General features: G+C 30.3%; 5 protein-coding genes across 11 annotated transcripts; 2 read left to right on the forward strand and 3 right to left on the reverse strand.

Annotated features, from left to right (window-relative positions):
* Positions 1-11,384: 11,384 nt before the first annotated feature.
* On the reverse strand, positions 11,385-12,698 carry LOC112751773 (uncharacterized). Its single transcript, XM_072218356.1, has 4 exons — positions 12,165-12,698; positions 11,850-11,977; positions 11,649-11,758; positions 11,385-11,535 (listed from the first exon to the last, which is right to left on the reverse strand). Exons 1-2 carry the CDS (start codon positions 12,696-12,698, stop codon positions 11,870-11,872), a joined length of 642 nt encoding a protein of 213 aa, XP_072074457.1. The 3' UTR covers positions 11,385-11,535; positions 11,649-11,758; positions 11,850-11,869.
* Positions 12,699-18,378: 5,680 nt separating this feature from the next.
* Positions 18,379-20,430, forward strand: LOC112751774 (E3 ubiquitin-protein ligase ATL31). The gene is made up of 2 exons (XM_025801025.2): positions 18,379-19,804; positions 20,183-20,430. The coding sequence occupies exon 1, from the start codon at positions 18,613-18,615 to the stop codon at positions 19,696-19,698; it is 1,086 nt and encodes a 361-aa protein (XP_025656810.1). The 5' UTR covers positions 18,379-18,612; the 3' UTR covers positions 19,699-19,804; positions 20,183-20,430.
* A 4,888-nt stretch (positions 20,431-25,318) lies between these two features.
* On the forward strand, positions 25,319-27,193 carry LOC112751775 (E3 ubiquitin-protein ligase ATL31). The gene has a single exon (XM_025801026.3). It carries the CDS (start codon positions 25,768-25,770, stop codon positions 26,779-26,781), a length of 1,014 nt encoding a protein of 337 aa, XP_025656811.1. The 5' UTR covers positions 25,319-25,767; the 3' UTR covers positions 26,782-27,193.
* Positions 27,194-29,008: 1,815 nt separating this feature from the next.
* LOC112751776 (uncharacterized) lies at positions 29,009-33,659 on the reverse strand. The gene is made up of 3 exons (XM_025801027.3): positions 33,244-33,659; positions 32,918-33,122; positions 29,009-29,388 (listed from the first exon to the last, which is right to left on the reverse strand). The coding sequence occupies exons 1-3, from the start codon at positions 33,406-33,408 to the stop codon at positions 29,315-29,317; spliced, it is 444 nt and encodes a 147-aa protein (XP_025656812.1). The 5' UTR covers positions 33,409-33,659; the 3' UTR covers positions 29,009-29,314.
* Positions 33,660-40,033: 6,374 nt separating this feature from the next.
* Positions 40,034-44,474, reverse strand: LOC112751778 (uncharacterized). 7 transcript variants are annotated; one of them, XM_025801028.3, is made up of 6 exons: positions 43,933-44,474; positions 43,166-43,273; positions 42,980-43,063; positions 42,060-42,200; positions 41,523-41,670; positions 40,034-41,365 (listed from the first exon to the last, which is right to left on the reverse strand). In XM_025801028.3, the coding sequence occupies exons 1-6, from the start codon at positions 44,014-44,016 to the stop codon at positions 40,347-40,349; spliced, it is 1,584 nt and encodes a 527-aa protein (XP_025656813.1). In that variant the 5' UTR covers positions 44,017-44,474; the 3' UTR covers positions 40,034-40,346. The 7 variants fall into 7 exon arrangements, with proteins under 7 accessions (XP_025656813.1, XP_072073456.1, XP_025656814.1 ...); XM_072217355.1 differs by having other exon boundaries at positions 42,980-43,071; positions 43,933-44,449; XM_025801029.3 differs by having other exon boundaries at positions 43,232-43,273; positions 43,933-44,337.
* Positions 44,475-51,655: the final 7,181 nt, after the last annotated feature.

The following is a 51,655-nucleotide window of genomic DNA, read 5'->3' on the forward strand; positions in this document are numbered from 1 at the left end:
TGGACGGAGTTAGAGAGCTTTACATTTGTATGGTGTCAGTTTAAATGCAAATCGGATCGAGGGACTTGCCAAAGCAAAATCGGACTATGCGAGAACTGCAGCAAAGAACTCAAAGGGTCCGTTTTGATTTAAAAAAATTAAAAAAAAAAGAAAAATCTGAAAACGGAGGGTCCGTTTTCTTTTAAGAAAAAAATTAAAAAAAAAATCTAAAAACGGAGGGCCGTTTTCTTTTAAGGGAAAAATAAAAAAAACAAAAATCTGAAAATGGAGAGTCCGATTTGATTTCAAATATAAAAAAAAAATAAAAACTAATCGGATGGTCCGATTTGTGGTTAATAAAATTTTTAACAAAGAACTCGGACGATCCGGTTTTTTCCTATCCCACACCTGTGTCTAACACTTGTATACACTATAACCAAACACAACTCACACACTCCTCCAATATAAAAAAAAATTAGCCGCGGCCAGTGTGGGATAGGTTTGGTTGATTCTTAATAAAGAGAAATGTTATATCAGTCGGTCCTATATAGAGATGTGAAAAGAACAGTAGTGTTCTATTTATATATATATACTCGCATATATTCATTTTCTTACATATGATTCTTAGATTTTAGTTGCATAAGAAAAGAAAACAAGTAATGAATTCGCCTGTCCCTACACATGTTTTTGGCTTTTTGCACATTTTATTACTTTGCTTTAGCTTGAAGATAATCAAAGTGACTTCATTCTAATAATCTTATCTTCCATAGGATAGCATAGCATAGCGTTGAATCAATGAGGGAGAGAGAGATGGGTGGGGAAACAGTGGGCCGAGTAGGACTAGGCAGCTACAGCAACAGAGAAAGGATCCAAGGATTTAGAATTGAGAAGAGTTTTTCTGTCTAGAACAGGAATTTTTTATTGTTTTTGTAGACAGGTTACCAAGGAATATCTCGAAACAAGAATTATTTGAGTTGTTCTCTTGGACGGGAAGGATCAATGATATATACCTTTTAAGGAAGATGAGAAATGGATCTGTTTATCTATTTGTGTTCATCAAGTATACGACGAAAGGAGGGGCTTTGAAGGTAATATCAGATATAAATCACATGCGATTAAGAGGAAAGGAGATCTTTGTGGGGGAGGCTAAGTACAGGAGGGATAATTCTACGGGGAAGAAGGCAAAGGTTGTTGAAGGTCCGAGGAGCATTACGGGTGCTGCGGTGGCTGATCGTGGGAAAGGTCTTGTTCAGGTTGGAAGTCACTTAAAACAACGGAGGCATGCCGATCAAGAGGTGGGTGAGTGTGGGAGAAATTCTGATCAGACCAGGGATCACTTGGAAGGAAGGATTTCGGTGGACAATGCGCAGGGTACCCATACAAAGGAAGTAGAAGTCTTAGTGGCGCAAGATAACCTGCCCTGGCTGCAGAGGAGTATCATTGGGAGTTCAACAGCAGCTATCAATTTCCGTTTGTTGAACGAGACAACTCGTACGAATTAGCCTCACGTAGTTAAAGTTTGTGACATGGGGCCGCACAAAACTTTGTTGATCTTTGATAGCGTTCGTAGTGTGGAAGCGGCCCTGACCTCTTATATGGATAGCCTCTTGCGCTTCTTTCATAGCGTATGCCATTGGGATGAGCATGTGCGATGTGACAGGAGAAGAGTGTGGCTTGCATGCTTCGGGGTTCCGCTACAAGTGTGGTCAGAAGACACGTTCCGTAAGATTAGTGGCCAGTGGGGTGAGGTGGTGACCTGCGATGATGTTACTATATCATCAAAGTCGTTTCGCGCTGGACGTGTGCTGATTGATACGAATAGGTTTGAGGTTATCTAGGAACGGGTCCGCGTGTCGGTAGGAACAAAGGGTTTCGATGTGTTTGTTTCGGAGGTAGGAAGCGATGTGCCTGGCTTAGCGGGTTATGTGATGAAGGATGCCTTCGACGAAAATCATGGTCTTGTCATGGGAGCTGATTATGGAACTGCGGACAAATTCAGGGACCGTAGTGGTTATCGAAGCCGCATGCAGCGACTGGGCGGGGGATGCAGAGCCGGAGTTGTGGGCTCCGGCGGCGAGGGAGGAAGTACCGCAAAAAGGTAGAGTTGTAATTAGTCCTGAAGACTTGAATGAGTAGAGTAACGGTTTTTTGGATTCTAAAATGGCAAGAGCAAACATTAAGGAATTCAATTCCAGGGAGAGAAAGGATGATACTGCAGGATCCCCAGCTGATAGTGCGGAGGCTAATTCGGAAAGGACGATATCTTGGGACTATGTTAGATATGGTATGGTCGCTGAAGATGATCTTACCAGTAAAGCTAGGAGTGGGTTGGGTACCAAGGAGCCCAATAACAAGCACACTAGCATTGGGAGCCTTTGTTTGTTACCAAAGACTAATGAAGTGCGGCTGGGCTTGCAACATAAAGGCCCACACGCTACTTCCTACTCTGGATCCGGGATGGAGCGGGTTAGTAGGGTTCTGCCGCGGATGCCGTGTAGCAGGCAAAGTTCCAGCTCCATATGATTCGGTTGTGTACAGCTTCCAGCTCGGTTGACGAAGCGGGGTGGGGAAACAACTCTGGCAGCGTGGCTGAGGCGAGTAAGTGGAGGTTTGGTGACGGGCAGAGCCGAAGGGCATTGTTATTAAAACCGGACCGTATAAGGCAACGAACCGGTGCGAACCAGTCAAATTCAAAGTGAACCAGTCAAAATCAATAAGATCGGTTCGACCGAACTGCTTGAGTTTCAAAATTTCTCCAAAATGTGAAAGATGGGGTTTGAACCCCCCTGATCAAGGAGAAAAGTGATACTTACAACCACCAGACTGTTACGCTTGTTATTAATATATATGCAAATTTATATATATATATATATATATCTTTCAGGAAATAATTTATTTTTATTTAATTTATTTTAATTTTAGTTATAAACTCATTCATTCTTAAATTAATTATATTTTAATTTAACAATAATTATAAACCCACTTACTTTTTTTTATAATTATATAATATCTATTAATATTATTTTCCAATAAATACTTATAGTATATAATAGTATAATAGATATAAACTAATTAATAAATTATTAAAATTCAAAAATAATAGTTATTTTAATATAAAAATAAAATAAAAATATTTATGATAGAGTAAAATTAACAAAATACTTATTGTTCCTGTTTTATATTGTTTTAGAATAGCTAGATATTTTTAAAATGTTAGTAAAATTTTGTATTTTAAATTTTTGACTATGTTATGTTTTTTATTTACATAGGATCGGGTCAATCGGTTCAACCAATGACCCACCGGTTGAACCAATGACCCAGTGATCCAGTGATCTGACTGGTTCGATCACCGGTTCGGTCCTGACAACTATGCTAAAGGGGGACCTGGTCCAGAGCCTGGTTGTAATGGTGACGTTGCTGTAAGGCTAGAGGAAGAACAGGGTTGTGATGCGATCGGGTGTGGAATGAGGCTGAGTAAGGAAGGGGAAGTCGCAAGTTGCAAACATGGTTGCCAGGGACACACGTGCTCGTCGAAGGGTAAAGTAAACGAAGTCCCAGGTGCAGCGGCGATACAAGGAACAGTGGTAGCGCCAGAGCTAGTTAAAGATGACGCTGGTTCAGAGGACTTGGAAAAGGCCAGTGGTGTTGATGAAAGTGACACTGAAACTGAAACGTCAAAAAATATGTGGGAAAAGGAAATGCAAGAAAACAGAGAGGCTTGAGAGCTCGCAATGGAGTCTGGAGCGGTGCAGTACGATGAGGAAGATGACATTATGGCGATACTTCAAGCACAGAATGAGGCGATAGCACTGAAGAAAAAACAAGCTAAGCAGAGGGAGAAGGCTAGAAGAATTTGACCAAAAAATCGAAAAAAGATGTGTATAAATGCGGTAAAATGATCTGTAGCTCTCGGAATGTTAGGAGGTTAGCGAGAGTTGAAAAATTGAGTATGATAAAGAACTTTAGGAGAAAATTTAAACTGAACATGCTAGGATTGATAGAGACGAAGAAGGCAAATTTGACCAATTTCAAAGTAGTCCAACTTTGGAAAAATGATGCAGTTTGATGGGAGTTTGTAGGGGTGGAAAGTGTGTTAGGTGGCCTGCTATTGATGTGGGATGAAACAGTCTTTAAGATGCATAACTGCTATAAAGGAGTTAGATGCTTATGTGTGGATGGGGTGTTGTCAAAAAATAACTTCCGTTGTGCTTCTGTCTAGTATATGGGGCGTATGCAAAGGAAGAAAAGCTTGTTGTGTGGGAAGAGTTGCTTCTTATCTGGGTTATATCAAGAAAAAAAAATTGGTGTAAGGATTCAATTAAAAAGAAAAAAAAGTATAGGGACCTAACTAAAACTTTCGCAAAATTATAGAGATCAACAAAGTAATTAAACTTAATTTTATCATACATAAATTTTACTATTTTAATTTAAAAATAATTAATTTATAATTTTATTATTTTAGTAATTTATTCACTTTAAAAGATCTTAATCCTATATATAACTAGAGTGAAATGACAGATAAATTATTTATACTATATAATATATTTTAATAAGTAATATGTTATTTAAAAATTAATTATATAATATGTAAATTAATTTTAATTTTAAAGTGTATGTTTTGTATTAACAATATTTTTGAGAACATTTATTTGACAACTAGTATATCATAATCATTTCATATAATTATTCAACTAAATGTAATGCAAATTGATTTTTTTTTTTACCAAAAATAAAGAGACTCGAATTCGCAATTTTTAGATGAGTATAGAAAGACTTTGACATTTAAGCTATATAACTCATTGAAATTTAGTTTATTGAAAAAAATTATAAATAATATAACAGACTATACATATATTTATACACAAATTATAGGATAATTAATTTGATGACTGGTATAAAAAATATAACAATTTTAAACGAGGTTATGATATCTCCAAATGAATAAATTAGATTAAAAGTTAGATTTAGCGACAATTAATAAGATAGGAAGTATGAATTTCATAAACTTCCAAAAATAATTTGATCAGAACCAATAATTCAAAAAAAAAAAAAAACATTATGAGCAGTTTTAACACTATTTCAAATAGAATATAACTTTTATTTTTTTTTCTATTTGATTAGATTATCAAAATATTCAGCTGTTTGTTTAACGCTCCACCTTATTATTGTGTTAAGTTCTCTTTACTTAAAAAAAAAAAAAGAAAATCTTATCTTCCAACTTTTGGTTCTAACTTACTGCGGAAAAGTTAACATATGTACTATGTCATTAATTATTTTGGAAATTATACTTTGTGATGCATATGTGATATTAATGATATACGTGCAGCAATAAACTCTAGAACAAATACTAATTAACTATGAATCTATGATATGAAATTTTTTCTTTGTGCTCCATTTCCAAAAAGTTTCTATGTTTATATCACAAATTGACATACCAACAGCACCTCACTCATGATCCTTAAAAGTGTAATAGCCCGTGTCATGCACGTGATAAGATTGAAATTATAATTTTAAATTATTTTATTAAGATTAATTTGAATTATAATAATTTAATTAATAAAAATGTAAAATATTATGTATTATTTATTTTTTTTAATTTAGTATTAAATGTATTAAGTCTAAAATAATTATTAATTAGTTTTAGTAATTTACTTTTTTTAATAAATCAAACATATATACTCAATGTATAAATAACCTAATAATACTTAGACTCACCAACAATTTTTTATATGTTGTTTTATTGTCAAGTAAGAACATATCAAAATCAGCTCAAAATAAATAATAAATTATTAGAGAATTCTAATGCACAAAATTCTCTAATAAACAATAAATAATTTAAACCTACTAAAAAATAACTCAACACTTTTCTTTGATACCTGCAAAATATATACATGAAATAATATTATATCAATGTTAGTATACAGTTTTACAATCATCGACCATATTTACTATACTGACTCCTTAAAAGTTATTCTACATACGTGTGCAGTCGAAAGATAAATTACTGGACTTTATTTTATTTTTCTAAATTACTATAATTATACATTATTCATTAAATGCTACTTGTAATATAATTGTAATATTGGAATATAATTATAATAAAGATATTTTTCTAAAATAAATTTAGAAGAGAGAATAGTGCTTTTATTTTAGAGGGAAAACGAATTCATGAGAAATTGACACTTCACTTTTATTAGTTGATAATGTATTAAATATTGATTTTATATAATTATAATAAAGATATTTTCCTAAATTAGTATAATCATGCATTATTCGTTAAATGTTAATTGTACTATAATTATAATAAAGATATTTTTCTAAAATAATTTTAGAAGAGAAAATAGTGATTTCATTTTAGAGGAAAAATGAATTCATGAGAAATTGACACCTCACTTTTATTAGTTGGAGGAAAAATCTAGTTTTAGTATATTTCTTGTTATTATATATTTTTCTCTAATCATATATCCACTGTTTTCTTTCCTTCGTTTCAGCATTTTGAATCTGGGTTTAACTTGTCATAGTTCTCACTTCTCAATCATTCTATTAGATGTAGTTGATAACTATTGAAATTCTTTGATTAACATAGGAGAAAAATATATTATTATATGATAGAATTAATATGAGTATATTTTGTTATTAAATATACAAAGTTAATGTAAAATAAAATTACACATAAAAAAAGCAAAGAAACTAAAATTAAAATAGCAAAAACGATAAGAAGATTATTCTTACAATTTTGTTTTGTCATTTTTATGTATAGAAGATTAGAAAATAATAAACTTTTGACTAAATTAATTTTGTATTTGTTGTATTCAAATTAAATAAGTAATAAGTTATATTATTTTAATTTATTCCTTAAATTTATATATCATAAAAATCAAATCAATATGCATAATTCTAAATTGTATGATATTTAAATATCTAATCAAATCAATTAGTTGATATAATTAATGCATCATAATGAATTGTATTTAATGAGTTAAACAAAATAAATTAAGAAACACTCTCAAAAACATGCTACGTTGACTCTATCATTAAATGTAAAAAATTGATTTTTATATAATAGAATCGATAATATAATAGACGGCGAGAAAGAGAAAGACAAACATTTTAGATCTTAGGTTGTTTCATTTGGATGTTGTAATGTGGGTATCACATTATTTTACTTATTCTACCCTATGGACCTTTTTGTAACTTTATTTTAGTATCAATAGAATTTCATTAACTTTTAGTAATAAATTAAAATCCAAAATAAAATAAAAAAAAAGTAAAGAATATAAAATTATTGATTAAAATTTTATTTTATTTTTTGTTATTATAACAGGTATTTTTATTTAATATAAAGTTGGAGCTTTTATTACAAGAACTATGGACTCTTGCTATATAGAGGGTGCTACATAATAATGTTGAGCAGGAATCAATAACTCAAATTGTGCTCTGTAGCTAAGCGTTCTCTGTAGCATGATGAATTTCCTATGGGACAGAACCAATCCCCTGATATCACATCAGAAGACGTGGCGAATGCTGAAGAAGTCACCTCAAATTTAAGGCACAATGAAGGTATATTGTAGGTTGATGGGCACAGGGATCTTCTTGAAGGTGACCCCTACTTGAAGCAAAGGCTTCGTCTTCGCGACTCATCACAATCCTGAATGTGTTACAAGACTACACGTTGAAGAGAATCCGCGACCCCAACTACCATGTCAAGTTAAGGCCACATTTGTCAAAGGAATTCATGGAATCAAGCAAGCCAGCTGCAGAACTTGTGAAACTCAACCCAAAAAGTGAGTATGCTCCTGGTTTGGAGGACACACTTATCTTGACAATGAAGGGTATTGCTGCTGGCATGCAAAACACAGGTTAAGAAGCTGAAAAAAATTTCCATTTTTTTTGTTATGTCAATGGATATGTAAACATTGTATAACCTATTCTATGATGTCTGCCGGATATTTAGATCAGCATCATATGACTGTGTCTCTAATACCATTGTTATTTATATAATAAGACTTTGATCCCTTATGATGGCATATTTGGTTATATATGATAAACGTAATTAATAAGCAATCCCAGAAAACCAAAAGTAATTAATTAGGGATATCTATCTAAGAATATTTATGATAAACGAAAAAAAAAATCATAATTCTTTAACATATATAAGTCTTATATACACCATTATTTTAATTTAAAATTTCACAATTTAAAATATGGTTAAAATACTCCTTAATTTAATAATAAAAAAAGGAAGGCATGCATGTGAAAAAAGGAATTTGAAGAATGAGTGAATTTTACACGATGTAATTAACTTTCTTGGTTAATACAAAGTTGGGGTGACCCTTGAATTTGCTACTAATTCCTATATTTATTATAATGCCATATTCCTTGAAGTCTAAGCATTAAACTAATCTTTTTTTTTGGGTGACCAGCATTAAACTAATTAAATTAGCACTAATAATAAGCCCATAGCTATAAGTAGAATATGATCTAATTTGAATAAACGACTTAATTAATTTTAAAAAAAAAATAATTTAAACAATAAATACTTATATTAAAAGTAGCTTATAAATAAATTATTTTGTATTTAGTTTTTAGTTCTAAAAGTGTTTATTTTTAAAAAAAAATGTGATAAATAATTTTTTATTATGAGAGAAGTCATTTTTGTTAACTTCTCTATAAGCACTTAAATAACTTTTTAGAAAGTTACAATTTAATTTTAAAAAATACACCAGACATTAATACTATTACTTTTCATAAGTCAAAAACTCAACATAATAACTTTTGAAGCTTTCCAAACAGATTGTAAATGTAACTTTATCTTAACTTCTAACTAACAGGGGAGTTTTAAATTCGATTTATCTTTAAATATTTTTTATTAAGTAAAAAATTTTATATTTTTTATTAATTAAAAAAGTTTAATTCTCTATCAAATTAATACGCTAATTAAGTTAATCGCTTTTTTTTTGTAAAATTAAAAAAATACAAATCTAAAAGCTTATTAATTTATTTATTATCTCTAATATATAGTGGGTATATTTTTTAAAAAATATGTACACTTCTTTTTTTTTTTTCAAAATATATTAACTTTCAAAATATATTAACATGCAATCTTTCACAATCAACGCCAAATCCTAGGAAAGCAAAATTCTAAATAGTTTAGGATAAACTCAAATTATTGAGTCAGTGTGCTTAAATATTTATTATTATAAATATTATAAAAGATTAAACATAAAATATAACTTATCTTTTGTGTACGTGTCTTAAGATATAAAAATTTATTTTTTATAGGCATAGAATTTTATCTTTTATAGGCATAGAGTTGATGTCATGATCGTTGGTCGATTATTAAAATCGTCCGTTACAAACTTAGAATGAAAGCAAATAAAATCGAGTTATGACTCGTAATGCACAATAAAAACAGAACTATAAAGTCACGAATCAGATATATTATTAAAAGTTTATTATCTTATTATAAGTAAGTTTAATTTACTCGTCTTTTACAAATTTGATTATTTAATGGTTGATTAGTTAATTAAACAAATATGTAAATTAGTATATCTAAAAATACATAATGTAATTAATTTTTAACGTAACAATTTTTTGTTATCTTTAATACTTCAAATAATAACTTTAAAATGGAATAATTCTTTTTATGCAAATTGTCAAGATATATAATAAAGTGACTTGTGTAATCGTAACATCAGTCATAGCCATATAAGATAAATTGTGACATTTTTTTTACCGTTAATCTGAATATTCGGTAAGAGCTTCAAAATAAAAAAAGATGTGTAAAATACTAATTAACGAGCTTCAATGGTGATCAGCCCCAGCCCCAGCCCCAGGCTCATGCCCTGCTGGGTCGTTAGGGAAATAGAAGTACAGCTTACGAATATCATTCATGGCCATCTTATTTCTAAACATGTGGATTCTTGCACCTTTGGTCTTTGGGGTGTATGTTGCTTGTATTCTTTCATGTTATCAATCAATCAAAAAATATTGTTGCGGCTTTTAAACATAAAAAAATTAATAAGAGAAAAATATGATTTGGGGTTTTTAAACATGTTATCAATCCCACCTAATCCTCATTTTAAATATAGCCTAAAAAAACATATTATTGAATGGGTAATTTGTATGTAAAATTCTTAATCATATAGTATGGGTTTTTTTTTATTTTGTTTGTGTCAGTCATATTTAGCAATAAGGAGAATACAAATGGATTAATACTTTTAGTCTAAAAAAAGATAATTAACTAATATTAATTTAAATATAAGATAAAAATAAAAATATTAATCATCTAATATTTTTCATTTATTAAAACAAATTTGTTGCATTCAATTAATGACAAAACTGAAATTATGGAACCAACAAAATTTTCTTTAGCACCATTTATTTTTATTATATCTTTTCATTTTCTCAGAAACTGAACAACTTATAAAATAAATAAATAAATGAGCATAAATTTACTGAGCCAGGGGTGAAGGACTGCGAAACACTCAATTTATCATCTTTTTGCATCAAGGGTCTAAGGTGAGGATCAGCAGCTAAGAAAAGGTTTTTGACCAAAACAGCCTCTTTGGTTTTGGGGCTTGTAGGACCAGTCCTATTTTCATTTTTGTTGGGAGGGCTAGGGCTTATAAAATAAAATTTTGTAATTTTAGGGCTGTGGGCTAGTATTATTTTGGAGGGTTAGGGCCAGCCCTAAAATTTAACCACTACTTACGACCCAATTCGGCATCATTATACATTAGACGATCGAGCCTTGGTATTAATAGAAAGATGTCCTGACTATTCCTCAACACCGGCCGCATGTGCCCTTCCGGAATTTCACGTAGTGCCGAAATCATGAGGCGCACCTCTGCCAATATGGTAGCTGGGAAGACTTTGTACGGTACAGATTCTTCCAGGATCTCCCCCTCCTTCGCCTCCACGGGAAGCATAACAAACATATCTATGCCATTCATTTTGAAGTATGTGGTGCTTTTGTTTCCCCAACAAAAAAAACAAAGTTAATACTAGTTTCAGAATTTAGATGTTGTTGAGTATTGCTAATTTCTGAAACCAGTATTAACTTTGTTTTCTTTGTTTGGCGGAAATCAAAAGCACCACATACTTCAAAATGAATGGCATAGATATGTTCGTTATGCCTCCCGTGGACCCCCGGGAGGCGGAGGAGGGGAATATCCTAGAAGAATCTGTACCGTACAAAGTCTTCCCAGCTACCATATTGGCAGAGATGCACCTCATGATTTCGGCACTACGTGGAATTCTGGAAGGGCACATGCGGCAGTGTTGAGGGATAGTCAGGACATCTTTCTACTAATACAAAGGCTCTTTCTACTAATACCAAGGCTCGATCGTCTACTGTATAATGATGCCGAATTGGGTCGTAACTACACCACTACCTACAAGCATGAAAGAATATCAGGACGAACTTTTTATCACAACAAATTCAAACCTTTCTCTAACAGGTAACATATGCTGAACTATGATAGGTGTCCAGTTCCCGGATATGACAACGAATAATGGATTCTGGAAGGATTCTTCTCTCCATCCAACCACAGCCTTAAAACATAAGCAATTGCAAGGAAAGGTTACAGAGAATAGTGATTCAAAGGAAAGATATATGAAAAAGCTAAAAAGCACAAATATTTTAAGTAAACTGGAATATCACTTGCCTTAAGACGCTGGCTGCGATTTTCTTGCCAAGTATGTCCAGGAGGAGCAGCAGCACACAATAGGCGTGAGAGGACAGCTTGCATAGCAGATGAATATGCACCACAATCACCTGAGAGAAAAGAGATCTATTTTTCAAAATGAATGTATAAACAAGCACATATATACATCTTCCCTTTCTGTAAGCAAGATTCAAGACTCACAAGTCACAAACAATCACCTTTCAGACCACGAGAACTTTGAGCAATGGAGTCAACAAGGAAAAATAGGTCCACACCTTCCGATGCAGGCTTGACTCAGTTTCCAGACTTCGTACAAGAATTTCCATCACCTAAATAAATTCAAGCCAATTCAGAGTAAGAATTTCAACTAATCAACAACAATTCCACAAATCTAGTAGTAGAAAATTCAACAATCACAGATCTACATTTCCGGAATTCAGATTCAGATTATGAAGATGCAGAATTAGAGAGAGCAGCAACAAAAATTCTAGAATTAGCGATGAATCCAGAACACACAGAAGAAGAAGTAGAGAACACGAATCTGTACTTGAAGTCCGTGCCAGAAGCGTCACCGTGCAAGACGGCTGGCGTAGCGGTAGAAAGCCGCACCGAGGACACCGCCGCCACGAAGGGAAAGCCGAGAACGTTCGCGGCCCTCGATGATGGAGCAGCAACGGTGTGAAACGTAGATCTTGACATGGCAAGGGCGGCGATGGTGCGGAGGTCACCACCAAAGCCACCGCATCTGAACTCGCACGCGGTGGTCTTGGTCGGCGCGGACGACGCTACAAGGCTGGACAGAGGAGGCGGCGCCGAAGAAGAAGAAGTAGCCGTGTTCTGTTCTGAGATTGAAAATGAGAAATAGTGAGTAGGGTTAGAATGCAAGTATGTTGTACTTATAATGCCAGTTGGTAACAACTTAAATAAGGGAAAGTCTTTAGTTTGGATCTCGGCGAGTTTTGAGACGCCTCTAACTTGGGCCACTAATAAGCTCGTGCAACAAGTTTGGTGGACATGTTTGTTTGTTTTTACTTTGGATACGAGAGACATGAGCGTTGGGCTTTTTGGATGGCGTCTGACATAGGGCATTTTTTGTTTTAGAATGCGTTTTTTCAATTGTTGTTAGATTGGAAAATAAAAATTGGAGGATTAAATGGTTCAATATCAAAAGGAATATTTGGATTAAATGATTTAAAGTATTTAGATTTATGTAAATAAATAATTTACAAGTGTTAGTGAAAAAAGTTTTCATAAGATTATAAAAAATTATATTGCTATTTATATTATGAATGACACATTAAAAAAAGACTTCTTATTTGTTGAAAGTTATTTATATATTGCACATTTCAGATATTTTATAGATATTATGTAATAAACTTTTTCATCATTATAAATAGTATTTTTTTAAATTAGTAAAACTTAAATTGAGAAAAAATATGATCAAAAACTAAATTTTAAATATAATCCGTCAAGACACATTATTTGTGGATGATTTGCTAAGGATTATTGCATACACAAAATGAAATTTAAATTTTCGATATTTATTTAAGCACCAAGTTTAGTTGGTTATGATTCACTCCCAATATTACATATAAATATTATTATTCTTCACTTATATTTTAAATTTAAATTATTAGCCAAAAGCATTCGGAATCATAAATATTTGATATATTTAATGTAATAAAAAATTTATTATTATAAGAATTTGGATCTTTTACATTTTAAATTTTTATTCGAGAGGATAAAATGTGATATCTCATCTTTAAATTTTTTTTTTTATATTTTTTCTTAATTTCACTTATAAAATAAAAATAAAATTCTACATTCAAGTCATAACTCTAACTAAATTTAACCAAGTACTGATATTCATCCCGCTGTGCTACGCATAAAAACTATAAAATAAAACACATTATGATCATTACTGTTTTTTAGAATATATATATATATATATATATATATATATATATATATATATATAACATAATAGCATTTTATTAAGGCACCAATAACAAAACAAATTCATAGATCTAATAATCTAATAGATGAAATTCACACAAATATCCAATAGCATAAGATATTAAGGATCCAATATAAAGCTTTTATATTAATCAAACATTCAAATTAAATTTTGAAATATCTTAGAGTACACAATATTAATGGTATAATTTTTCTTAAATTATATACTTTTATGGATATAAAAAATAATTCTTTATACTAAATTATTATACTGTAAACGTTAGTCTATATAATGTTTATAAAAAAAATTAGTTACATCATAAAAATTGAATTCAGTGATTTAGTTAAAATTATATTAATAAATAAAATTAGTTATCTAAAAATTATTTAAAATTTATTTTAAAATCTATATAATTCAAGCAATTTATAAAATAATAATTATAAACATTTTAAATTAACATATATAAATATTTTACTATTGGTATATTAACTTAATATATACATATATAATGTTAATTTTTTACTATTAGAATATATAAATTATTAATTAAATGTACTAAGAATTAAGTGTTATTACTGTTTATGGTTGTTAGCTTAGCGATATAAATTTTAGAGTTTATCAGTTAAAAACAAAGATTTGTATAATTATTTTATTATTTAATATATTTGTGGTCTTTTGAACTCATACGTTGTCTCACTGTAATATATTTTTCACAAATTATCACTTTAGTTTTTAGTTATTAATTCCTGAATCCTTGGTTAATGTTTTACTGATGGAAACTCAGGAATTCATCCTTTGAAAATAAGAGTTTCTATTAGTTTTTTTTATTACTTTCTATATAATTTAGGATATAACTATAAATAATTAGTCTTTTATTTATTAAAATATATAATTTAATATACTAAGAAGCATCGCTCAAAAATATTTATTATTATATAATTGTAGAATTCTAATTTTAATGTTTTAATTTAAAAAATTATATATGATTTTTATTAATTTATAATATTTTTATTATATTAATAATTTTGTAGATAAACTATTTGTGTTATTGTGTTAAGTTCTCTTTACTTAAAAAAAAAAAAAAATCTTATCTTCCAACTTTTGGTTCTAACTTACTGCGGAAAAGTTAGCATATGTACTATGTCATTAATTATTTTGGAAATTATACTTTGTGATGCATATGTGATACTAATGATATATGTGCAGCAATAAACTCTAGAACAAATACTAATTAACTATGAATCTATGATACGAAATTTTTTCTTGGTGCTTCATTTCCAAAAAGTTTCTATGTTTATATCACAAATTGACATACACCAACACCACCTCACTTATAATCCTTATTATGCCACAATTTTGTATATTTACGTTATGTTTGGTTGGAAGGATAGAAATAGAAAGGAAAGAAATAGAAAGAAAAGAAAGGAAAAAAAAATTTGAGTGGATTTTTATTTTCTTTAGATGTGTTTAGATGAAAGGAAAATAAGAAGGAAAGAAATAGTATAAAAAGACAATTTTATCCTTATATTATAAAATATATTAAAAAAATAAAAGGGTAATATTGAAAGTAGAGAGAAAAATTAGTTTTCTCTCCATTTTCTCTCTATTGTTAGAGGAAAAAAATTAGTGAATTTCACCAATATTTTTCTATTCCATTTTTTTTCTTCTCCCATTTCTCCTCTCAACCAAACAAAAAAAAATTATTTTTCTTTTAATTTCTTTTTCTTCCTTTTTCTTCCTCTCATTTTCACCTCAAACAAACACACTGAGTTATGAAGGCTATTGCCCACCTTCTTTGTGGATAAAGGACAATATGTAAACATCATTATTCATTAGTATTTAGTTAGATACAAGATATTTTTAGTCGGGCCTAGCTAGTATAGTTTTTGTCATCATTTTAAATTGATTTTGCATTGAAACAAAAACGAAAAAGAGGGGGGGGGAGGGGACATTAAGGAGTCAATTTTCAATGACGTGTAATTCAAAATAAAAAAAGCTAAACAAAACCCATCAAAGATTCATCACAAACTATAATAATTTGGCTCAAACCGGGCATATGATTAGAACAAAGAGGAAGAAATCGATTTGGAAGAACCAATATGATAAAGAAATAAAAGGATAAATAAAATAAAAATTAAATTTAAATAAAAAAGATAAATTGTAATTAAAATAAAAATAAAAAAATTAGTTGAAATTGAGTATAAAGAGAATTATTTTATTTTTTATTTAATTTTTTAACGTAATAAAAAAGGACTCTTTAACCTAACTTGTCAACGTGGTGATTTAAAAATTAATTTGAATAGACTTCTTAATCTTTTATTTAATTTTTTGATATAATAAGAGAGAGACTCTTTAACCTCAATTGTTCACACCATAATTTTATTATGAAACCAAAAAGGAGTTTTTAAACTTCTAAATCGTTCTATACTAAGACTATCCTAATTTATGAGATATTTATAATCTTTTATTAAGTTAAAATACAGAAAATCTTAAGTCTACAAATATAAAGTCCAATCTAATGGTTAAATAAATAAAATTAAAATATATCAAATTAAATTAAAATATTTTAAAAAATATAAACTAATATTTTTTAAATAATAATTAAACTCTTTATATCATAAATATTTAAAATACGTATTACAATATATATTAAATAGTGGGCAATTATCAGGATGATCTAGATGTGTGTATTTACAAAACAATTAGTCAATTACTTTAATAATAACAATTAAAAAAGAAAAAAAATTAAACTTGCCCGGAAAGCAAAACCTAGAGACGAAGAAGGTAAAGTTGTTTTAAATGCTTTTCTTTTTCAGCTGCTTTAATTTCCTTTTCACCATATGATTACGCATCATCATCATATATGCTAACTACTAATAACGCCAATAATCTAAGCATAAATATATAGTACCATTGTTACTTTTTCTACTTGATTTCTACTAAGTGTCGTGTAAGTAGTAATAACACAGCACGTGGTGTTACATACGTTGCAAGATTTTAATAGCCGATAAATATCACACGAATGTGGTTAGAGACAAACAAAAGCCACGTTGGATTTTTGGTTGGTGAAAATATTAGGGAACGAGATAGATGTCTATAGGGTGAGTACAGGTAGGTGTTTATGATAAAATTAGAATCGAATGAATCAAAATGTAATTGATTCGGTTTGGTTTAGATTTGTATTTTTTTTACATATATTCGAACCAAATCAAATTGATTAAGAATGAATTGGTTCGATTTGGGTAATTGGATATTCAATAACTTTGAAATTCATAAAAAAACTAATTTTTTATTTTAAAAATTCAACAAATACAATAAACATGTAACATCAATAAAAATAATCTAAACATGTTAAACACCAAATACATTAAAAACTAAATTTATTAAAATCAAAACATATTAATAATGAATAATTATTGTTTAATAAAAAAATCATATATATTTTTTTATTTTTTATTTAATTAATATATAATCGAGTTCGCGGGTTAGTTCGGTTCTACACCCCAAAATCGATACCCAAACCAATTATTAACAAAAGTTATCGGTTTAGTTCGGGTTGGACCTGATTACCCGTTAGTTTCAGAACCAATTTAATTAGTTTGGTTCGAATTCAAACGAATAATCGAGTACCCGCTATCCGTGCAGCCTCTGTATCAAACGATGAAGCTAGAAACCTCTCTACCTGTATAGCAAGGTTTTAGGCCATGTTTTATATTACCTGTTAAATTTCTATTATAGTCAATTTGATAACATAAGAAATTAATATTACAATAGTTCATACGGCACACCAAATTCCATTTGAGGTCTATAGATTGTGCAGGCGAAAGTGGAGCTTAGTTTGACTAACAATTTTGTTTGGAACATATACTCACCCTATTAATTTAGTACTCAAGTGCATGCATGAGAAATATTATTTTGTGGTATGGTATTTAATCTCATTTTATATTCTCTTACATTTAATTCATTTGGATATATAACTTGTTAGATAAGTTTAAACTACTGAAGAATTTTGATGAAATTTTGATGGGTAATAATTAGATGAACATTATTTACTTACTAGAAATATCATAAATTAAAATAAGCAAGTAATAAAAGTTTGAAAAGTCAAAGAAAGAATTCAATTTGAACTCAACTCATTTTAAGTTGATGATGGTTCACTACCAACCTGTACAAGTTTCTATTAACTTGCCGTATTTTCTTAGCAATTAACTACTTCTTATCTGTAAATAAAGATTTTTGAATAATATATTATTCAAGTGAAGTTTACAAAAAAAATGAAATTAGATTAAGAGCTTTCATTTTTTTATTGTGAGAATATAATAAAAAGTAAAAATGAGTATTATTGTTATAATTTATTTTTTTAGTATATTATTATGTTATTTTTGAAAAAAATATATATTAAAATTATGTTGTATTATTGTTATTAAAGTGTTTTATGTAAGTGAATGATTCTGGACGAATCATTTATGAGTATTAAACTTATATAACTTTAACTTACCCAAAAAAGTACAATTGTAAAACAAAATAAGAGAGCATATATACACTCAATTTGCAAAACAAAAGTTAATTAGTGTAAAAGATGCAAATAAATTAATGAATAAATTTGACCAAATAAGATACAATAAAATCCTTTTAAATACCAATAAGAAACACATGTAAATTGAGTAATCGACTATTATCCTATGTGTATACTAAAATCAGTTATTAATATAAAACATATATTAAATTATAAATAAATATATTACTGATTGATTTTAATGTACCAACAATATTTTTGTTGAGTAATTTAGCCGCCACTTGGTAGACCATAGTGTTCACCAAACCAATGTACTACTACTCCCGGTTTTCTAGTTACAGTGATTCTGTTTTTTTGCCGCCAAACTAAACCGTTTTTCTTGAACCTTAAACGAACCAACTTTCAGTATATAATTATTTGTTATAACCACCTCACTTCATCTCATATCTCATTTCCTTTCTCATAAACACAATTCACAACCACCTTACCCGATGAATTTCCTCAGGTACTGCCACGTCATCACCACCATCTTCCTTCTATCAGTACCCAACATTACTGCTCAATTGGCGGCTCCGTCAGCTCACCCACCAGTAGTCACCCAAAACAACGACGGAAACCCTTCCATTGCGATTATTCTCGTCGTTCTCATCTTCGCATTCTTCATGACTGGCTTCTGCGCCGTCTACATTCGCCACTGCAATGAAAGCTACGTCCTTCAGGGAGCTGCCGCTGCCAACGCCGCCACTGCTCCACGTGGCGTCGATCCGGAGGTGCTCTCCACGTTCCCAATTATGGTTTATTCCACCGTGAAGCACCTCAAAACGGGTCACAGTGCGTCGCTTCAGTGCGCTGTGTGCTTGAGCGAGTTCAAGGACATGGACAAGCTCAGACTTTTGCCCAAGTGCAGTCACGTGTTTCACCCTGAGTGCATCGACGCGTGGCTCGCCTCGCACGTGACTTGTCCTGTCTGCAGGGCCAAGATGAAGTCGGAAAACATGGAGTTCGAGGTTGAGATTCAGGAGTTAGAGGGAAGTGCCAACCATATGTTCGATGAAATGTCTGGGAGAATGGGTGAGGTTTCTTGTGATGGGAACGAAGGTGGGGATGGTGAGGGAGTTGATGGGGTTGTTGGGAAGTGTAATGGGACCTCAAAGGTGAGAGCTTTTGGGTTGTTGGTGAGGTCGCACTCTACGGGTCACTCTCTTGTGGAGCCGGGGAAGAGCTTGGAGAGGTTCACTTTGAGGTTGCCTGAGGAATTGAGGAAGCAGATTCTGGAAGCCAATCATAAGTGTAGTGGTGGTTGTGGTGGGATGAAGCGTTCGGCAAGCTACGACGTCGTTTTGCAGAGTGAAGTTGGTGAAGGTAGTAGTAGTAATAAGGGGAGTAAGAATAGTAGGTGGGTGCTGTCTATGACACCTCCGTTTGTTTCTCGCGGTTGGGGTCATTTTAGTACTTCTTCTGGTTTGGCACCGCCAAATGAGTGCTCAACATGCTCTGGGATTCCTAGGCTTTGGGGTTCTTCAGCGGCAAGGGAAGAGAAAGGATGTGAAGGGAGAGAGGGTTTGCAACTGGTATGATGAAAATTCGAACTTTTTTTGGGATGAGTTTCTTAATCAACTTGATCCATTTGTTGGAACGGGTGGATGTGGAACAATAACAAAATTGGATTTTCTAGTCCATCAGGTATGTGACGAAATTAAGTACTACTATTACACTATATAATGTTCTTGTTTGTTTCTTAACATTGTTTATATGAATAGTTTTTTTTTTTTTTTTGGTGACTTATATGAATAGTTTTGTTACTAATTAGGTGTCTTCATAAGGACAAAAATTAAGCGCTATAGTTGTTTAGAGGCTTACATCCTGCTTCTGCTGATGTATAGGCTTAAATTAATATTAATTAAGACACTAATATTGTTTTTTAATTGGCAGTGGCTTTCATCTGGTTTTATGTCACATAGGACTTTGTGTTTACTTTAATTTTTAGTCGTATGAGATTAGAACATATTATATTCAAGTTTTCAACTACAATGATCTGATAACTTCCAACTTGTCTAACAGAAAGGTACTTCCTACCACCGGATAAAGATCTGCAAAGAGCTCCTTTATTGATTTCAGCACCAAGGAGAAGCTGGATGCCATGAGAGAATAACCAATTCCCAATTACTGGCTTTCTCAGCTGTTTATAAACTCACAATACGCCTTGTAAAAGTTGTAACAAGCTTCACTATCTCTAGCCTCTAGTTGTATATCTTAATTCATTGTATATTTATCATGTATATGAAAATTTTCTGGCATTTATTGTTGAAGTGTGGTTATGCGTGCAGATTTAGATCAACAATAAGAGAAGTGATATTTTGAGATTTCCTAAAGTTGCAAGTAAACAAACCCATGTAGAATGTAATTTGAGTCTCAGCTGTTCCACTGTTACATGTTTTGTGAATCCAAATTGGAGTCCTAATTGTAATTGTTTGAATGCCATTGACAATTAGGGTAAATTAATTGACATTGAGTTTTCTTGGAACCATGCAATGTTACACATTGTATACAACTATACATTACCTTCCTACATTTTGGGAGTGTATGTATGCTGAACATTCTTGTACTAACACATGAGTATTCTTATAGAGGTGTCGTTATGAGCATATATACTAAATAAAAGGAGAATCATTGTAATTTTACATAATCAGCAATGATTAGAAAAGTGCTCTGTTCTCAACCTAATTAATTAGTTGAAGGGGTATCTGCAAAAGTTTTAAGGAAAGCTAAGCTAACATATTCTAGGTCAGGGCTATCATGTTGAGTGGCCAAAAGCTAATGCAACATATTGGTTGAAGACCAAGGAAAAAGTAGAAAAATATCTTATCACATTACAACTTTAACATCATCCCAAAATATTCCATAACAACCCATGAAAGCTGTGAAAGGAACATGCTTACTAATTACAACAAAATATTTAACCAACATGCTTACCACTCTAACTAGTAGTTACTACTATTGAGTTAAAATCTCATGATTCTGGCTGGGTTTTTAAAGATAAAGATACCATATGTAAAATTGCCCCAGGAAGAAAAGAAGAAAATTTTGTGGACATCTTAATTTAAAAAAAAAAAAAATTGTGGCCATCAACATCAGTTAGAATTAGAAATTATCTTGAAGTTTCAAATGTCAATAATAATAATAAAACACAGTATCATAAATAAAAAGGCTATATCGCCAACCACCTTCTTTTAAAAGTTTTTTATTTCTATTAAATTACTAAGCAATAATTTGATTTGATAGCTACTACAGTATTACAAAGGGCTAATGCTGAATTAGCTGTCAAATGACAATTACTTATTTCTGGAAAGAGCATTGGAGAAAAGAAATTATTAATTTATTATGATTGCATGGCAAAGTAACTGTCTTTTTTAAAAGCCTTTTTACTTTTTAACCTGAGGTTTATTCTCTTTTCCCATTTTAGGAACAATTTATTCTGGTTTCTTTTTCCCAAGTGAACACTGGATTAGAAACAGTGAAAATACTACGACGTTAAGCTACATCTACCGATTTCTTTGATTTTTTTTCTTATTAAACTAAGATGTTAAGTTGTTAGCTACAAGATCCGGATCAATTTTAAATTTTTTTTAATAATAAACACCAGTCAACCCATCAAAGCCATTGTATGTTCTGAAAAATTAGCTTATAAAACTCTTATTATTTAAAAGTATTATTTTACATGAAAATTATAAAGTACATTAATTTTTACTAACAAAATCGTTATCACAGTATAGCTTTTAAACCGGGCCTAAAAGCATGATTGGCCCAAAGATAGCCCATTCGAACGCATACTAACCCATAAAAACGTAATCAAGATGGTATCCATGTAAAATCTTGTGCACTCTGCACAGCTTCATCGAGATCTTCTTTATAACTAGCTAGGAAGACGGATACTTTGTTGAGTTGTTGTATTTGTATGTCGGATATATTTATATATATTTTAGATACAATAATTATTGATATTTGTTCGATATCCGTATTTTTTGTATTTAACTGTGTCTTATTAAAAAATAAAAAATTTTACTCTAGTCACAGTTAGACATATTAAAATATTATCACGTATCAGCGTGTCCAATCTTATTTTTAACATGAATTTTTAAAATAAATTTAGAAATAATATATATTATTATTTATTAAAATAAAAAATATTTTAACTATATATATATATACGTATCTATGTGTCTTATAAGATTTTAAAATTTGTATGTCTACATCTTTATATATATATATATATATATATATATACGTGTCTGTGTGTCTTATAAGATTTTAAAATTTGTATGTCTATATCTTTCATGTTATGCCGTGTCCCGTGTCCATCTACATCATAGATAATTACTCTTTAAATACTATAAATAAAAGGCCAAATGTGTCCTAATAAGTAGGGTAGAAACAGGTCAAGCTAAGTGAGACTTTGCTCTTATCAGGCCTCTCATGTAGTTAATTGATCTGAACCTGGCCTGCAGTCTACTATAAACTTTTTTTTAAAGTATTAAGTCTGGTCTGTTATTCAGCCTGACCTAGTCTAAAGTTTATTAAAAGACCTGATAATATTTTTTTTACAAAAATAAAAATATTATTTAAAAAAAATTAATTTTTAATATAAATATTTATATATAATATATTAATTCTCTTTGTGCTCCCCTTATCAATTTTAATTTTTGGTAAAATGTTCCAATGCCACTAAAAATAGTTTTCATAACTTTTTTCTCCCCTCTTATTTTCGCAACTAGTTTATTAAAAATAGTATGAACGAGGAGACCCTGTTAATTTCCCAGGTAATGTGTGCTGCCAAGTGACAAGGACGCTTCTAGAGCCTTCTTGGGCATCAAGTTTTGACAATACTTGCGTAATACATTTCTGTTCCGTCTTATTCTTATTCATTAATCATTATTTCAATTTTTATTTTATTTTATTTCATTTATTTATACGTTTTCTTTTTAGGGAAAAAAAATCAAAATTTATGGTATAGAAAATGTCACATGCATAGGTTAGAAGTTTCAGCTAAATCACATACTTATAATGCTATGTGTTTCAAATAAATTTAGCTAATAATATAATCTTGACTTGTGAGTTTGTCAAATATTATAACTGTACTTAGCTGTATTATGCTTCTCAAAATAATGCAAATCAAATATTGGGAAAAGTGGTTAATTAAATGTTTTTTTTAGAAGCTGGATTAAATCTGTACCAAAATATGTTTTAAACTTCTACTAACACTAAACTAATTTAAATTGATTGAGTAGTTAGTATATTCATTTATTTAAATAAACATTAGGAATTTAAATTTTATTTTAGATAAAAAAAATACCGTAAAAAATTTTCTACTAATACTATATTTTGTGTCTTCTAATGCATGCTATATATATAAGTATACAACAACAAATTAAATATCCAAAATGTTATAAATAAACAAACATTTTTAATATAAGTATGCGAAGAATTTTTTTTTTAACACAAATACACCATTAATTTTAGAATTTAGAAGATGAGTATGATGATGATGATTTACACTGCTTTCAATCAGCAAAAAATTAACGGTATTTCTTTTACCCTATATTGGAAGTGTGTCAGTGTGTGTACTTATTCTTCAAATACACATATTTTTTAGTTATAGACAGAGTATTGCTATTCCATAATTAACAAAATTTGATAGTACAACTATTAAATTTTTGTGTTATTTTTATTTGTTATTTTTTTTTTTTTAAGAATAAAATTTGTTATGTTTATTTTTTTTAAGTTAGTTATGTTTATTTTTTTAAAACAGAATTATTTAAAAATTTTAATTATTTTAGCTTATTTTAAAATTTAAAATCAATTTAGTAATTAGTATAAATAAATAGTATTATTCTTTCACAAGACACCACAAAAACAACATAGCAATAAAATTTTTTCATTTTTCTTTTTCTTATTTTTTCATAGTTTTATTAACAACTCTCATTTAAATATTTTGGTTTTAATTTTTTATCCTTAAATTTAATAGATTCCAATAGTAAATTTACTTTAATTTGTATATGAAAATAATAGAGAAATGATTAAATAAAATGCACTGATCATAGAATAGTATAATCTTCCTCAATATCTTATACTAGTTACATCATCATCATAAATGTTGTCAATGGGAAATAATTAGCACCTTACCTTCTGTTCAAATAAGGAATTACTCATGTAGTCTTGTTGACCATTCAGTAAAGGGTGTGTTTATTTATAAATATAGAACACTAACAGTATTTGATAAATAAAAAATAAATAGAAATATGGTGCCTTAAAATATTAAATTAATATATTATATATTTTTTTAATTAGAAAAGATATAAAAATATTAAGTAAAACATATAATTTTTTATTATTATTATTAAATTTTTATAAATATATTTTTTATTATTTTTTTAAATTTTGTGTAAAGAAAATAATAAAAATAAATTAAAATTTTTATTATTTATTCTATCTCTATTAATTTATTATTAAATAAAATATAAAAATATTAATTTTTGTGTTTTTTTCTTTTGTATTCTATTATCAATATTGTATCTTATTCTGTTATCAAAAACTAAAGGTGGTCACCACTGAACTATAACTCAAATAAAAATGAATAATTACTAATTAAATAAAAATATATTACATCTCTAAATTAACTATCTAAATTTTAATATTAAAATAATCATTCGTACATCTAATAAAATGAACATCTGATATATCTATTATTCACAATATTTAATATTTTTATTATCTACCTATACTTTTCTTAACTCAAATGTCTCTTTATACTCACTTAAAAAGTTGTGTGTTCAAATTTTCTTATTTTCGGTTAAAAAAAAAAAAAACAAAGGTGGCCTTAGGTGACGAGCTAATTTTGTAGCTACTCCTATCTTCTTAACTACTAATCCACTATCTTTTTCACCGAATTGATGTCCCAACAAGTAAATAAAGCACAATTAAGAAAACGAGCAGTGCTATGACACCGATAACTTTTATGATTTGTAATTATTAAATAGTTATTAATAATATTTTTAATGGTATGAAATTTCATCAAATAATATAAAATTATTCATTTTTATTTTACTGCTAACCAAAATTTAATAAATTTACTCCCCTAGACTTTTCCTTACAAAATATCTTGCTACATAGGACTTGAGGATTTCTAAACAAAACCAAAGAGAAAATAATTTAAAAAAATTGAAAAGTGCTTGGCTAACAGGCTAAGGTTAACCGTTCTTTCCATTCTCCACAAAACCAGAGACTTATTCTTCAAGTTCCTCAATGCATTGCTGATTGGCCTCTCTCTCTCTCTCTCTCTTAACCCGTTTCTCTTTTTGACTCTATTCATTCAATCATCCATTCATTCCTCATCGTTCCATCTCTATCAATGACACCAAATCCATACCTGTTCCCTCTCTGATCACCATAGAAACCCCCCATTGGAATTCCCCACTCTCCTTTCTCTCCTCTTATAACAAGCAACAAGCAACAATCACTCTTCACCCTCTCATTTATTGAAGCCACCCCCTCACACAAAGCAAAACAAAACTCACCTCAAATCCTCTAATCACACACACACTTCTCTTCACTCCAAAGTTACACAACTTCCTTCCAAACTCCCTAAAAAAATGGCTCAACCTCACCCCAATCATCTCACTTGGATTCACCTTCACCTCATCCTCCTCTTCCTCCTCCATGGTAGTCATAGTGTAGTTCATGCACAAGGTTCCATGGAGCCAGTTCCCACAGACATCTCCCACCACAGTTGGCAACCTTCTTTTGCAATCACCATAGGTGCCATCATCTGTGCCTTCCTCTTCATGGGGATCATCACAGTCTACCTTCGTAACTGTACTGGTTCACACATCAACAACAGAAACCAAACCAACCAAACCTCCTCAGAATGTTCATGTTCTTGTTCACAAGGGATCACTAAGGAACTCCTCAACACTTTCCCAATCCTCTTCTACCCCACCATCAAGGACCTCAAGATAGGTAAAGCATCATTGGAATGTGCAATTTGCTTAACTGATTTCAAGGACTATGACACACTGAGGCTTCTACCAAAGTGCAACCATGTCTTTCACCCTCAATGCATAGACTCATGGCTATGTTCCCATGTCACGTGCCCGGTTTGTCGCGCGAATCTGAACCAAGACACATGTGAAATTGCCATAACTGTTCCGACCCAATTGAGCACTCCCCAAAGGGGTGAAGAAAGTCTAGGACTTGAAGCCGAAAACAACGGTGGTGAAGAGAACAACGCGGTGGAACAAAACCATGTCGAGAAAAACGAGGTTTTGAACAGCAACGATGGTGGTGGTGGTGAAGGTGATGGTGGTAGTGACGGGGTTGTGTCAAAACCGAAGCTTTTGAAGTCAAATTCAACAGGACACACGGTTGTGGAGCAAGTGAAGAGCGAGGAGAGGTACACACTGAGGTTACCGGAAGATGTGAGGAGGTACATTCTGGTGAACCATGGTGAAACGGTGCAGCGTTCCTCCAGCTACAACAACAACAATGGCAACAACGTGGTGAGAGGGGTGTGTTGGAGTGAGATTGAAGAGAGCAGCGGTGGTGGTAAGAGAAGCAACAATGGTGAGGTGAAGGTGGAGAGGTGGGTGCTTTGTAGCCGTGGTTGAAGAAGCTTGCTCTGTTTTTGTTCTCTCTGTTATATGGGGAATTTCATCGAACATGTTCCCTGCACTCTGCATTGCACCCCTTTTTTAACATCGTTATGGAGCTGATGAGCTTTTCAAAATGAATACTGGTGGTGTTTAGGGATTAGGGTGATTCAATAAATGGGGTTTTGGCGATATTGAGGAGGAGGAGGAGGAAGAAGAACGACGATTCCGAACAGGGGAAGTGTTCGATGACTGAGTCTACTCGTTCTTTCCCTTTCGGAATCCGAGTTGACTCGTTTTTGTGGGAATTTTTTATTTTGTTTTTGTTAGAGCGTAGGTAAATATTTTATTGTTTTTCGCGCATTAATATTAATATTATTATTAGTCTCTATTCATATTTATCATTTATGACATAGTATATTAAATTTCATCTTGTTAGAAAAAAAATATTTAAATACTTTGTGCTTCTTTCATATTACACCTGAACTTGACAATTAGAATTTTAAGATAATATATATAATATATTCAAGATAAATATTCCTTGGAGGATTTAGGTTCATCCCAAAAGACAAATTTTGGTGTGATCATTTAATTTGTATAAGTTTATTGTTTAAAAGCCAAAAATAAAACGAAGTTCATGTTAAAATAGAAGAGAAAACTAACATATGTTTATTTTTTACTTTTTTGGTAAATTTAACAAAACTTACTTTGTTTTTATTAATTAATAGTAATGCATTCTTTTAGTATTGAAAATTTGAACTCTTCCAATTTTTTTTTTTTTTGAATATGTTCTTTTATTTAATAATATAACTATACTAGAACTATATTCTATTGACAATACAAATACCAAACATTAAAATAGTATATTCAAATTCAATACCGAAAAAAAAAAAATTAACCATTCATATTTCATATTTAAAGAACTTATCCAACCCCTGGAGGCACCAAAAGCACAAATCAGAAGATATTTTGATCATCAAAAACCAATATAAAAAAAAGTTGGTGCCTTTCATTATCTAAGGCAAACAAATCAAGCCAATTCGAATCTTAAAGGGCTTAAGGCACAATGATTTTCAATTTGTTTACTTTTTGAACAGTGTACCAAAATGACATAATGATTTCCAATGGATAACTCACACAACACAACTAAAAAGTGTCTAGCTAGGAAAATGCATCATCAAAATAATTGAGAAAAATCATATAAATTTAATCACCAAAAAAAGAAAGAAAGAAAAGTTATATAAATTTAATCCGTAGCTATCCATAGACCCAATTTTTTTAGTTTATTTTATGAGTTTAATTTTGATGCAGTTTTATACACCGAGTGATTTAGAGCAAGGAACTCGGACGGTCCGTTTTGTTTTTTTTTAAATAAATAAATAAATAAATAAAAACGGTGGGTCCGTTTTGTTTTAAAGAAAAAAAAAAATTGTTAACGGAGGGTCTATTTTCAGTTTTTTTTTTTTAAAAACAAGGGTCCGATTTCATGTTAAATAAATAAAAAAAAAACAAAAACTAATCGGACGATCCGATTTCTCTCTGTCCCACACCTGTATACACCATAATCAAACACAACTCATACACTCCTCCAATATAAAAAAAATTAGCCAGTTTTATACAGTCCTGTAATTACATCCACTTCTTTTGGATGACTATTTATGTGGTCTATGTGAAAAATAATTATTTTCATTGATGTGATATTTCGTAATTAAATATACGTATAAAATGACTTTACACTAATAATGTATCAAAATTAAATTTTTTTTATTAAAAAAATGGGTATCTTATCTAATCAAATAGTATTTGTTAAACTTAACCGCTTTGCATCTCACATGACACAACACAGGAAACAGCTTTATATATTTAATGAAAAAGGAAGTGGCAGCTCCATTTAACAATTTACTAATATCATTCTAATCTTCCATGGTTGCAAAACTCAGCTTTATCCTCCTTATTTTTAAATACTTAACTAATCTCACTTTTAAGATTATATAAGATTCATAGCAATTGCTTCTCAACAAATTGCATACAAATCTTAACATGTAACAATAACACTAAAAAATGTGTCCCTACATATATTACAATGATTAGAATAGATTCTCTAAAAAAAATTACATAATCTTATCATGTATTCATTTTTATTATTGATTATTAAGAAGAAAAAAAAGTCAAATATGAGAATTTCAAACAAAAAAAAGGAGTTAAGAATCACAAAATTACCTCATTAATAATAAAAATCAACACATTTAAAAAAAACTATGTAGAACTTTTATAGTATAATTTACATCAAAACAAAATAGCAGAGATAATGACAAATTGCCAATAATGATAAATCACAATCACTTTTGCCATTATTGGTGTTCCACATATCTGTGGTCACTAAGATTACAAATGTGAATCAATGACAGATGGACTCAGATGATTTTTGGCTTCTAAATTATCATAATTATAAAACTATGATAATAAGAAGAGGATGATGATAAGGGTCTCTTTCAAGTTCCTCACAGCTTTCTGGTCTAATGTGATTTCAGTGTGAAAAAGACTTGGAATGTCACAAAGCTTGATTTGAAGGAACAGAACCCAACATGATAGACTTTTGTCTTTCCTTTGATGTTGGCTGTGGTTCTTCAAAAACAAAGGATACAAGAAGCAAGGATTACATTAGCAATTGTGATTCTAATTTCTTCAAATAAATGCAAGCCCTTCCAAATGGTGACAAACTATACATAATGCAAATATTTGACAATGACAAAACCAATCATTTCCTTTTTCTCAATAACTAGTTGAAGAGTCAACTGTACCTATGTTAAATCTTTGCCAAGTGCATGTACTCAAAGCAGTAAATAATTGCCTATTTATAACCACAAAAATTGTTATTAAACTTTAGATAACAGATTTTGTGGGTTTAACTTTAACATACCAAATAAACTTTTAATGATATCCTATTTGAAATAACTTGGTTACCCATTTTCCTTTTCAATTTATGTTTTGGTTGGAGCTATGAATGCCATCATTCATAGAAAATTTCACCTACTTTTACTCCTCAATCAAACACTCCCTTAATCAGGATAATAATTAGGTGAAATTGTTCAAATCTTTCATCAAATGGCAAAATGAAATTACATTTGGTTATCATCCCTTAAATGCTAATATTAACATAGCAACAAATTTGTAGCAGGTTCCCATCTATGTTCCAATTCTAGCAGCCATGTAATAATAGATTGCTATTCTAAGAATATGAATGATAATATAATATGAGTATGGAAAAAAGAATAAACTTCCATTAAAGAGAAAATAGAAAAGAGAGACAATGAAGGCACGTGTAGCAACTACAAGTGAAGGTTCAAAGAAATGTCTAAAGAAGCAATCAATCTCTTCATTGTAAGAATCTGCTAATTTCTTCTTTCCCCACCTTGAGGCATGAGGTGTAAGCTAATGCGTGTGGGGCAATTTTTTTATATGTAGTGTAGAATCTTATAAGCAGAGTAAAGTTCTAGATTTGAGGCAATAATTTTTAACAATGCTTGAAGAATGATTAGGAATGCTACTAAGATTGGACAATGGAAATTTGAAGTGAGTATTCTAATAGGAGATAGATAAAACAAATCATGGGGTTAGTATTTTAGCATGCTATAGTTTAATTAGAAGATGTGATCTTTTGTGATGAAGAAGTTGCATGCCCCCACCTGATATGCATTATACATTGAAAATTGGGTTACTTGAAGACAAAGAGTAAGAAAAGCAATTAATAAAGAATTCAAAGTGGAGTTGCAACTTGCAAAAGTTGGTAACATTGAGAAGGACAAATACTAGTACAAAGAAGCATGTAAGGAAAAATTATGAAGGCTTTATTTCATGGGTTGGGACTGCTTGATTGGGGTAGGCAGTGTTTTCTTTAAGGGTAGGAGTGATCATCTTGGATTGAGAACATTTAAGGGATAAGAAGGTGACATGGGTGACGTGTTCAAATAGATAGATTGCAAATTGAAAAGACTATGTTTGAATATCTTTTTAGAAAATAAATAATATTGAGACTTGGTTGGTTTAGTAAAGTTTATTAGAGAAGCATAAGTATTTCATTTTGTATTTGATAAATAAAAAAGATTATGTGCTTGTATTTATAATTTTTAAAAATTACGGATACTTTTATAAATATTTAAGTAGATATTTTTTGAAGTTCGCTCATACATATTAAAATTTAAAAATCTAACATAATCTTATATATTAATAAATATCTAAATTTACATTTATATTTATATTTATTATGAAAAATCACTTTTATTATTTTAATTAAATTTATCAAATATAAATGATATAATTTTTAAAAAAATTATCTTTCATAACCTGATTTTAATAAATTATTTTCAAAAAGTAAAAATTTTATCAAATTGACACCAAAACATCAATCAGTAAAAAAAAAATGACAAATAAAGGCAGACAACAACTTTACCAAAACAATTTTCTTTTTTATTATTATCTCTATGCCTTTGTATTTTATGTTTTGGGATAATTACCTAACAAATAAAGGATTTTTCCTTGAAATGCTAATGATAGAAAGATAGTGCTTGTGGTTTTGCAATACAAGCTGTACAGCAGAACCATGTGAGACCCCACATTAAGGTAGGCAGATTGCTACATCAGAATCTTTTTCACATACATAAGTACATACGGATAGAGAGCCAAAGGAAAAAAGATTCCCATTATGTTAAGTCTTAGACCATGGACCATATCTTAGTTGAAATTTGAAATTTCCTTGTATTAATAATGCCTAAGAAGATAAACAGAAATATATAATACTAGATCATTATTAGACTTTTACCATTATTAGTATTATGTTTAATTCTGATCCACCTATAGTGTAAGAATTTATGTTGAACACAACATTCAAGAACTCAAAACATTTTAGATGGTTATAGTTATAGTCTTTCAAATGATGTGATATTAAATTAATTAGATGATAATATTTATAATTTGCTTGAGCCTCAAACTTTGAGAAAAAGGGACACTCCACTTACTACCAAGTGAGCAAGCACTAAGCCAAAGCCAAAGCCAAAGGCATAACACCAGATGATAAGATTCTTAATATTCTCATGCCATGCTACATGAGAGCACTCAAAAACTAAATAAAAATTAAAGTGAAAATGTAAATACTAAAATGAGAGAGAAGAATGACCCACATAAGTTATAAGACACACATTCAACGGTTTTGTATTACACCTGAATGCACCTAAGAATCTCCCTAACAAATGGGACTCGCTAAAAAACTTGTAAATGCTGACACTTTTTTTATGTGTCATATGTTGCTCCACAACTGTCCTAATATACAAAGGGAAATTCTAAGGTGCTGCCAGCATAAGAATAAGTGTGTTTGATTTACATTTTTTTACTAATAAAATAAAAGGGAGGGGGAGGAATTTGACTTTATGAAGCACTTTTGCTAAAAGTAACTTCAGAAAAGAATGAAGCCAAATTCTTACTTTTCTTAGGAAGACTTAAAGAACAAATGAGCTCTAAGATGGTCTTGTGTCCACAATTTAACATCTCAATTATTTTGATCAAAAGTAAAATAATAAAGAAAACTGAAAGCAGCAATAGCACATTCAATGAGGAGTAATGCTACACAAATAGCAAAAGTCAAAAAACAGCCCACAAAACACAAGGAGGATGGTTAAAGAGAATAAAGTTAAAGTGTTTAGATCTATTTATTTATCTAGTGGTCTATATAAATATTTTGACTCTAGTATTTTCATAAAATTTAAGTGTTAAATCACTATAAATGTTTTGCTAACTAGTGTTCTTAAGAATTTTGAAATAAAAAAACTTTGAATTATTCAATACCTTTCAAGGAATCAATAACTTAAAAAAAAAAATTTTTTAATAAAATCTACTTCTAAAGTTCTAGTAAAACCCTTAATATATATTTGCACACTAGAAATTTAAATAACTATGATACCAAACACTATTTAAAGATAAAAGCAAAGGACTAAGGTATTAGAATGAGGACGGCATCAATTTTTTTTTTTAAAAAGAAAAAACATATGGTGACAATAAAATATAATATAATAGAGCATTGGCACTCTTTTTCCTTGTTCCACAAATATTGAAATTCCAACAAGGGACAGATGTAAGTATATAAGCATAGGGAATGACTTACTAGAAATGAGGGCTTTAGGTCTGTTCTTGAACAGGATCCTATGTCGAATGATTCCAACAACTTGAAGCTCAACCTCACCACAACCGCTGCTTTCTCCTCTGTCAATGGGAGAGTGCTTCACTTTCTTGAGCACCATCATTGGCTTCTTCAGAGGAACCTTTGACCCAGTCAGCTCGTGATACCCAATAGTCAAAGTATACACTTCCTGAACAACAAGGACCGTTCACGCAACCAATGGTGCATAAGAAATCATGGGTCGCAATAAAAATCTCTAATTAATTTGTGGGGTGCAATAAAAAAATGATTTTTTTTTTTTGTGTGTGGACCTGAGAAGAAGGACGGCAGAGAGTTCCGATTTGAAGGTTTGGGAGGGAGTCATGGAAACCTGGTTGGGGTTCGACGACGCCTTGGAGTTCAACGATGGCCCATTCTTTGCATCTTCCTTCTTCTTCTTTATCTTCTCCGCAGTTGCATCTTACTCGAATCTCCATTCTTCTCGGTTGTTCTGTTTTCTCTTTCTCAAAAAGAGAGGGTTTTATTTGGGGATTTTATTGGCGGCAATGAGGCTTGCTTTTCCCGCGCTTTTTATATACATACTTAAAAAAAAAAAAAGGGGCAAGAAGAGGGCCTTAATTGTTTTAGTTAGGGGTGCACATGGCCGGGTGAAGCCGGGTTTGATGTGACCCAGATCCGATTCGAAATATACAACGGGTTTATTTATTAAATCCGAACCCGACCCTAAACCTGATGAAACCAATATACTTTCGGGCCACAATTATATCGGGTGAAAATCGGGCCGTTAACATTACATTATGTTGATACCTTCTTGTAAGCTAGCATATAAAAATATCCAAATTTCCAAGACTCCAACAATTATTTAACATGGTAAAATTCACTTAGAAAAATATAACAAGAACCAACCCTTCTTTAAAATGAAAGCATAACCACAATCAATACTAATATTGTCTAATAATACCAAATATTTAAATTAATATAAATAATGTAATATTATGCATTAGTCTAAAGTCTTATGCATTCTAAACATAAAACATTAACTTATAATCTTATAATGACTAATAACACAAAATATTAAGGTTTATAATACTTAAATTCCACATAAGAATAGTCATGATCCATCACTAATAACACAAAATATTAATTGTGTATGATGACCGGGCCACCGGGTGACCCGAGCTATGACCCGGACCCGACCCGAAATAATGACCGGGTCTATTTTTGAGACCCTTATCCGACTCTAAACCCGATGAAATCATACCAAATTAACCCATAAAGTATTCGGGGCCGGACCGAACCTTCGGGCCGGGCCGAATCTGTGCACCCCTAGTTTTAATCAACTGAATTTTGAAAATTTGACTCCGGTGTAAAATGTTGTGTCAACAAACTAATTATTTGTTTAGTAAGATTCAATTGGGTCTTTGTTTATTTTTACGAAAAATAAGGTATTTTTTGTTAAAAAAAAAAGGACATTTTAGCCTTCAATTTTTTTTATTTTAGAATAATACGATATTTTTATTAAAAAATTTGTTAAATAGTAATGAAAATTAGTTTTGTGAAAATTTTATTTGTAATTTGTAAAGGTTTTAAACTTCTACAACTTATTAATAAGTTTATTTTTGAGAAAAATTTTCACCGACAGTGATTAAATAGGGAAACACTATTATTAAAAATAATGTTATAGGAAAAAAAGTAATTACAATACGTAGACTTTTTAAGAGAAAAAAATAGCATAAAACAAGAAATGAAATACGATAATATTAATGTTGATGATATTTATATTGGTAATGATGACAGTAGAGAAGATAATAATGATAATAAAATATGGTTACACAATAAAAATAGTAAAGATAGAAGTGATAATGATAATGATGAGAATAAAAAAGATGGTGGTAGTAATGGTCTTAATTGGTTATATTGTTGAAAAAAACTTTGTAGGGTTTAAAATCCATAAATTACAAATAAAACTCCCACAAAAAACTAATTTTTGTTACTATTTAATTATTTTTTAACAGAAGAGTCGTATTATCCTAAAATAAAAAAGTTGAGGACTGAAATGTCTCTTTTTATTGGACAAAGGGTGTTTTGTCCTTTGTGAAAATAGACAGAGATCGAATTGAGTTTTTACTCTTATTTAAACTAAAGATTGATCATTTATGTAATTTTATTAAGAGTAAAGTGACAAATAAACTCCTGAATCCTGAGTATTTGCATTCCGAATAGATTAGTCCTTAAAGAAAAAAATATCAATAAAGTCCTATAAAATAACAAATGTAGATAAGTTAGTTTAAATTAAAACTTTCTATCATAATCATAGAGGCTAATTTGAAGATAACGTGTCCATATTTGTCATCTTAAAAGACTTTATTGATACTTTTTTTTAAGACTAATTTGTTCAAAATATAAATTCTCAAGATTTAGTTGTCACTTTATTCTTTTACTAATTTTTAATTAGGTATTTATAGAAAATTTATACTTTGGTCTTTATAATAGATATTTTTTAATTAGATTTTTACTTGTAATTATTTTTAAGAAAAAAAATATAATTATCTTAATAGATTTACTTTTTGTTATTCTGCAATTCATCTTAGATTAATCGATAAAATAATTTTCAAAAAACATTTATATTTTAATAAAAAATAGATAGTAAAGACTTAACTAAAAAAATTATTTAGCAAAAAAAAGTAAATTCTAAACTTCAATATTAGAAATTTGATAAAAGCACAAAAAACTAACAAAGCAATTAAATCTTAAGCGAATGATTTTTAATGCTTGTCTAGTAGTTTTTCTAATATTTTTTAAGTTGTATTATCATTATTTAAGAATTTCATTATCAAGAACAAAATAAATTTGATAAGCATAATTTGTTGAGATGCTATTATTTAAATATTTTTTATTAAAAAAAGTGGTCTAAACATATCGATTATGTGATAGAGTTGTTCACATATTCAATAAAATTAACATGAAATACCATCTCTAAGAAACATAAATTGCATGGTAGACTTGTTCACATATTTAATAAATTTTGCATGAAATAAAACTCCAAGATATAAGTGCCTCTATAAAAGTTTTGAAAGCCATCGTAATCTCAAATATACCTAATCTTAATATTCCTTGTTGAACCATTGTTATCTATGTATTTCTTTGTTAGTGGTGTTTGAGGGTTTGAGCACAATATACTTAATCTTGAAATCTCTTGTTTGAGTGATTGTTATATGTGGATTTTTTATCAGTAGTATATAAGCATTCATTAATTCCCAAAAAATGAGTATAAATTTATTTTTCAGTGTTTATTTGTTAAATCCGAGCAAATGAGTCAATCCTTCTCGCCCCCGCAAACAAATGGGACGGTAGTCATCTATCTGGCTAAAAAATAAGCAATCTTAAAATTTAATTCATTTTATTTTTTTGACAAGAAGTTTACAAGTCTGAGATGAAGTATAATTGTCTATTAATCAAATTTAAAAACATATGCATGGTATCCCGCATGATGTAACTGTACCAATGAAAGAGATGTGAGAAAAAAGATGTTATGCCCGAGAAATATGGTTAGAAGAAGATTAAAAAAAATAGCAGCAAGGTTAAAGTGACCATGTATTTCTTTTGAATCCATTTCCACACTTTTCATAATAATATATATTTGAATATAAATAAAATTAAATTTTGTGATAATTTTGACATTTTTTTAATGTTTTAAATTATTTAAAATGATCATTAAAATAATAATCGTATCAATAGAAAAAATAAATATACTCTATTACTAATTTAGAGGTGGCAAAGTGGGTTGGCCTGTCCCAACTCGATACGCACCGCACTATGCAACTTTTCCGTCTCATCAATTAAGATGGGTTTAAAATGCTAATCAGCCTGTTTTATGGCGGATTAGCAGGCCAGCAGATTAGTCCGCTTGACTTTTTTTTTAAAAAAAATAAAATTCATTAAAATTAATAAAAAATAATAATTAAAAAATCAAATACAAATAAAAATAGTCAAATTATAATATAATTTATTATTATTATTTTTTTAATTGTTAACTTCAATAAAATTGTTCAAAATAATATTTGTCAATAGAATCATCTTTATTTTAAAAATTAAGTCACATAATTTGAGTATATATACGAAATCGTAAAACAAAATAAATAAAGTTAATAACTAAAAGAATCATAGAAACAAAAAATGGAAAAAAAAATATTTAAAAATTATATAACTATTAATTTTGTAGCACTAATAACTCTTTTATTTAATAAAAAATAAAAAAATTTTTCCGGCGGGTCGGTCCACCCGCCTGCCAAAATCCGCATATTCGGCGGTGCAGATTTGGCATGTTCCAAATCTTAAACCCAACCAGCCTTTTAAGCGGATTTCACAGGTCGGTCCAATGGACTCGACATGTTTTGCCACCCCTAATTACTATTAATACAAGGAAAAAAGATTGTGTCTTATAAAAATTTGAAGGAAATAATATTAATCTAACTGATTCATTAATGAACATATCAATATTAATATTCATCTATTATAATCAACTTAGATTAGTTGAGTAATTGTTCACTCTTTCGTTTAAGTAAGTGTTGTGATTCAAATTTCCACTTCTACGGATATTATTTTACTATACGGATGATTATTTATTTAATATATATATATATATAAAATATTTAATGTAATGATTAATTTTTAATATACTTATAGTATTTTTGCAAAATAAAATAGTAATTCCTCAAATCTTTACTTTTAGGGTCTACGAAAGATAATGACATCAATTTTGAAGCTATAGAAAAAGTTTCAACAAATTTCCACTTTCTAATTGATGAGTACTTTATTTTTTTATTTCTCTTATTAGATTATTACATGATGTTACTTCTATAGTAGAGCGTTGAAAGTCTTTTTTTTTTTTGAGTATATACCCATTTTGGTCCTCAAAGAATTTTAAACTGGACACTTTAGTCCCCAACTAAAATTAATTAGTCAATTGGTCCCTAACAATTAACTCCGTCAGTCATTTAGGTCCTTAGCTCCGTCAACTCTAACGGAAGATAAAATGGTCCCTGAAAACTCTAAAATGGGACAAAATGATCCCTGACAACTCTAACAAGGGACAAAATAATCACTGACCCCTTTATTCGAAAACGACACTGTTCTTTCCCAATTTTCATCATATCTCGCATAATCCTAACATTCATACTCTCCTTCTTCACCTTCACAGTCTTCTTTTCCATCTTTTCCTTCCTCCTCTTTAGCTCAAAGATTAAGCCATGGTGTAATTGTCACACGTGTCGCACCTACCTCAATATGTCATGGACCACACACTTCCTAAATCTTTGTGACTAGTACATCCACCTCCTCTGTACTTCATCCACCAAAAGCATCCACTTCCATGTCTTTGATAACATCACCTCCAACACCGACAACGTCCACAACATCTTCAAGACCAAGTTCCACAACTATTCCAAGGGCACACCTTTCTCCACTCTCCGGCAAGCAACATAGATTGTTGGACATTAGGATATCATGAGAAGATTCTCCTTCGACATCATATGCAAATTCTCATTTGAAATAGACACCGAGTGCTTCATTCCTTCTCTTTCGGAGTCTTAACAAATGACTTGCTGTCTGGATTCATGGGATCCATCGAAGACGACATCTAGTTGAGAGACATAGGCATTAGTTTCCTGAGTATAAATTGGTTGAGAACAAATTGAGGATTTTTTTTCTTTTTTTTAGATAATTACATCTCCACCCAATTCCAAACAAAGTGGGCGTAGTTCCAAAAAAATAGTAACAAAAACAGAGCAATAACTACAAAGAAAACATAAAAACTAGCATAAAAAGCAAACAGTGAGCAAAAGAATATAATGATTTTAGCTCCTCCAAAGACACTTCAAGATGAACCCGATCTTATACAACATCAAATCATGATCATTCTCCTTTCAATTTTTACTCTGCAAAATTATTGGCCTTTTTCATAGATCAGTAAATCATGCATCAAAAATCAACTTCATATGTCTTCTTATTTTCCTTAGACTTGATATTTACACTCATAAGTACATCAATTACTCCTATATTGTCGATCTTGACACCATCGATTTGTGCATTCTACAACTTCCTCCTTTAACTTCTCTAATACCAACACTCCATTATTAAAGACAATGTTATTTCTATATCTCCATGTGCACCATATTACAGAAAAAAAATAACACCATCCACACTTTCTTCATATCTTTTTTTATCTTTCTATCCATCCACACCTCAAAGCATTCTTTGGTGGTTCCTGGCCAAACCCAAATCACACTCCAATCTACCAAGATTGATCCCCACAACTTCCATATACGATCACATGAAAAAGCAAGTGATGTACCGTCTCCAATCTATTCTTATATAAGACACAAAAGGATTCCGCTTCTGGTACAATCTTAAACTTACATAATCTATCTCTAGTATTCAATCTTTCTAAAATTACAAATCACATCAGCAACTCAACCCGTGGAGGATTTTTTTTTCTTGTGAACATTAAATTTATAGAGTGTGCATTATATAGTTTGATGTTACAGTGTTAGACTGTTAGTGTTATGCGAGATATGATGGAAATTGGGAGAGAACAGTGTCGTTTCCGAACCGAGGAGATCAGGGACCATTTTGTCCCCTGTTAGAGTTGTTAGGGACTATTTTGTCCTCCGTTAGAATTAACGGAATAAAGGACCTAAATGACTGACGGAGTTAATTGTTAGGGACCAATCGACTAATTAATTTTAGTTGGGGACTAAAATATCCAGTTTAAAATTCTTTGAGGACCAAAATGGATATATACTCTTTTTTTTTTATTTATCCTATATATGGATACCTATATATTTCTTTCATATTTTATGAATGAAATTATCTGACTTTGAAAAAAAAAAAGTTGCTGTTCAAATCCTACTTGTTGCATGTTGCAACCATAAACCTTAAATAGAGATAATTTTTTTTCCTTCTTTAAGGCAGTTTCTGGATCCCAGCATTGTTATTGTTACCGAACATCATCAAAACCGTTTGATATGTTATAAATGCAATGCAATTCATGGTCCTAAGTTCTACCATAGGAAAATTCTACATAAGTAACTTAGATTAAAGTAACTAAATACCTTCTTTTGAAAAACTTAAAATTATACACCATTTCTACTTTCATGCTAACATGAAAACTACAACCTACCTCAGAGGGCTAAGAGAAAATTCTACAGTTTATGAGACTAGTTTAAAGGATTAAAGACCCAAAAAAAAGCACCATAGCCATACAAAGGCAAGAGTCCTAAGTTCTACTTGTTCTTTGCATAGCTTCCTAAACTGTACATTCATATGTTAGCTATTGATTCTCTCACTTTTCTAGCAAACATTCCTTCTATCATCACCACAAGGAGGGAGTCTAGCTCCACCAGAATTTTCCATGTCAACATTTCTTGTGTGTTGATGATGCTGCTGGATCCACAAAAGACTCTTTAAACATTGGTTCCTGTTTATAGGCCATGTCACCGGGATTTGTGTTTGATGAGCTAAGCTGCTGTTGAATGCAGTTCTTGGGATTCTGCTCTGAATCTAATGGGATGGAGCCAGTGAGAGTTTTGATTGCAAATTCAATGCATGGATCCATCCATGAAACATCAAGTTCCTTTTCAGAAGATGATGATCCTGTTTGGTTTTCATTAGTCTTGATTGCTGTTTCGGCTGCACCGGCATGTTGTTGCGGTATAATAGCATAGTTTTCTGGATGTGAGAACACATTGCACCCTCCCTTGTCATCACCACCCATATTTGCAGTAAGAGCTTCAGAATGCTCACTTGATTCGCCGGATACTTGCATTTCGAATGTTTCGCCGGTGAGAGTTTGTATTGCAAATGCAATGCATGGGTCCTGTAGCAGTTCTTTAAGAGGAAACTCATGGGAGTAATCAAGCACAGGATCTTTCATAGTAGCATTGTTCTCTTGAGGCCAAAATGAGAAGCATTCTTGATCCTTGTTGCTTCCATCCTCTTCTGTAGTCTTGTTGGGAAGCCTTTCTGGAGTAGAGAACTTAGTTGACTGTAGCATGTTTGCTGCACTCTCAGACTTGCACTTTGTTTCTGATCCACCATCAGTCACATTCATCCTTTTCGCTGCGGCATTAGGCAAGCTGTTAGAGGATTTATCCTCATTTCTGATGGTTTCTCCCTGGCCTGATTGTTTAACTGCAGCTCGGCGTGCTCGGCTTCTTGTTACAAGTTCTGGAACTGGATCAAGCTGAATTCCAGCAAGGCGCTTTGAGGAACGGCGAGGAAGATTGATCTCCTTTTTACGCCTTTGTCGCTTTTGAGATTTTTCATTTTCCATTTGTTCATTTTGGGGAAGTTGCTTTGCTTGAGAATCTTCTTCACTAGCCTTCCCTTCTATCTGATCCGAGCCTAAGGTGGTCGATTTTGTTCCCATCACGCCTAGATCATGTAATAAACATACATTGATACATGCATGCAAGATCTTATAAAGTAACATTGATAAAGAAAAGCTTGCATATGTTTAGAATAAAACTAAATTGTTGAAAGGAAAAATTATAACAATTTGTGTACATAAGAGAGAAATTGGGAACTTTACACTGAGCTGAAGTATTTTCAGAGATTGGTGTAGATGCATATTCTGCTGAACACACAGGCTTTTGATCCTGTTGATCATTGGATATCCTGTCTGAATCTGAGTTCAAACCCATGCTAACAGATACAGTTGGTTTTGTGGTCGATACTGGCTGAAAAATGAACAATAATTAAGAAGTTAATAAAGTAGAAATCTTTTCATAGAAATAGTTTTAAGACAACAGATTTAACAGAAATAATTTTAAGACAAAATATTCTAATGAATATTAATTATGGTACCAATATAGTTAGATATGACAATGAGTTATGCTTGTTCCTAATTGTAATATTCTTAATGATGGATTACCTAACCAACTCCATAGAACTCCCCCTTCATTAACACAAGCAAAATAAGAAAACAGTAACACAACAAAAGAAGAGTAACCTAACCAACATAATTTTTTTCTATTTCACATTTAGCATCAACTCATACACAAAAAGCATGGCATGCAGAAGTAAAAGTTCATCGAATTACAATAAGCCCAAAGGTGGCAATCCTTACAGAGAACTTGTCAGCTTTTAACTCTGTATCACTGTTGTCTTTCGGCTTGAACGCGTTCCTTCCTATTTCCCCAGATTCAAGATAACGATCAACGTCTCTTAGCGAGCGGAACACATAGCCGCTTGCAGGATCTATGTAGTACTGCAAAGAAAAGCATATAATCTGAAGAAGTGAGTCATTCAGGAGAGGCCAGAGGTGTTATATATAGATGTATAAAGCACTTGAGTGTTCAAATGAAAGAGTAAGCATGAGAGATCTCTCCTGAAATACTGTCGAAAAGGTTAACCAGCCGTCATAATTTCAGGACAGTCAACGGCCATTTATCATATGTGTCCAGAGACATTTATAACTCAAATTTGAGTCATAGTCAGTTACAGATATGAGTAAATGCATTTAATCAGTGGAGTGTTTTCATGGAATGTGTGAACAGACTCTGATTGTCAATGCAATTTCTGCCTTAATATGAGGGGATGTGAATGATGAAAGAGAAGATTGAAGTATAAATTAATAGTATCTGTATACTACTATACTATTGCTTAACATATTCATATCAAAATATGAATAATTATGGCCAGAAAGAGGCATTTTTTCATTTTATAGAAGTCAAACAGTTATTTTCAATTATTACTATGGAATTGAAGAGTAAGTGGCAATGTACTATGGAATTAGTGTATTACTATTGGATAAATGCACACTACTAAGAAATCTAAAATCAAGTGATTAAAAAAAGTAAAGTTACAAAACTACCATATAAAATATCAGCATCTGATATAGGAAATGAAAAACCAAATTTAATTTCCTCTAACATGATAGTTAATTTAAGGGTACAATTGACAATGCAATAATAGATTCTAGGTAGAAAAAAGAGACAAATATTGTGTGGGACAAACAAAATTTGGGACCAAGAGAGTGTTATTTACGGAATCTCTCCTAACTGTGTCGCCCTTCGTTGTGATTCTGGTCTTTTTCATCGATCCGGCCGGCAATCCTTTCTCAACTACAACCTAGATCGCTTGAATAACCAAAGTTTTACCACATAAGCTAAAACAACAAGATACACATTAAACATAAACAATGCCATGAAAAGAAAGATTTTGTTGACAGACATTGTCCGCAACTCTCTGAATGCCGACTTTGTTCCGAGCATTTTCAAGATGCCGAAAAACCTCTACCTTGGAACTGAATTTTAGTCCGCTCGAGGGTGAAAAGTAATACTGCAATAAATATAAGATTTTACCTTGAATATCATCTTTGATAAAGAGTTTTTATTAAAGAAATGTGCTTGCATTTTAAATCAAGTCAAATAGGGATATAGAGCAATAAAAGAAACCAAAAACCATGTCATAAATTGAACCCAAATATGGCATTCACTAAACTTTCTTATGAGAAAATTATCCCAAAATTTCTCCTTTTCAAAAGAGCATAGCAGATCCTGTGCTCATCTTATAGATTCAACAAGTAACAGTGATTTTCTGGAGATACAATCCAAAGGGTCCATGGATAACATGCAAAGCATAAATTAATCTCAAATGTCAAGCATGAAACATTTTCCCCTCTCTTTCTCCTTTCTTTTCTTTAACTTGAAAAATAACCAAATTCACAGCAACTCCTAAACCCTTCCTTGAAAACAAGTTAAGCATTAAGCAACACCAAAGATTCCAAGTTCCAACCTCAGATTTTTCAGACTACAGAGTACTAAACATACTAACATAGCACACTACAACAAAACCAAGTACAAGTCTAAAAAATTTCCAGTCTTTGAACCCAACTAGGTAGGCCTAGTTCCAAGATCTCACATTTTCTTCAAACCCCATAAAAACAATGAAGCAGGATATAACATTGGTAGAGTCAAAAGAGAGAAAAAGGGGTTTACCTTGTCTCTCCTACCATTCTTTCTGACTTTAACTTCCACAGTCCAACCTTGTGGCAAACAGTCACCGGAGCTGGGGTCTTCCATCCGCTCCGGCAAGTCTCCGGTGGCCGGAGAATCAAGTTCCTCTGGCTGTGTTGTGTTGAACCTTTGTATCTATCTATATATCTCTCTCTCTATGAACTTGTGTGACCCCCACTGGCTACTATTGTTATTGTATGTGTTCTTTTTCTCTGTCTCGATTTCTGTGTATAGTGTGTGTGCGCCACTAGCCTAGTACCTACCACCGAGTCAGAAAACATAGAAAAAGAGAAAATGGGGTTCCATAAACATAACTTGCATTTTTCAGACAAACCCAAAAAAAAAAAAAAAAAGAATTTGCATGGCCACGTGGTGCCAAACACATTTGGCATTTTGCAACTTGGTTTTGGTTTCTCATTTTTCTTCTTAGAAAACTATGATAGTAGAATTTTCCTATGTTTGGGTGCTTCCATTGTGATGCACACTTCAACATTATGACATCTATCTATCTATGAATCTCTCTTAAGTCTTATCTTATGTGATGCAATCTTATGTGCTTCTGTTCTGTGTCTGCTTTCACCGTACACACTCCACTTTAGATCTCTTTTTTTCTCTTCACAAAAGAGAAAACTTTCTTCACTATATACCTTTTTCGTGTCTATTTACCATCACTTTTTTCAATTTAGAATATTTTTCATTTTATTCTAATTAAAAAATTAGTTATAAAATTGTCCTTGCTTATTTGTATTTTTTTTATGATTATATTTTTAAATATGTCTCTCAAAAATTTTGCGTCGGATATTTTTATCTCTAAAAAAATTGTGTGTCTAAACTTTATAAAAATTATGATGTATAAGTTTTTATCTTAATTAAAGTTATTATTTTTATTTGAATAAATAAATTTTTAAAAGTAAATTTTTATGTAAAAAAAAATTTTTAGAAACAAAAATATCTGATACAAAATTTTTTAGAGTAAATACCCCACCCTCGAAAGGACAACGAGACCCCAAGAAAAAAAAAACACTCAATTCGGTCCCTGATCTTTTCTTTTTTTGAACTGATTAACCTCTGTACCAAAAAAATAACATTTTTTTACATAAACCCTAAACCCTAAACCCAAAAAAAAATTAATGTTATTTTTTTGGTACAGGAGCCTCGTTGTCCTTTCGAGGTAATTGTCAGGAGCCGGGTTGAATTTTTTTTGTCAAGAACTTCGTTGTCTTTCGAGATAATTGTCAGAGACTATTTTAAATTTTTTTCAATTTTTTTAAGAATCTATATATATTTAATTATTACACATGTTATGTTAACTAAGTATGTTTAAGTATGAAGGTTAGTTCACAAAATTTTGTATATAAATTATGCATGTTTTGTTCCTTGTTCTATGGTTGGAACTTGTGATGATGCTTTTTTTCTCTTAAGTCATCTTTGAATAGTACTTTATTTTGTTGAGCAAAGTTGGCGCTGGATTCTGCTAAAAAGACCAAAGTGTCCCCAGTCCCCACCACCACCTCTTGAGTCTTGGCTTCACGTTTCTCCAATCATTCATTGTTTTTGTTGCCTTCATCATACACAACTTTCAAAGCCACGGATTCAACAATACCTTTAACTGCTTTTTTGGGCCTTCTGGGATTTTCACTTCTTCTCTTTCCCTCTCTTCCTATGGAATCTTTACATTTTTTTGTTTTAAATTTCTAATACATACTCCAATATAAGTAATTATTATTCCTTGCTATGTTTTGACCCAGAATGGATCTATAAGTCTAAAATATAGAATAAATTAACCAAAAAAAAAAGGAAGAGAATAGAATTATGTCACTTATGAATTGTGATAGGTACTACTTCTTTTTTCAAAGAAATGTTTCTCCTATTTTTTGAATTTATTTAATGAATCTAAAAAATGAAAATGATGTTTATTTTTAAAAAAATGGAGCATTATAGTTTTGGAAAATGATTCTACATAAAGCAAATAAAAATACAATGAAAATGATGTATTAGATTTGGATAGCTGTACTAATATTAATTAATATTAATAAGAAATGGATGATGGATGATGGATGATGGATATGCTATTATGGGGATTCGGACGAAGTGCATCTTTTAATTTCATTTTTTTTAGATTCTATTAATAAAAAATGAAGGGTCAATATATATTCAAAATTATCTTAATTAGTAGTTTACATTCAACATTGATAATCAATTGAGTTTAAATTAAGCCTATACTTCTAATTAATGAAAACAATTATACTATCATTAAGAGCTTCATATTTCACCACAAATCTATTGACTAGAGCTCGTTAAATCTGTGACCTTTTTTTTTTTGGACTAATCTGTGACCTTCTGAAACCAGGCCATATGAATTTATTTTTATTATATTATTATGTTTTGGTCGTGGCCGTACGAATTTGATGGAGAATAATCGCTTTTTCAAGCTTCTATCTTAAATTTTCTTTTGGGCTTATTTAAAAAATAGCTATATATTGGATCTGGAAGTAGATTAAGCCCAAGACCGGAAGACCCTATGAACCCTTAAAAAGAATTCATGTAGTGTGTGTGAGTGTGTTGTGTGAGTGTGTAATACATGAGTAATGCCTAGGATTAGGGACTGTCTAATCCATCTGACCAAAAAAAAAAAAAAAACACCCTATGTTGGACCAAAAAGTCTACAAATCTACAAATATATAATTTTACTTGATTGATTGATCTCAGCTTACTCGTGTACTTAAGTAAAGACTTTGCTATGTAAACAATAATTTTTGTAAATAATAAATTCTAAAATTGGTCTAATAATGTAAAAACACACTACACCTTAAATTATCCACCTAAATCTTAATATTAGAGTAACCATTCGCACATCTAGTAAATTAAACATCCGATATATCTATTGTTCACATTGTTTAATATTTTTATTGTCTACCTATACTTTTCTCTTAAGTAAATATTGAGGGTTTGAATTCCATATTGTGCATGTAAGTAATTTTGTTAGGTAGATAATAATTTTTGTAAATAATGAGTTCTAAAATTGGTCTAATAATGTAAAAATACACCACACCCTTAAATTATTTACCTAAATCTTGATATTAGGATAACCATCCGCATACCTAGTAAATTGAATATCCGATATATCCATTGTTTACATTGTTTAATATTTTTATTATCTACATATACTTTTCTCTTAAGTAAATATTGAGGGTTTGAATTCCATATTCTGCATGTAATAATTTATTAGCCAATGACAGACTTTTAAATGGAGTTTAGATTTGTGGTAGATTCGTCCTTAACCTGTCGAACTTAGGGGTAGGTAGGCTTTAGACTCAATCCTAACCTTATCCACAGCTTTTATAACATCCTAACTCTAACTTTATTCATCCTTAACTTGTAAGTATCTACCTTACCCTCGGATCATAACAAATGCAATATTCAATAATGCGATGAGATATTGGGGTTATAATTTAGTATTTAACTATTTATATATCACTAAACTGATTTAACTTTTATATATACCTAAGTGTTAAATTTTTACTTAAAGGTCTTCGCTTAGTGGTTAAAGACTTCTATATGAATAAAAAATTCTTGGTTCCACCTTCACCCATAATACATTATATATATATATATATATATATATATATATATATATGCTGGTGATCGAGTAGAATTAAACCTCAACCTGTAAATCAATTCGATCTGTGTTCATTTTTATTGCAATGAATCGAGTTGGCAACTCTATCCTAACAAAAAAAAAAAAAGTATATATAATTTTTCTCTTTTTTGAGGTGAGATAAATGTAACGCAAACAAATTGTTAATCATGGTTCCTCCTACTCATTTGAAGATGAATCAAACTAAAAAAAGGATTTGAATTTTTAGTGCAAAATTCATTGGTCACACAGAATATCCAAGTGTAAAGCACATGAGAAGAAAGAAAGAACCATTGGAAACTTGAACAAATTAAAAGCATAGGACAACACAATAATAAGTGCATATATCTATTATTGTACTCTATTAATGGAACACACTAAAGATAGTAACACTGGGTTGAAAGATTGGTACACAAATTCATCCTATTCTTAGTAGTATCTTGATGGAGTTGAATTCTTAATAATCAGATACTGGTAACAAAAAAAAAAAACCAAAAAGACAATAGCATGATCAGGAATGAGATAACTTGCACCTTACTCAAAAGAAGAGAAAAGAGCCTCTAATTAACTGCATGAAAAAACAGAACACTACAAGAGTTTGAAACATGTGATCAATTGTGAAGAGGGTTTGGTCCAGAAGGAACAACCCTGTGAGAAACTGCATGAATATGCTTCAACTTGTTCTTCTTTGAGTTCTTCTTCAAAGAGGATAAAACTGCTGAATAACTCTCCACAAACATAGAAGAAGAATAATGTTTGGATTTGGACCATGTTTCTGATCTCATTTCTCCATGACCATCAACTTTCACTAAGTTATTATTATTAGCATGGTTGACTACACGAGAAGTAGCTGAACCTTGCATTAGTGTGAATAACAGAATGATGATGAGATGAAGAAAAAGGACTAATAGGGATTTTGAAGCTATCATAATTGTGATGATGATGAATGGATAGAAAATCACTGATGAAATATTAATGTGTCATTGAAAATAATTGTGGCATTTTTTCTTTAAAAGTCTAAGGAAGGTTGTTTAGTCTAGCAAGTAAGAGACTACGGTCTACCGCAATAAAAAACGATAATATTAGAGAGACAAAAAAAAATAATTAATCTAAATTGTTTAAATTTATTTTATTTAATATTTATTTATTATAGAATATATTAAATAAAACGGAAAAAATAAAATTTGATAATTTTTTGTTAAATTTTTTTTGTTATCAAATATTTTATAACCATGAATATGAAATATTGAAGCAAATTTAACATAAAGTCATATAGATATGCATATCTCTTCGTTATATTAATTATTTGGCGTGGTATTAGAAATTTCACTAATCTGGTTTTAATATAATACAAAATTTTCTTCTTTAGGGTTCTGAAACCCATTAATTATGTTATATTATTATTATGATTGTTTCCTACTCGATCGATTAAGTATTAATTAACGTATATTATATAATAAAACAAAAAAAAAATATCTAATACCCTGATATAGTTAGGTTATGGTTGGCATATTAATTCCATGACCAAATGTGGTATATGCTTAAATGTCAGAAATTGACTTTGCAGAAGTTGCCATTTAATTTGATGTATTGGGTGATAGAATAGAATATAAAATAAGAGGAACTATATAGAGCCAATGTATTTATGGGTCTTCTAATTTAATTGTATAAATTTTTTAAATAGTTTTATTTTGATATAGAAATCAAATCAATGTCCTTTTATTTTTTATTTTTTATATTAAATTGTAAAAAAATAAAATATATTAATTTTTTAATTTGAAATTTATTAAGGATTGTAACTGCAATAAAAATTGTAATTAAGTTAAATATTTTTATTTTATATTATTTTTTTATACTACTAGCTATGAATTATGATGCACGGACACTGAAGACACGATACGATACGGAACACGACACGCAAATTTTAAAATCTTACATGATAGGGGACATGCATACATATAAAATATAAAGTATTTTTTAAATAAATTGTAATGATATTTTGATATTTTATTAATATTAAAATATAAATAAAAATTTTTAATTATTTTTAATGTCTTATTTTAATTATATCAAGTATTTAAAATATTTTTTGTTTTAATAAATAATAATATATATTATATCTAACTTTATTTTAAGAATATATGTTAAGAATAAGACTGGACACGCTCACACGTGATGGTATTTAAATGTGTCTAGACGTATCCGAAAAATTTTTTTCATTAAGACACAGTTTGACACAATAGACACACGTATTGGACGAATGTCGGTGAGTATCGTGTCCAAAATGTATCCGATACGCAAAAATGGTAACTCAGCAAAGTGTCAATACTCAATAGACTACTAGTATATATAAAACGAATCTTTAATCATAATTTAAGTAAGCTAATTAAATTTAAAATACAATTTTATTATTCTCTCTTTTTGATGCAGTACAATAATTACATTTCTAATATAAATTAATTGTTTTTTATTATATTTAAAATACTGTCAGTTAACTAATATACATCAAACTATGAATCTAAAAGAAAGTAATATAAAAAATTATTAGAAAAAAAAATGAAAATCATTAGTACTTTGTCCTTGTTATATATGTAATTTACTTGAACAAATTAAACACTATAAAATAGTGTCGTCATCATCTTTCAATGTAGCTCTCATGAGTTGAAAAGTTGCATCCTTGAACATACTAAATTATATACATATATAATAATATTATGTTATGGTAATGGTTTCAAACTTTCAATTTTTCAATAATTTGAAGATGGCAAAAGCAATAATGAATGAGCAAGACAAGTTAACACCAACAAGCAAGTTTATAAATTGTAGTCTTAGTACAGGACAAATTTAGTGTCCACCTTTTCATAGGGGTAGCACATTTTCTCACTACTTTATAACTCAATAATTTTTTACACTGTTTATAAACAAATGAGAAAGAGAAACTCTTGGAGCAGCAATTTTTAATATTGTTGATCAATATAAATATTAAATTATTTTTAATAAATAAATTTTATTAATTTATGTATATAAATTTTAAAAAAATATGAATGTAAATTATATTAATTTATGTGTACAAAATTTTAGTATATATAGGTACAAATTATATGATTATTGTGTATAAAACGTCTATAAATATGGGAGCAAATTATTGCTGAACATATAACATTGTTCGTATTGAAATACATACCTTATGAATTGCACAACCTTTATAAAAGACTTATTATTATACTTTCTCATGCTTTAATTTAAAAATTTAGAAAGCAAACTTCATATGCAGTTTGATGGCTATAATCAATTTTTTCTTTTTTTTTTTTTTTTTCTACTCAGTAACTTATTAATTTCACTTCTTGTACTAGCAGACCAAAGATTTAAAGTCATTGAATTCATGATCTTTGCCATGTGTCAATTCATGCAAAGGGTGCTACTACATCAATTAAGATTTAGTTAACTAACTCCATTAAATTTTCTTGAATTATTTTCATGAATTAGTTAAGATGATTTACATTGTGGATGAATCAAATAACTAAAGGGAAGTAATTGAAAAATGAGAAACCACTGTGTCTGTGTGTGAAAAAGGGGAAAAAAAAAACCTTCATGGTTAAAACAGAATTGATGAATTTCTCTGTTGAACTTAGATTGAAGATTTTGTAAATGTACTTAAATTTTTTTTTTATCATACTGGTGCTCATTTATGTATCTCCTTGTTTTTATAATTTCAATTGCAGAACAAGAATCCAAGAAATTGAGGACAAATAAATCAATTGAACTTGAACAAAGTTGATGAGGATCATTGAAATTGAGGACAAGTAAATCAATTCAACCTGAACAAAGTTGATGAGGATCTTCTTCAGTATGAACTTGGCTAGATACAGATGAAAATTAAACTAAAAATACTATTACTAATAAGAACATGACATAATTAAGTAATTAATCTAACATAAAGTATTCTCTTTCACTATATATATAAAACAAAATAGCACCCCAGATCTAATATCACTACAAATTTCATAATGGTGCTTAAATCTCAGTTGTGAAGTGGATTCGGTCCTCCAGGTGTAGTTGCATGTGTAA

This window comes from Arachis hypogaea, chromosome 15 (genome assembly GCF_003086295.3).
Source record: "Arachis hypogaea cultivar Tifrunner chromosome 15, arahy.Tifrunner.gnm2.J5K5, whole genome shotgun sequence".
Classification (NCBI taxonomy): domain Eukaryota; kingdom Viridiplantae; phylum Streptophyta; class Magnoliopsida; order Fabales; family Fabaceae; genus Arachis; species Arachis hypogaea.

What these genes read in the sequence shown, in the direction of transcription:
- LOC112751773 (XM_072218356.1), bottom strand. Translation starts at nt 12,698, where the DNA reads ATGTCTCTCGTATCCAAAGTAAAAACAAACAAACATGTCCACCAAACT. An exon ending in TGTTCTCTACTTCTTCTTCT is followed by an intron (nt 11,978 to 12,164) that starts GTGTGTTCTGGA and finishes GAATTTATTTAG; the next exon opens with GTGATGGAAATTCTTGTACG.
- LOC112751774 (XM_025801025.2), top strand. Translation starts at nt 18,613, where the DNA reads ATGAATTTCCTCAGGTACTGCCACGTCATCACCACCATCTTCCTTCTA.
- LOC112751775 (XM_025801026.3), top strand. Translation starts at nt 25,768, where the DNA reads ATGGCTCAACCTCACCCCAATCATCTCACTTGGATTCACCTTCACCTC.
- LOC112751776 (XM_025801027.3), bottom strand. Translation starts at nt 33,408, where the DNA reads ATGGAGATTCGAGTAAGATGCAACTGCGGAGAAGATAAAGAAGAAGAA. An exon ending in TCTGCCGTCCTTCTTCTCAG is followed by an intron (nt 33,123 to 33,243) that starts GTCCACACACAA and finishes CTTGTTGTTCAG; the next exon opens with GAAGTGTATACTTTGACTAT. An exon ending in ACCTAAAGCCCTCATTTCTA is followed by an intron (nt 29,389 to 32,917) that starts GTAAGTCATTCC and finishes TTGTTTTTGAAG; the next exon opens with AACCACAGCCAACATCAAAG.
- LOC112751778 (XM_025801028.3), bottom strand. Translation starts at nt 44,016, where the DNA reads ATGGAAGACCCCAGCTCCGGTGACTGTTTGCCACAAGGTTGGACTGTG. An exon ending in TTCAGAGAGTTGCGGACAAT is followed by an intron (nt 43,064 to 43,165) that starts GTCTGTCAACAA and finishes CAAGCGATCTAG; the next exon opens with GTTGTAGTTGAGAAAGGATT. An exon ending in TGAAAATACTTCAGCTCAGT is followed by an intron (nt 41,366 to 41,522) that starts GTAAAGTTCCCA and finishes TACATGATCTAG; the next exon opens with GCGTGATGGGAACAAAATCG.